General features: G+C 42.0%; 3 protein-coding genes across 6 annotated transcripts in view; all 3 read right to left on the bottom strand.

Moving 5' to 3' along the window:
• Positions 1-10498: 10498 nt before the first annotated feature.
• On the bottom strand, positions 10499-24802 carry fgf24 (fibroblast growth factor 24). 2 transcript variants are annotated; one of them, XM_047586069.1, is made up of 6 exons: positions 21115-24802; positions 20893-20929; positions 17694-17744; positions 16917-17094; positions 14069-14175; positions 10499-12523 (listed from the first exon to the last, which is right to left on the bottom strand). In XM_047586069.1, exons 1-6 carry the CDS (start codon positions 21144-21146, stop codon positions 12245-12247), a joined length of 684 nt encoding a protein of 227 aa, XP_047442025.1. In that variant the 5' UTR covers positions 21147-24802; the 3' UTR covers positions 10499-12244. The 2 variants fall into 2 exon arrangements, with proteins under 2 accessions (XP_047442025.1, XP_047442026.1); XM_047586070.1 differs by lacking the exon at positions 17694-17744 and having other exon boundaries at positions 21115-24801.
• Positions 24803-38562: 13760 nt separating this feature from the next.
• Positions 38563-57267, bottom strand: npm1b (nucleophosmin 1b). Its single transcript, XM_047585541.1, has 11 exons — positions 57199-57267; positions 56809-56891; positions 53903-54022; positions 53689-53782; positions 52315-52406; positions 52104-52177; positions 51871-51934; positions 47367-47465; positions 42195-42284; positions 42030-42104; positions 38563-40913 (listed from the first exon to the last, which is right to left on the bottom strand). The coding sequence occupies exons 1-11, from the start codon at positions 57245-57247 to the stop codon at positions 40869-40871; spliced, it is 885 nt and encodes a 294-aa protein (XP_047441497.1). The 5' UTR covers positions 57248-57267; the 3' UTR covers positions 38563-40868.
• Positions 57268-63946: 6679 nt separating this feature from the next.
• The window catches only part of tlx2 (T cell leukemia homeobox 2), a 12634-nt gene continuing 4888 nt past the window's right edge, over positions 63947-71692 (bottom strand). Inside the window, exons 2-5 of one of the 3 annotated variants that reach the window (XM_047584410.1) lie at positions 69091-69303; positions 68366-68603; positions 64921-65101; positions 63947-64383 (exon numbers count right to left, since the gene is read on the bottom strand). In XM_047584410.1, the coding sequence (XP_047440366.1) occupies positions 64372-64383; positions 64921-65101; positions 68366-68603; positions 69091-69303 (644 nt within the window). In that variant the 3' untranslated portion in view covers positions 63947-64371. Of the gene's footprint in view, positions 65102-68365; positions 68604-69090; positions 69304-71692 lie in introns of all 3 variants that reach the window. The other 2 variants (XM_047584409.1, XM_047584411.1) reach the window with 2 other exon arrangements.

Genomic DNA, 71692 nt, shown 5'->3' on the forward strand with positions numbered 1-71692 from the left:
TGATTATCGTAGATGAAAGCGGACCCTCTTCATTTGAGACCTCCCAGAGTTCGTCCAGCCGTGGCGAAGTGCTACTGGCAGTGTGTGTTGCTGTGATTGGCGGCGTTGATACGTTTCATTAAGAGGTAACTCTAGCTGCTCATATCTCTGTTTCATCCTCGCAGGGTCTCTCTAAGAGTGTGCTGGAAGACAAAGGCGGCGGGCTCCTTTGTGGGGTACACTTAGGCCTGGTTCGGTTTACTGTAAACACAGCGACAGGGGCATCGCAGAGGTCACGTGTGAGTGTGGGTGTGGCGGCCTTTGTCGCAGGGCTTTCATAGAGTTAAGTCGCAGTTAGTGATGGAGAATGAGAGAAGAACTAGAGAGGAAGTAGAGAAAGATTAAGATAATTGACTGTTTTAAAGTATGAGTTTGACAGATGTTTTCTTTCTTTTTCTTTTTTTAACATTTTTGTCTGTTTGTACTACATTTAAATATTACAGATTCATAAGATAAATCACTCAGGAATCAGTTGATATAAACAGTAATAAATAAGTAGGAATCTAACTAGATTTAAGTTCACATACCCAATACAAGGAATACCTGAACCAAGTAGTTTGTGTTTGTACAATATACTGACATCCCAAGTTTTGTGAGATTGGTAATTAAGCAAGTTTAATTCTTATTGGCTGTTATTTGCATTTACTGCAGTGTGTTTCACCCAGGGCAAACAAGGCAATTGCTTAGGGCCCCGATCTGGAAGGGGGCCCCCAGAGACAGCTGATATTAGTCCATATCAATGACAATGATGGAACCCTATAGACACCAATGGGGCCCCCTTCTAGTGGCTGCTTGCTAGTGGGGACTGCTGACATTCGGCTGGTAATAAACAACACAACTTGAAACCCCCTTAGACACTGCAACAATGAGACATTGGGAGTCTCCGTAATGGGGTCCCCAAGGTGCCTCTTGCCTGAGGCCCCCAGAGTGTCTTGAAACAGCCCTGGTTTCACCCATATGCTGCAAACCAAGCTATCCAATATGGCTGCTACTGTACCCTATAATTAATTACACTAATTATCTTTCCCATAGCTATTTCAAAAGGTTTTCACAAAACATAGAAAAGTCATTTTCAAGTAGTTTAAGTCTTTCAGACTAAAAACATATCAAGAGGAAGTGGGTTAATTGTTTGCTGACCAGTTGGGAGGCTTCACCTTCGAGAAGATTTATCTGGCGTTTGCCGTTTGTCGCCTTGACCCTCAGTCGTTCTACAAACATTGTTTGTGGTCTAAAAAGGTATTGGCTCAGATGTGTGTAAGAGTGTGTGTGAACATTGTAAGGACTCTACTTCCTTTGTGGACAAAAAAACAATCTGTAAAGTAATTTAATAAATGTAGATATTTGAGGAATTTAGGATTGGGGTATATTTTAAGACTGACAGAATAATGTCCTCTGAAGCGCTAGAAACATGACTGTGTGTGTGTGTGTGCGCGTGTGCTTGCATGTGTGTGTTTGACTTCGTACCTTTTCCGACACAGAGGTCAACCAGTCAACTAGGTGCTGAGGGAACGATTTTTCACAGGCTTTGATTTTGCCTGTGAGTAAGTTGGCAAGTATGCTTTCAAAGTCCAGTAGTCTGCGGTCCCAGCAGACCACCACAAAGGAGTTAATCCCCTCTATCACAGCCAGCGCAAACACATTAGCCACACAACATCAACACAGCACTCAAGAGCCCCATTGACAAATCCTCCTTGCTTCCTCAATGAAATTCAGACGGGGAGCCACGATGTTCCTTTTCCCAGCAAAACCAGGAGCTCACATGGGGAAATCCAAGATGCTGTGGAGAATAAATAAAACTGTACAAAGTATGACTAAAATGCTTAAATATATCATCAGTTGCCGTGTGTTTTGACAACCAGCTGACCCTGTGATTAAGATTTTTATTTTAGTTTTTTATGTCGTCACTTGGTGTCTGTTTGCAACCTCTGTTGGCCTCACAGTTGCAGTTCTGGCCTCAGGCTGGATGTTATTTCAAGGCAGACAGGTAATCAAGATGACTGTTGGAGCATGAACTTGACCGAGGTGAAGCTACCAATCAACCTTCTGACTCATGTCCCCGAGCCATGTATTTTAGCTTTAATGGTGCTACAATTAGCCACAATTCACTGTTGAAGTAATGCAGAATTCGTCCATGGGGATGGATGGACAGACGGGTGCTTTCAGGCAGCAGGAACTTTTTCATAGTTCTTATAAGTTGTTGGTGGAAGAACCCCCTTTTCTCTGTGTCTGGACTTCTGAGAAAGATTGTCGTACTAAAAATTCAGCTTTTCGGGTCTTTTCTAAGCAGGGTTGCTACTTGTCCATCGTAAGAGGACCCTGGAGTTCGTTGGTTAAAAACTTGGATGCAGAACAAGCCCCAATATTTAAAGTACACGGGCTAAGATTTGAAAAATGTCAGTTGTGCAAACAACAGCTATTTCATTACGGCTCAATTTGTTGAGCCTTCATGTAACCCTAACCCTAGCCCCCAACCCTAACCCACAGATCTAAGTGACGTAGCTAGACCTGCTGGTTGGTACTCTTCAGGATCAGGGTTTGGGCTAACACAGGGAGACAGACAACCAACCACACTCACACCTACAGCCAATTTAGAATCACCAATTAACCTAACGAGTGTCTGGAGGGTGGGAGGAAGCCAAGACCCAGACAGAACCCACACAGACTCAGAGAACAGAGGACAAATCAAACAGAGAAAGCCGGTGCCTGAGACAGTTACCTTCAATTATTACCTTATTATTGCTTACTATTACCTTTTGAAGGTAACCTCTGTTGTGAACTGGCTTGTTTTTTGGTTTTTCTGATACATAATCTCGTACCTCGTTGGCACATTCAGCCTTCGCTTGATGAATTCGGCTGCATATTTTTCCGACCAGGGTGGCGCTTTCATGTTTGCCTGCGTGCTTTTGGCTGCAAAGGGAGGGGCAGAGAATTTCACCCTCGTGTGTCGCCAGTAGAAACTGATCCCATTGACTACGCTCATCCCTCCTCCTCATCCGACAGTAAACTTTAGGTAGACATCTCCCTCTAGCAGCCAGTCCCACGCCAGCATTGCCAGTGCCTGACGATCCACCTCTTTCTGCGACTGTGCTGCCACCACACCTTGAGCTCAGGCTGCTAAAAAGTTGAACGCCAAAGGAGCTGCAAGCGGTGTGAGGAAGAGCATCGCTGTCAAGCTCCTGAGAGGATGCCATTGGAGGCACAGTGGCGAGTGGGCAGTGGGCAGCGGGCACCGTGGGGGTTGCAGGCTCCCAAGTGAGAACCCTGTGGACTCACAGCTGTTCTATGCAACATGCTGAACAGTAGGGGGTCACCCTGTGTTTGTTTAAAACTAACAGGAGTCCCATTAAAGCCCTGACTCCCCTCATTTAGGACTGCCATGGGGACACAAAGGACAGCCCTGGGAAGCGGCACGTTGCAAGGGACACCAATTATTGAGGCGAGGACACAGGCCAGCTTGTTCGTGCTCAGGGACATGTCAACTCGTTGGACGACCCCCTCCGTCAAACCCATTGACCAGAGTGCACGGAGAGGCATCTTAATTGGTGTTGGGCAAACAGATTTTGTCACAAAGTTGCAAAGGAAGCTAAGTAGCTGAATGTTCACATTGTCCAACCCCTGACCTGAGCTTCAGGGGCCGTTCCGAGACATCATTATGCTCCATTACTTTGAGTAATCGTCTCAGACTCGTCCTATACCGCAGCAGGGAATCCAGGACAGCAATTAAAAGCAATATTCTGGCAATAAAGATGGCGTAAATAAAAAGTGAGCCCTTTTCTCTGTGTACAATGATATGATAGTGGCAAGGGGTAAGATCTGGCACAGAAAGTAGCCGGTAGGGACCTTTAGCTGGACCAGATTGGGTTTTTGACTAAAAGGGGGGAGCCATCTCAGTGTTCTTCCTTGCTCCAACCTGTCCCTCCTCTTCAACTCTATCCCCTCTCTGGACCCCCAGAACCCCCCGCACTTCCCTCCCTCTCTGCCTCTTTCATTCTGTTTTAAAAGGGATTTTGTTAGAGGGAATCACTTGACATCATTAGTTTTGGAGAGCGGCCACCATGGCAGGGTTGCTTGTCTTGGCCCATGAAAACATATGTCAGATTAGCAGCAGAGGACCTGTGTTTCGACCTCAGGTGAAAGGTCCGCAGTGTTTTTTTTTTCTTCTGCTTTTGTTTCCTACTGTTCTTCTTCCTCTCCTGCATACCAAGTTAGATATTAGCCACAAATTATTCTTGGCATTATTTTTAACCTAGCTGGAGCCCGTGTTGAATCTTTTTTTAGTCATCGTACTTTAAGCAAGCCGTGAAGAAAGGCTTTATATTACATACAATGAACTCTCCCCGCCTGAGTACATCATATCACGTAACACTAAACAAACAGTGACACCAAATAGCAATTAAGAGCAAGATTCAGTTACTGGGTTTGAGTCAGAATAATAAATGTTTAAAAGACACAACAATTTTAATTCAACTGGTAACACACAGAAATGGCTTTTCTGTAACATTTACTCTAGAAAATAAGTAATTTGAAAATGAAACAATAATGTACAAGTTTAATCAAGTGATATGCATGAAAAAGCAACAGCTTTACCCCCAAGTATACTATATAATGTTATTAATTGTTGTTTTCCCAGTTTATGTTTGCTTTGTTTCCTGATTTTGGGGAGCTTTTATGTGTTGGTCTCTCATTTTTAAATTTACCCTACTCCCACTGAAATCAGTTTAATCCACTCGGTTTTAGTAAATAGTATTCATACAATACAAATTGATTGTTTAACGTGCCCTAACCCTTAAAAGTCAGTTTTGCCAGTCAATATTTATTGTTGTGTGTTTGCCACCGTTTAGAGGTTCACTTATTCAGCATCAGTCAATCTGAAGCATCATATATCGACATTCAAGCGACTTCTTGTTGTAGTAGTAATCAGGATGTGAGAAAACCAGAAAGACAAGTAAAGCAGTTAGAGACCTACAAAGTCAAGAAATGGAGGTTGGGGTCGATCGATGGGTAAACAAAACATTGGACTTTAACCCCAATTTTCTTCATTTCTTCTTTCTCTTCATTTATATGCTGTATGCGTCGCTGCCGTCTGCAGAGGCACATACAGCATATAAATGAAGAACCACATCAAACTACTTTCCAGTTTTTACTCACATGTAGGCAAAAAAAAAAAAAATGATGGATGTGAAGAGGTTAAAATGAATGACCACAACCGTTCCATAACCTTCGTGTTCATTCCTGTAACCGTGATGACGAAGGTTCTCTAACCTTAACGGAGTACTTATCTGAATCCAAATCACAATCTTTCCTTCCATTACCAAACTTTTGTAATCCCTTGACACCATATAACAATTTGTTATTTACATTTCCACAATGATTTTCAAAAGTCAGATTGAACCATTCCTCAGCACATTACTAACAGGTGGAACAGCAGATCCTGACGTATCAGATGTCAGGTTTTTATTTATTTATTATTATTTGTAACAAACCCCCCAGATTTGGCACATGCGCAGACTTAAACAAATCACAGAAACAGCTATTAATAAAATGGTCTGATTGCACTGAAAGGGACAAATCACTGCGATGCATCCACTGATATTTCATCCTCTGATTGCATCATCTATTTTTGAAAACTGTTTTCGTGCAGCGATACGTCCGTTCCTGGAAATAGCCGTCACAACTTAAAAATTTGGCCTTGATAGAATCAAGCAGCTTCTGCCCATTGGTGGGAAAGTGCTGATTAATTGTGTCGTAGCCCTGTGAGAAAGTACGCCCAGCGCAAAGCACTAATTATGGGCCCTGCCTGGCCGAGAGAAAAGGGGGCAAAACTCTCAACAAAGGCTCATCTCATATCTCAAGACAATGAGGAGCCAAAAGAATAGGAGAAAGGAGAAGTTAATGAGCTGTGTCACCTGGCATCTGTTGATGCTGGGGACAAGGACTGACTGGTGTGTGTGTCTGTGTGTTTGTCTACATGTGAGGCCGAGACAAGGTTTTTATGTATGTTTACATGTGTTTAGTTCATCAGTGTGGGATCCTTTTCTTCATGGAACATTACCCAACACAGAGCGGTATGCGGCGGGCAACAGACCGAATCAAAAAATGTATTTTATTTTGTTCCCATCTACCGCCCGGCTAACCAGCAAGCATAAACTTTACATTGCATTACAATTTTATTATAATGCATGTAATGCACGTTTTATCCATATCACTGTTTATTTTCCTTGTCCGTTCAGCCAGAGTGATTATCAATCTCCAGAAAAAGTCTGAATTACTGAATTACTGCAACACTAGAGGCTTCTGTCGTCATCCTGCGATTTCCAGCACATGCGGCATCTATATTTTGTTTCTTGTTTTTTTCTTCTTCTTCTTTTTCTACTGTTACTTTACGTGTTTACAAAGAGAATCCAAGGGCAGATGCAACTCCAAGCAGAGCCACAGCCAAACACAGCATTTAATATATTCTTGCTTTTTTTTTTTGATTTCCCTCTCAACGATGCCGTCATTCTATCACATGTTTCCGCTTCAGTATCAGTATTTCTGGCTGCTTCTCCAACTCTGCAATTTTCAGAGAGATACAAACATTTGTATGACTCATCTTTGGGGAAATTTCAGTGAAAGTTTCCGTCGCCATTGTTGAAAGTGAAGCAGAAAGTAGAAACAGAATTTAACCCAAATGGCAAAAAAAAAAAAAACACAGAACCAGTGTAACTAAACTACTGAGTTGTGGCAACACAACAAACCCTGTGAAACGCCTCAGGTTAAACCACAACACAGAATACGAGACATTTATGATGAGGAGGAGAGAAAAGGAGAGAACAGGGTCACAATTAAGATGCAAAAATAATTAATAGTTTAACAACAATTTATTTTAATGGTATTATTATTTTATTTATTTATTTTTTAGTGTTTGAAACAACATTTGACATATTTTGTGTGATTGTGTCTCTGTTTGTTTTTTCACGGCTATATAATAAATGAGGCCACTACCTCAATATACTTCCGAGTTTAAAACAAATAAATATATTGCTCTGATGTCTTATATTCTTTATGAAGCTATGATTTGAAATACACTACTTCTTTTAGGTTTACCAGACACTTTAGGGTGTATTTACACAAAGTATCGCTATTGGATCAGTATCACCGATACCTTATTTTAATCGACTATGGATTTAGTGGTAACTAAACTGATGAGTGCACAAGTCTAAATGGACCAGGATTGGCTACGTACGTAGGTTACGGCTTCCATGTCCCATTGTAGCCTAAATTAACCTTTAGCCTTTTCAACTGCAGGTTTAATTCAAGCTTAAGAAAAGTCTCACATTTCACAACATATTTACATGACTTTTAAACCTTCACGGTCCAAATTTGTGTTGAAAGATTGTGATTAACTCTAAATTGAGGCCTTGGTCATGAATCTTCGCTAACCCTAACCCTAACCCTAACCTAACCCTAAACCTAACCCTAACCCTAACCAACTGGGTGTGGGTGTCATCCAATGATGGTCCCTGTCCAATGCCTACATATTTCCACTAACTCTTAGAGCAACAGCTGAGTGGGTGGTTTTCCAGTGTGGCCATCAGAATACGGCTTAATCGGATCTCTTGGGTGCGTTCACACCTGCATTTAAAGCTGTCCATCGGCGATCAGATCAGCCCAAGAATGCCAGGTCCGAACAAGGCCTGAGACAGAAATGTTACACAAGCACTTTTAAAGTTAAAGTTCAAGGCATAATGTGGCTCATTTATCCCTTAACCCAAACTCTAAAGTTTGCAAGCTCTCATCACTCTGCACTGACTTACAGGTCTTTAAATGTGGAGGCTAGAACAAAAAGATATATAAAGTTATTCCTAATGGTATGCTATGTATTTTTTTTTTTAATTATTAATTATTTAAATACTAACAAAAGAAACCCTGGTTCTATTTTGGGACAAGAGAATAACATAACAATTCCGATAATATGCTCCGCAGACTAACAAACAAATTATCAACACTGTTTTTTCAAAAGCTGATTTTCCGTGCCGCTTGAGATGAAACAGAACAAGGCTGACGGCACAATTACAGACCTTTTTATTCTTGACCCCTTTCCATAACACGCCGGCCACATGTTGTTAGGAGGAGAACACTGGAGAGGTCTGGCTTTCCAGAAACTGTATGTACAGTAAGCACATTTGTAATCCTGTAAAAACACAACTCAGCCGTGTATTCAAAAATACTCTGAGAATCCCAGAGAGTTTCCCCCTGCGGATTCCACAGTCATAAAAGGCGACCAGTCAACTGTGGTTAGCGTTTAGCGTGACTTAGACGGGCGGCAGCGGCGGTCCTGTTTTGACAGCAAATGACGTGACGTGAAACTCCATTTAACGGCGCAAGTCATATTATACTGTAGCCCCTTGTTTTGTTTGGCTTTTGAATTTTGTTTTTCATTGACCTTAAGGAACAATTTCAGTAATGTTCACAGAGACAAAACTTGTTTTATGTCTCAGAGAGAACAAATTTCTGTTGACAGGGCTAATTGTTAAGTGTGCGGTTGCTGATCTCAAGGCCAGAGAACCACTTTTGGTCGTTCCGCTCAGATTTGTGTAACTTATTCAGAACCACAACGCTTTTTTGTTTTTTCTCCCCTCTACACTGACACTGCTTTCTGGTCATACTGTACCCATTGTGCAGCGTTTCAGGCTTTCTAATAATAGAATATAAACTACTTGGCAAGCGGGACTGCATTTAAAGATTCCCCCCTTTCGAGAAAAAAGGGGCTGGTGCTTTGCGAAAGGGAATTCTATGTTTCATTTTGAAGTTATTGGTCCAGTTCCAAGACCATCTAGCCTCCAATGATCAAAGGTTGAGTCAGAGAAAAGCCTAGCGGGAGGCTTATGCAAAAATGTCGTCTCCTTATTGCGAATCCGCCGTCATGTTGGAAACCATCGGCGCTCGTTTAAATGTCAATATGCCCAGATGCAGTTCGGCTGTGCTTGGTCAAGTTTGAAGTATGCGGATAAAAAAAAAAAAAAAAGAGAAAGGAGAAAAGCTTCTCACTCACATAAATAGAATTTGGAGGGTTTCGAAAGTTACATTGATTAAATTCCTCGAGCAGGATGATTTAAAGACCCATTCCTTTACAATAGCAAATCTCTGCAGACAAAACTTATGTGGGAAGATGTGCACTAGAGGTTTTTATTTATAGCAGGTTTTTTGTTTTTTTTTGTTGTAAGCGGTTATCTTTTTCGCTGGGACATATTTAATATATCCTTGCAGCATGTTTTTTTAAATTTTTTTTTCGATTTCCCTCTCAGCGATGCCGTCATTCTTTCACAGTGGAGATAATAAACAGCTGAAAGAGATGAAGACGAGATGAAGGCACATAAAACATTCCTTAAAATCCATCCCAGCTTCTTCACATGCAGCGACCCCCCCTCCCCTCCCCTCCCATCCCTTCTCCCACCCTCTCCCGCCACCGCCACCCCCCCCCCTCCCCTCGCAAGACAAGCGGGATCATCACCGCTGATCCATTACGCTAATGGCGAATCACTGGGTCACACATCAAGCGCCGTGTTTCCACATTTAAAAGCAGACCAGACGTTCGAAATCCCATGACAGAACGAGGAACTTCTGGATCTGTTGTAGGTAGCTATCACGGTGGAGTGAAGAGGGTGGGTGGGTGGAGGAGGAGGAGGTGGAGGGAGGGGGGGGGCCTGATAGCATCGCAAGGAATTTAAACAAAAGTATTTTTTTCTCCCTCAAAGCCGCCATCTTTCAGTCTGACGGTTACTGTAAACATCATTCCTGCACACAGCATTATAAGACATGCTACTCCACATTCCTTTAGCACTTTAAAAAAAAAAAAAAAAAAAAAAGATGGAAAAACCACTAAAATATTACATGTTTACTCGTTTGGAGGACGGAGCATTTACATCAAAGAACGCCGCGTTTTAAGTGCTCGAGGGTCGACCGGGGTCTCATCTCTAACCACATTCGTCACATTTGCAAATAATACGAATTTATTTGTTTGTTTCTTTTTTTTTTCATCTGCTCCCAACCTTAACGATGCTCCCCTTGAGCCAGCGTAATTGGACGATTAATCAAATCTCATACATGTATATCTAAAGTTTATCTGCCGGCGGTATCGATGTTTAAAGAAGACGTGAACTCTCGCAGCCCTTCTTCACAGTGATATAAAAAGCCTTGGGAAATGTTGCAATAGGCCTTTCTCAAACCGCTGACCTTAAAAGCAGTCCTCACACTTTGGGTTTGTATATAAAAATGCATACCTTGGCAGTATGCGGGGAAGGGAATGTACTCTATGTCTAACCATTCGCTACCTGCAGCATTTCTTCTTCTTTTTTTTTTTTTTTTTGAGCCGTGAGATATTCAGCGCGCACATCGTCAAATTCCTGGCCTAAACCGGGGACATAAAAAGAAAGCACCTCGACCTCAATAACACGGCGCAATAAAGACATGAAATAAGTCCTTTTGTTCTTTTTCTTTTTTTAAAATATAGTCCTCATTTTATTAACAGAGGCCAAATAAAACTCATCACATTTTATTTACAAAGGGAGGCAATAAATATCTTAATAATAGTCATAAAATTATTTTTTGCTTACATTTGTTTTTAAAAAAAAAAAAAAAAAAAATCATAAATGTGTCATGTTGTTAGTAGCAACTCATACAAAATCCTGCCGGTAGACAGGTACCGTAAAATACAAACTACTGGTGAAAAAAAAAAGAGGCTGGAGCTTGTTTGTCAGTGAGAGAAGGAACGATAGAAGAAGCACAAACTTTTCCCTTTAGGATTCGGATGCAAAACTTCTCCACGCCACCGAAAAATATTCCCTGGACAAGTCGGGCCGTTGAGTGAAAGCTTTAATCGTCAAACGTGGGAGGGTTTGTGAAGGGATCGGGGGTGGCTGGCGAGCGGTGAGGGTTTTTTTTTTTTTTTTTTTTTCTCGTTCCCAAAAAGAATCTTTTTGAGACTGTCTTCCGGTGAGTGAGGGTGACTCGAGGCAGGAGGTGGACTCGCGGTTTTTGGAAGAAAAAGGAAAGTTGAATGAAAGGTTCAGACAGTCTGACTAGGTAAAGATAAACAAGAGAACAAGGAGGTAGAAGAAGCCATCGCCAAGCTCCAAAATACTAGCTAGCTCACACTTTAAGAATCAAGGCATCCTTTTCTGGAACAGCTTTGACATGTGAGAGGAAGAGCTGGGGTGGGGGGGCCAAAAAAAAAAAGAAAAGAGATTAACATCCTTCCCCTAAATGAATGTGATGAAGTTGGAAAGACGGTGTTGAGTTATTATGAATCGCATTAGGTGTTATATTTTTGTTTGTATTGTTTTCTTCTTCTCGTTCTTCTTCTTTTTTTTCCTTTTTTCCCCCCCTTAGTGTTTAAACAAGATTAAGCCATGGCGGGTGCCTGACTAGTCAAAGCATGTCGTGTTTTAGCTGAATCACAGGCTGCATGGAAATGTCAAGGAAATCACACACAGTACTCGGGAGCGCATTCCAGGAGACGCGAGTGAAGCTGAGGTTGAGAGACGTATGGAAAGAGAAAAGAGAGAAGGAGGGGGGGAGGTGGGGTTGCAGGCGGGGGTGGAGGAGAGAAAAAAAAAGAGGAAGAGAAAGAGAGAACCTGTTAAAATATTGCACTCAAAGCTACACAGTTATCCCCGGGCAGCGCAGTGTCACCTGCGGACTGCCACCTCTCTCCCCGTTTCATCTCCATGGTGTCTAATTCCAGTGGAAAGTATGGGATCCGCGTTGTCAGGGGCAACACAAACAAAAACCGACAGGTATTCCAATAAATCTCTAGTTGGCTGATTTTTATAACATTGCGTCAGCTCCTGCTCCAGCTCCCCATTGTCGAAAAAGAAAGTGCGCCTTCGGCTCTGCAGTTCGGACGTCAGCCGAGGTCGGCGGCTACGACGGCGGTGGCTGGGATTCTCTCAGAGGTCCTTTAGTTTTATCCAGTATAAATAACATGACAGACACGTTAGCACAATGACATCAACCCAGAAGAATCCAAGAGTTAAGAAATATTCAGTCATCCTGAAATACAAAAATAAAACATCTTTGACTTTTTTTTTTTTGTTCTTTTTGTCTTTCTTTAACAGAAGTGAAGTCTTTAAGGTGATTCTTTTAAGACATTTTCAGTTACAGTTTCCTTTTTTTTTCCTTTTCCCCCTCCGTGAGGAAAACTAGTGCTGTCCCATTGGTCCCATCAGTTCGTCTTCGGGGTGGTTTTTAACCGCCGAGCCCTTCGTGTCCGCTTAGTTACTGGGGTGAAACGAAACTCCTCCAGCGGGTTCACCCTGCCCTTCGGCGGCCGCTTCATGAAGTGGACTTCCTGCTGCCTCTGCGTGGTCCGCGAGCCTTTCTTGGGCCGCCCTTTCCGGTTGAAGCCGAGGTACCATCCTTTGTACTTGGCCGACACCAGAGCCGTGTAGTTGTTCTCCAGGAATTCCTCGACAAAGACGCACTCCTGCTTCCTTCCGTCGGGCTGGAAGAAAAAAAGACATGTGAGGTTAATTATTGATGTAGCAGCATGGCCTCTTTTTCTGCTAGTCCGCGCTGACTCTTCCTGGTTTCCCTTTTCTGGTTGGCGTTGCAGATTGCTCATAAAAGTACATTATGAGGTCTCATTTTCTTACATTTATGAGATTTATGAAATTAGACAAATGACACGTAACGTGAAGTCTGAAAATAAAAACATGGCTCAAACTTAAGTTGCCAAGAGTAAATGTATCCTCACCTGCATGCCTTCACTCTCTAATGCCTTAATGTAATACGATACCACCTCTTGTCTTTTTCTATTTTTTTTATTTTAATAACAGTGGGAAGCTGTTATTTCAAATGCCAGGTTGACAGACCACTTTGCAGTAGTTAAATAGTAAGAGTAAGGTTCTAACTTAGGGTTAGGTTAGGGTTAGGGCTAACCCTAGGGCTAACCCTAACCCAGTTATGTTGTACATGTTGCTGGAGCTAGGACACAAGTAGTTGGCTCACTCTTTTTAATTTAATTCATACAAAAGAAAGAAAAAACTGGATATGTGACATATTATTTCCTGGTCAATGCTTACCATTGCTAACATGTTTCCGGTCTTTATGCTAAACTAACCGTATCCTGGCTGTGTAGCTTGATGATTAACTTTAAATTTATATAAAAACCAGTAGGATCTGTTCCACACTCGCTTAATTTCAAGATAAGTTATCCTTAAAGACGTATTTCAGGTTTAAAAGAAAGGTTTTCTTTGGTATAATGTTGAAACTTTTCTCAGGAAAGTTTCTAGAAAGCAGCATTAGTCGAGATTTTGATGTGAGTCAAGAACGTCGGCGACAATTCAGAATAGTGAGAGCACAAACACAACACCATCATTTGAGCTTAAGATCTTTGATTGTTTTCAGAACTCGTTTCGTATCATTAATAACGCTGAAAAACAAGATTTCCAAAGTATTCATCCTGTTTTTCGAAATCTAAAGAAATGTTGTCGGGGAACATTTTCTTAAACAAACGAGGCCCCTGCAACTAAAAACTCTATTTTCTAACTTCTAAATTCTAACAGATGACCGTAATGACAGACTGAAACCGTGTGCGGATTCCTGCCGCCCCCACCGACAAGCGCCGGTTATTAATGCGATAAAAGAACCCTACACTCTTCAAAACGCTAACTTCTTTCCCATTTCGACGTGATACCGTCGCATGCGGCCGTCCCGCGCTTGTGGCCACCTGGTGTGACTAAGTGATATAATTGCAATGGCATTCCTCCTAAGTGACCATTAGTCTCTCAATGCATTGTGGTGATTGCAGTCCGTAATTGACTGATCGAGTGTCAAAGGAGTAGGCCGATTACGTAATGGAAGAATGGCTGGGAGTTATCAAAGGGGTTTTGTTAGGGTGTACAAAAAACAGCAGGAGAAAGCAGATCTGAGGCCGCGTTGAATTCGGCCCCGGATTAAGAGCTCCGGTTAAGATACTCATTTTGATATTAGAAAGAGGCAATTCGAAGCTAATAGGCGTATCCGAAAAGCAAAAAAAGGTGCTCACCCTTCCGACTATCTTGCCCTTCTCGTTCATGCAGATGTAATGCTCGCTCTCCTTTCCTTTTATTCGGATGTGGCTCCCGAAGGTTTCTGTCTCGACGACAAGAAGAGCTGGAGGAGAGAAGAAAAAGCGAACTCGGTTAAGGTCATGTGCATGTCACGTAGTATATGCCCTTACATTTGAATACCTTTATTTACCCCACACAGTCAATAGATAAACCTTATAGGATGGTAAAAAGCCCCTGCTATCAAAGGGAGCATTGTAAAGATCACTTTATACAACAAGTTCTACATTGTGCACTAAAGAAATTTTGTCTATTTGAGTTGTTTAGTTAATTCTTGATGAAAAATAATCATCAAAATCATCAAAAATAATATATATATATATATAGTACCGGAGATTAAATTCACTTTAATTGAATCAAAGATAACAAGGCTCTATAAATACACGATCGCTCAAAGCTATAAAAGAAATGAACATGTATGCAGTAAAAGCAGCAATGCCGATGTCACTTCGCAGCAGTCCACTCTTAAAATGTGTCCCGGTGACTCTCATTCTTATTTTTATTTATCCTTACAACACCCTCCTCCATCTCCTCCTCCTCCTCCTCTGCTCCTATCCCAAACGTTAACCCCTCCGAGGTCACCTTTGTCTCTGCTCGGCCCTTTTTCCGACCGGCAAGGAGAGATCTGCCAAACATTTGTGGAGCGGTTACGTGCCCCTCGGGATTAGGTTTCAAGTTCCCTTTAGTCTGTGCTCACTCAATCAAAAAGTTAAGATGATCCATTTGTTTAACACACAGGGCCATTCAGTAGCGCTCAAGGGAGCAGGGGAAGAATAGCCGGAGGGGACGGGATGGGCTTGAGGGCAGAAGTAAACCCCCGCCCACCCCCTTCTGCTCCCCCAACCCAAACCTTGGGAGAAAAGTGGGCAGTAGGTAACCTGCCTGAAAGGTGATAAGAGGAAAAGGGTTTTCCCTTCTCTTTTAGCGGTGTCTTATTTGGGAAATAAAGAACGGCACCTCTGCTTTGGTTTTATCGTTGGACTGATTGGGCCTTAACCCTAAAACGTCAGGTAAAAAACCCATGAGTAAAAGTTGGACGCACCCAACCCTGTCCTAAGAGTAAACCACTAACAGTTTGATCTCCAAAAAAAAAAAAACAAATAGTCTGGTAGCTGAAGGCATCAGCAGACTTAATTACATTGTTGAGTCAGAGCTCCAGCGAAATGCAAACACTCGGCGGAATCTCACCGCCGTCAACAGAGTGGAGTTCGGTCGACAGGGGAGCTTAACGTGGTGCTTTTATCTGCAGTGCGAGCGATCTGAAAGCGTAGTGCACACAATCTGCAACTTTAAAAGTCTCTGCTTGGTGGCAGTCTTTGGCGTTTTCTAGATCTCATTCACACCTTTATTCGGACCTACGTTCTTGCTTTTTGTGCATTGCTGCAACATGAATAATGTGGGCCACATCAGCCACTACACTGACCACCTATGAAAAACAAAACCCTGAAACTGAAGCTTTAATTCCAGATTGCAGCTTCTGTCAGTTTAAAAGCCTTTGCAGGTTACAATGAAAACTTCTCTGGAAAAGGATTATTCTTAATAAAATAATTCTAAAGAATTACAATGCAATGCACTTCAGCTGCACAGATATAGACTTTAAACCTCGTCACTCGAACTGTGCACGTCTTCTACGGTTGTTTGTGGCCGTTTGCCGCGGAGCAGCAGCAGCGACTGAGAGTGAATCAGAGCGAGCAGAGAATCTTGCTGAGCGCTATTAGTAAGTGTGAAGGAGTTCACAGGTGCCAGGTACTGCAGCTGGATGGGGAGGTGGAGGAGGAGGAGGAGGAGGAGGAGGAGGAGGAGGAGGAGAGGTGGGTGAGGTGGGGGGGATTGGGGGGGTGGAGTTGGCAAAGCCTCATGGGAAAATTTGGATCTGCTTCCACTCAAGCTCTAACAAGCAGTGAGGAAACTTCGCCTCGGCGCATCTGTGACTGAACACACTCACTCAGAGGCATTTTAGAGACCAGCAATTTTAGAGGCTGTGAGTCAGCTGTTGTGAGCACACAATATCTGCAGGGAAGCGGCAGCAGCGGCAGCAGCACATGTCCTGTTGCTCCGTGTCTGTGGCCCCTTCACGGAAGAGAGCTTAGCCGACCGTCGGCTTACTCATTTGCCGCATTTGTTTTGATCCGGAGCGGTCGCCAAAGTCAAAGCAGACGGAGAGAATACACAAACCTGTGTCTCAGATGCGTCTGACGAATGTTTTTTAGGTATTTTTTAAGTTAACGTGAATGACTTTTATACTTTTAGGCTGAACCAAATCCACCTGATTTCCTATGTTTAATATTGGGTCAGACATTTAGTTTCTTAGAAAGGATATTGTATAAATTATTATTGGTAATTAGATTGATTAGATTCTTCAACTTTACCAGAGAAAGTTGTGTAATGTCACATAAACATGAGTCCTGCATGGCCTTACCACTACTAAAACCCAACCAGACAATACCTCTATACCAAAGGTAACAAGTTAAACATAGATGTTCTTTGAAAACCCAAACACTTAAGTAAACATTCCACTTCAAGGTCAGCAATTTCTAAATGGTTTCATCCACCGAAACCAGTAGTTGGTGGCTTCCGAAGGTCGCCATCCACTGCAGCGCCGGCTAAGCAGAGAGTGGAAAACCGCTTCCAAATTACGGGCGGTAAACAGCCAGAGTGGCCGTTGGGGATGAGAAAGACTCCCAAGATGCGCCGAAAAACCTCGGCTTTTAGGTGGGGGTGAGTTCTCCTCCTGTCATAAGAGACTAGCTAGAGTGTCAGGTGAGATGCACAGGAGTTCTCCCATACCATACTTGCCCCCATCATCTCCGTTGGCGTTGACTTTCTTCCCCAGGATCTGGACGTGCTTGCCCGTGGTCCTGCTGTAGAGCTGGTAGATCCGGACCTGCTTCCGGCTCAGGTCGTCCGGGTTCCTTGTGTGGTTCTCGATGTAAAACCTGAAATCAGCGGAGCTCTGCTGGGACTCCTGCACAAGAAATATGAGACAGGAGGAAACAGAAAGAACGAAAAAAAAAGAGACAGACGGTGAGTGTTCGCCACGGCACAGGTGTTGATAGTAATGTGCGCTGTTGGTTTTATGGGCCCGGTGTCAAAAAAAATTGTGCCCCGGGGTTTAAAAACTGAGATAACAACCGGGAAATTGTGGCTGTGGCATTTTAGTGTTCCTCTCCCTTGCTTTCAACTGGCACATTTTATATGCAATGCATTTACAAGCTGCTAACTATGTTACAAGACATGTTAATGAAGTCACTGTTTGAGTAAAAATCCCACAGAACAAGTGCAAAGCCTATAGTGAAACCTCGCCAGCCCGTATTGAGACACAGCAAATCATGCACCTCAGGCCATATTGAGAAACCTGCACTCCATTTCCACAAGCAAGCAAGCCACTAGCAATTATACACCTGAAGCATCCAGACCTGTTGCACTATCATCAAACAAATATCTGCCCGCAGGCTAAGTGGGGTCCATAAATTAGGAAATGCAGCAGGCGGAGAAGTGAGGTGGAAAGAGGCACCTCAAACCACAAAAACTCTCTCGCTGGAGAGTTTTCTGATCAGAACTCACCAGCCTGTTGTTTATGAGTCGGCTCAGGCCTGCCATAAAAGCAGAGGAAATCTGCAGAACACAGAAAAGCAACTGTGAGCCGACATGTGGAAGAGCAAGCGGAAACGTATACTTTCAGAAGCCCTGGAATCTCGCTTCACGCCAAGATCCCATTTCCCCAGCTGTATGGCGTGGTAATTGCACAGTAATGGCTTTTTATGTGGCTGTTCTCAGGTGGCTAATTATATACACATTACATAGCCCGGGTCCTTGTTATTCTAGCTCCGGGAAATTAATGACATGTAGTGAACATGATGGGAAATCGAGGCCTCGGACGGACATCGAGATCCTTAAAAAATCAGAAAGGAAGACTGAGCCGCTCCTGGGCGCAATCCTGACATGCCTCCTCTGAACCAGGTGTCATGCGAGTTGGGCCTCAATGATGTGGCCCAGAAAAACATGGGTTCCTCTGAAGGCAGCGTCCCTTCAAATGAGACGACTTAACCTCTGGAGTAAAGGCATGTCCGTGCATCCGCTCATCAGTTTGCAACGCTTTACCCCCAAAAACCCGCGGTACAACATCAAGCCGCATATCTGGAAGATACTTTAGACTTATTTAGACTTGAAGAATCCAGCCACCGGATCAGGATTCAGCCTCTGTATATAAGTAACTATAATATGTAAAACATATGTAGATACCCACTTGAATTTGTGGGGTTGCTACTGATTTCAAGGCATCGCAGTGTGTGAGAAGTTAAGAGGGCTGAAGTGTTTTCTACCTGCCTTGAGAGATTCTGAATCAACACAGCACAACCATGCAACACACTCCCCTTTAGTAATTACATAAACATACCTTTTCTATCCTAAACTCAACCCGGAGCAGGGATAAGTCAAGAAACGCACGATTTTACCGCTTAATAAATCACTTCAGGACTGACAAAACCGGCGAAAGTGTTTAACTTGACGGCCTGTCTGATACGTTTACATCAGTGCTACTTCCCTTCCACCTTTACGACAACCACCAGCAACAATCACAATAACAGCGATCGAGATCGTGTGGTTGTTTCCACCGACAGAGCTAAAGGAAGCGTGTGTGTTTTGCGTCTAGTAGGTGTTTCCGAGGAAAACCGAAACTGATGAATTTCATAAGGAAACCACTGCAGGAACAGAGGGCATTACGGAAAACTGAAAGAAGCTGAATTCCACTGAATAGATAGGTGTTCCCAACAGGGAAGCGTCATCCCCCCCAAAACAAAACAAAAAAAAAACATTTTGTAAATCAAACATCAGCACCATCTATTGCCAACTCTCTTTCCAAATGAACTTAAAAGCTGACGAGCAAGAAGAGAAAAAAAACAAAACAAAACTCACAACAAAACATGGCCTAACCGGGGCTGCTGAGGGATTTATCCCAAATCTCCCCCATCTCTAAACAAACATAAAGGTGTGTTTGGTAGACAGTTGCATTTCATGTCGGAGGGGGAAGGCAAGCCTAAGCACATGGCTGAGGTGAACGTTAGCGACAATAGTTTTTTTTTTTTTTTTTTTTTATCACGCCGTCTCCCTTCTTCAAAGACACAGCATGAAAACGGATACGGCTGAAACTTCAAAAGTCTGGCGCTCGCCTTCGCCGAGGAAGCTTAGTTGTCGCATCCATCTAAGATACACCTCGCTATCTGCTTGACACACATGCAGACAGTCAGGATCACACACACACACACACACACACATATATACACTCAGGTACACTAATGCGGAAAGACACCCTCAGCGCTGGCAGTGCATCGAATGTTAACTTCCATCTGTGGTTGCTTCTTTTGTTTTTCCTTGTAAATTCACAACCACAGCATGACATGTAAGAGTCATTAGCCGTATGTGGCTGCACCGAGGAGCAGAGTTTCCCAACAACATGGGAGAGGCGGCCTGACAAGTGATACTCCTGCATTTCATTAAGTCAGATAAAACTACTTCAAGAGCCACGACGCCACAATCAGCATGCGACATGTTTAACAGGCCACCTCCTACATCGTCTGCTGGGCCACATTCTGCATGAACTTCACCACGAGGAGTGGTTAGCTTTGTTTGTGGCAGCTCTGTTGGAATAATCAGAGCAAATACACTTATATAAGATTGCAGTATCTGGTATTAGGGCTTCTCTGTTCTTTTTTTTTTTCTTTTTTCTTTGTTTCTGGGAAATTTCTCCAGTTACTTCCCAAGCTACCACAGCCCTGTTATTTTGTCCATGAGAACTAATAGTTTCCTGGAGAAGGTGATCCCTGCAGAACTGTGCAACCAATAAAAAGTACTGTTTAAAGTGAACAAACATCTGCTCCCACAGGGTTTTATTTGGCACATGTGAACTCATCATGTTGGATTCATTTTTTTCTCCCTCTGGCCAAAAAAGCGGACACACGTATATTATTATATTTATTAAATATATAATTATATAAACACTAAAATAAACGTTGACAAATGAGGGGAGGCTTTTGGAGATATATGGACGAGAGATGCTTTAATATCTGTTTATTAAATATGTTTTCAATAAAACAAAACGTGGAATATTTGGATCAGACACGTGATGCCAATAAACTGATCAGATATCTTTATGGGGAGAAGGAGCGTGCTGTCCGCGTCCTATCTAAATCACACCCGCGCACTCAATTAGCTGAGTGGGTGCCTGCAAATCATTACTGTTCAAAGTGAGACGCGACCAATAAAAACCGAGGCAACATGCGCCAAACGAGCCATCTGTTCAAAGAACAACTTCTAACCCCAGGGATCAAAATATTTATTGCGGGATTCTGTTGTAAAATACCGAAACTGCTACTTGTATTCCAGATTAAAAACAACAGGCTTTAGCTTTTTTCTTTCTTTCTTTTTTAGAACTCACTGAAACTCATTGGAATTATTAGTCACTATTCCTATGAAGTAGTTTTTAGAGTAAACTGGTGGGACTCATGTCTCCCATTTTCTCTCATTTCAACTTTCACTTTTACGCAAAAGATCGATAAAAAAAATCTATTCTCGTTTTTTTTATTCCGTATCCCAATTAAACCTAATTTACCCCAAACTCAATAACGTACGTCAGTTTGACGCCTAACATTGTAGATCTGATCTAGAACATCCGTCACGCCATCATCATTCGCATTTAAAAGCTACACAACGTCATGCAAACACATACACACGCACAAAAAAAGGTTGATAATGGGAGTAAACATACCTGTAGCTGGAAGTAGAGTACCAGAAAGTGTAAACACCTACAGCAAACGGAGAGACGGAAGAAAGAAGAGAGGAGGGGAGTGAATCACACAGGCAATTACATGAAAAATAAATGCAGTCTACCTGGATGACACCAGTGCGCAAATATGAAGTTTTTGGCGACTTCTATTGGTAAGAATGCGTGATTCTATGTGCAAAGAGAATCGAGATGTGGAATACTTACAGGTATATGAACCTCGAAGGCAGCAGAGACATCTTGACTCGCAGAAATACAGCTGAAATACACCTGCTTCCACAGATTTAGAGCCCCGGGAAAGGTTGGCGAAATCGCCCCCCTCTCTCTCGCTTTCGCTCCCCTGCGCGTCTTTTACGCACACAACTCCGGGGGTAAGTAGGAGATTGAATCCCAGTGTAAGGACATATGACGGGAGAGCAGCAGCAGAGTTACGGAGTGCAACATTGGGTGCTTCCTTGTTGGGGGAAATTATCCAGAAGATTTTGTTTGTCTCAGCTCAGTCTCCTCCGCTCCCCGAAAGCAACTTCTCCGTAAATCGGTGCCAAATGTGGGAAGGAATCGGACCTCTCCAAAAGAATCCCTCTCTCTTTAAAAAATATCCTTTGAGTTTTTTTTCTTTTTTTGCGCACCGAGACCTAAGTTACACCACAGTCGTGCTTCTCCAGCGATCAAAGGCTCCTCAACTCCGTCCGTACCTGTGAGGGATTTCTACACCTTGCATGGGTCATTTTATTCTACCAAGTGCTACGGTGGAAATAGGAGGGAAAAATGAATAAGAAAACGACCGTCCACCAAAAACGAAATCGTTAATTGCGGGCAAATAAACTTATCCAAGCATAAGTTTTAGTTAAAAAAAATGAAATAAAAATAAGTAGTGTTGAAATCGCAGCGGTAGCAGCAGCAGATCCCTGGAGAGGTTCGGGGGCTGATGATGGCGCAGCAGTGCCTGTCAGTGGTGTTTGTGCGTCTGCGGCTTGAGATTTGGGCACAGAGAGGCTTTTTTGTTGTTGGTGGGTGGAAACATGTCAGCGGTTTGCACCTGATAGGGTAATCTTGGAGAGACCATCAGCCTGGAGAGGGTTTTTTTCCTCTCGGTGGGCAAAGCGCCGCGCGAAGAAACTTGAACACAGAGATGAAGTGCTTTTGGGTCTGGTTTTATTAATATTATTTTATTAATTCAATTCATTTGTTTGTGAAAGGCTTTAATTGTTATTCGGACACGACCAAAAGACTAATACCACAACCTCATTTTAAATATATGTATCTAATGGGATGATATTAACTATTTTTACGCAATGTGTTTTTTCTTTCAAACTAAATTTCGTTCTTTTTCTTCATTGCTGTTTGCACAGTATTTTTTATGATTAGTTGATTGTCGCCTACAGTAAAAAACAAAATACAACACAAACAACAACAAGAACAAAAACAGTCGCTGTGTTGCAACAGCGACAGAAACTGCGTCTCTTTCGTCGTGCGCTTTAAACCGCTGCTGGTTTGTGGATTGGCCTCGCGCTCCCAGACAGCATTCAAATGCAGGTTGTTTTTCAATAATGTGCTATAACTTATCCCGCATTTAAATGAAAGAGAGGTGTGAATGTGTTTACGAGTACTTCAGCAGTAAAGTGAGCCCACATCCCTGCTGCCATTAAATAAAAAAAGAGAGAAAACCTTTGTGGTTCGCCTTTATTGTCCCATTAAAACTGGATCCTCGGGATTCCTGCCCCATTGATATTCAAAATAATTCTAAATGATTACATACATAACTTCCCATGCTGGGGATTTCAAAGGGCCTCCTGCTGCTAGTTTAGTAGGAAATGAAAAGGAGTGTTTGACTAAGAGCTCCAGCTGCTGATCATCATGGAGCAAAAACAGCAGCGAAATAAACAACAACAAAAGAAAAAAATCAGGATGTTAGATGGAAAATATTAATTCATGACCTTTGCTTAAAAGATTTGGGGGTTTATGGCAAGTTAAATCACAGAGCGTGCATCTCTTCTTCAAGAACATAAAGTGGGTTGATGTGGGTTTAAACCAGTGATTCATGGCTTTCTGCCTAACAAGAACCCTTGATCCTGTCAACCACAGGGCACTGTAATCATCCCTGTAACACAACTGATGTATTATGTCATTTAAAGCATGACTAATTTAGCCTTGTCTGCCTTGGGGAGGGAAATCACAGCGAAAATGGAGCAAATAGTAATTATCCAGAAAGATAATTTGACGATTTCTTTACAAATACAAGGCTCTGGGACTGTTTGATCAAATAAGACTCGCCACTGATAGAGATTTCTCTGAGAGTCAAAAAATAAAAAACTAAAAAAACAAAAAAAACTAAAGGCACCTGACAACCTGATTTAAAAGCAGGGACGATAAACAGCAATTACCATGCTGGCTGTGATACAGCCGGCATTGTGAAGTCACTCATCGCCTCTTAAGCACATGTTTGTGACAAACTTCTCGGAGCATGACTGTAAATTCACAACCGAGGAAGAAAAAAGGGGGAGAGAGCAGGAGGCTTGGACGTGGCCACCTGTGAGCAACGCGCTCGTCTCTCCTGTTTTGTTTTGTTTTTGTTTTGTTTTTTCTCATCAGGCTTTTGGTGCACTTGTCTGGTTTACCTTTGGCAGCTGACCAATACGCAGTCAGAGGGACATATTTACTTAATATAATAACATAATTTGACTAATAAAAGAGGATTTATAACGACCCACGCTCCCTAATCCGTTCAAACACCTGCGGCCGTCTTGAAAGGATCTTTCTAGGACGTAGCTGCTGTTTGACTGACTCTACCAAATCCACAGAGGAGGAAAGTGTCTGCCATTGTTTCCTGTGGAAGGTGAAAGAGTGTCCGGTGATAGAAAACTGAAAACGCATCCTCCGCACATGTGTTGCAGACTCAAAGTGCAAGAGGCAGACGTACTGCAGGTCCTTCATCCCAGCTGCCATCAGGCTGTACGACACCAGCCTGAGTTCACAATAACCAACAACCGAGACTGTCTTCAAGACCTGTTTTTGTGCTTTTTACAGATTCTTTTACACAATAATCTGCTATTTTGCACTGCCTATCTTGCACTAATTACCTCAATGTCCACGTTCACTGAGCCTAGCAATTACATTCCAAATTTTTTAGCATTTTTGCTTAGACTGTCAGAGCGCTATTTTCTAGATTCTTGTATATTTTGATACTGTCTTTTTTTGTTTTTTTTTGTATATATTTCATACCTAATTCGCCGCTACTGTGACAAGGTAATTTTCCACACATGGGAGAAATAAACATTGTCTTATGTCTTATAATCCTGCCTTCTAAACATTTATTTTATCATATAATTTCTGAGATATGGTAGTGGTAGTTCCAGTGAAAACAGCTGACGTCATGTTTTATTCATCATCCCATCGCCGCAAAGGAACACTCACTCCCCTCTGCTTCAATGTGACAATATAAAACATGAAGTATCTGCACATTTAGACGCCGCTAGATGCGTGCGAATTAACCTCTTAAAACGAAAGATGAGCTAAACGCCGCTTTCTTGCACCTTCGGCCAAAAGATTTGTGCCTCCTGACACCGTTTAAGATAAAAGATAAAACGGTAAGAATCAATCAAATTCAGTTTGCGGCAGGTTGAGCGTAACAAGAGTGAGCTTTGTGAATGGGGAGAGCTGTTTCAGTCCAGTTCCTGAGGCTCAGAAGAGGGGGGGGGGGGGGGGGAGTGGGGGGGCAACCACTCAAGAGTTGGGATAAGGTTACCCACACAGATTAGCTGACAAGACTGAGGGAGTGAGAAAAACAAGCAAGCAAGTTAAAGGTCTTAGTTTACCTGGCTTGCTGTGCTTGGCAGCCAATGAAAGTGCTTTCAAACCACAGATTCAAAGCGTTGATGCCTGAGATGGACCTGTGCAGCCACATTTCCTGATTGTGTTTCAATTTTTTTTTTTTTTTTTTTTTTTTTTTTTATGAAAACAAATCAAACTCTAAAGTCGGGAGGCCAAAACAAAACCAAAAAAAAAAAAAAAACGGGCGAATGATGTTCCTCAGACGGCTCCCGGCGTCCTTTCAAGCCTTTGAATTTGAACCTCGGCGCTTCCGTGCAGTTATGCGTGTCTGTCTGCGGCGACGGGACTGTGGGAATGTCACCGAGGATATCTCATTGAAGCTAAAGGAGGAGGCATCCGAGGGCGGGCAAGCGCTCAGCAGTTCAAAGGGCCCTAGCAGGCATTTAAGGCTTGACAAAAGAACTTGGCAGATCAGTAAGTGAAGCCCAATGTACTACATTAGTGTCAGGACCCCCTCCGCGTCCCTCCCACTTTGCACTTTCATCTCTGACACGGACATATTGACTTAAAGGAAAGGAGGGGTGCCAGGGCTGCGAAGGAGGGGTCGGTAGTTGCGGTTGGTGTCGGGATGGAGGTGGGGTGGGGTGGGGGGGCATGTGCCCCATTCAATTCCCAAGGTGAAGCGATTGATGCCGAGGGGTGACCACTGACTCATATAAGCCACCCAGAAGCCCTTTCTACACCAGAAGTCACAGGCCGACAAGCATGTGAGACCTGAACGGGACGGCCCTCTTTCTCTCATCTCCCCCAAACTCAGACTCACCCCATTAGGATATGCTGACCCTGCCCCCCCACCACCCCCTCTGCCCTCTCCAAACACATCCCCTTTTCACACCGCCGATCGTGCCCTTCTGCCGTCTCACCCAGAGTCCAATATCTAACGTGAGGCCGGGTTCGTAATGGGGTCGCGACACCTTGACATCGCGGAGGGTGACGGAGAAAGGAGCCAGAGGTGGGAGGGCGCAGCGAGCCGGCTACCTCAGAGACCTTTCAAGTATCACCTGAAGAGGAGGGAAGAGGAGGAGGACAAAAAAAAAAAAAAAAAAAAGAAAAGCAGGAAGTGTTCAGGTAATTTGTCCCCCGTCACACGTTGTTTGCATGGAGTCATTAAGCGCCATTTAGGGTTTTTTTTTTTTTTTTTTTTTGTTTTGCCTTGAAGGGAGCATTTGGGTGCAGGCTGCTGCTCTTCTGGAGGGGAGAGGCCACGGGAGCAAAGGGTGAAAATTAAAGCATCGCTCTTCAGCAAATCATCTCCGAGCGCCGCAGCACATGTCGAACATATTAATGTTTCCATTAGCCTCAGTCGCCTGTTTGACATTAATGATGATTTGCTCCATCTCGGTCCAGCAGGGAGTCTGAAGTTGTCCAAAAACATAAACAAAAGTTTGGACTCTCTTGTTGCTAGTTACTAACATGTGCAATAACTTTATGTGACTACATGCAGTTTGAAGACCTCACTAAACTATTCATGCTTGGATGAATTCTTTGGCCATTGCTTAGTGCGGCGAATCTGCCAAAATGTGTCACCGTGCTGCAGTGAATAAAAATCAGCTGACAGACCTCATGTGTTCTAAGTCTTTTGGCACGTGTTTGACAGATAAATGTCAACTCCCTTGGACGAGCAGAGGTAATCAGAAAGTCTTGTTTCTCTTAGCAGACTTTAGCTGAACAATATGAGCGCTTTAATGACATAATAAGCCTTCAGAGCTGGGCGGACTAGTGGTGAAAGTTTGGGAAGTAAAATGATGTAAGTGTTTTTTTGTCAGCTCTTTAAGTTTTTTTTTTTTTTTTTTTTTTTCCTTCCTCCCTGAATTGAACGACCCCATAATCGTTTTCTTGGATTGCCACAATTACCAAATTAAGGGGCTGGTTGCTTTGAAACGTGGCAAAAAATTGCTCCGAGACTCACAAACCGGCCGGCAGGTTTGACTCATTCACGCTCAACGTGTGATGATCCGACAGTTATTAAAAACACTTAGCCGCCCCGCTGAGCCCGAACGTATCCCGGCCCCTCGACGGATGGCGGTTTATAGGCGCCGTTAATGAGACAAAGGCCCGAAGTAAATTAAAAATTAGCTCGAAAGCAGCTTGGAGAAGGTGGCGCTCCGCAATCAAAAGGACGCCAGGGCCCACCGAGGGTGTGACCTGAGCTCGGCCACATGATTTGATGAGGACTTTGATTTTTTTTTTTAGTCATTACCTCCCATCTTAGGGGGTGAGAAGAACTGAGTGAGTGTTCAAAGCCAAAACCTGTCAGGCTAATGTTTATCTGATTACCGTCTGAAAAGCACTTCCTCAGGTACAACTGGTCTGCAGTGGCCCCTGGGAGACTGGTTTCGCCTTGTGCAATCGCCTGTCAGAAGGAGGCCGGGGTCGTTTTAAAAAACGTGTGTGAAAAGTCATCATTGAATGAAAGTTTGAGACGTATTTGAGGAAGGTGGCAAAATTCAAGGGTAAGAATTTAAAAGGCTGTGTTGGGGTTTTAAAGCTAGGACTGTATCGCCACTTTAAGCATTTACAAGAGACATTCTTTACAAAACGTGACTTGAATTGTTACGGTTTCTTATTTGATTGTATAACTTCCTGTCTCACTCAACAGAACAAATATATGGCTTCGGATTTATGCAGGATGATGCGTTACATAAGCGCCCCGCACATTACATTGCAATTTTTTTTTTCCAGGTTTACACATGCACCTTTAAGCTAAACGTCCAGTCAATAATTGACATGCTGGGTGGAAATCAGGACCTTTATCTGAACACCACAGTTCCAGCTTTGGGTCAGAGGAAGGGCCGAAACTCAAGAGCATTGTCGGCCGTAAGTCAACTTCAAAACTCTGTAGCCATCTCTCAGCTTTACAAAGTGTTGCGCCGAAGTGCAGCTGCGGCCTGTAAGTCCTCTGTTCCCAGTCACGGAAAAGAAGCTCGAAGCAGGCTCTCCTTGAGCTGTCTGCTCGGGTAAGCTAGCCTGAACCTGCAGTTCCACTCATCCTAATCGCTGAGCCCAATCCATTCCCCTGTCTAGCACCTCTTCAGAGGCCGCTTGCCCCCTTTGTTCTGACAATACACAAACGACCATTCAAATGGAGGGACTCTGTAATCAGTGAAATACTAGCCTCTAGGCTTTCAGAATAGAAAAAAAAGGGAGGGAGAGAAGGAGAGAGCCACATAGAAAGAGAAGAGAGAAAGAAAATCCATCCATGACCAATCAACTCTAACTACCTGTCTGGCTTTTTAGCTGCAGATGTTATTTGGAAAAGAGGGGAAAAAATGTGCCCGTTCCAGATGTAAGATGTACAAAGGGAAGGCAGGCTGGTACCTCCACCCACAGAAAAAAAAAGGCCGGACCCTTCCACACCCATCCATCTTTGATACGGCTGATGTTATTTTTGCTCTTGCCTACGCCATTTCCTTCAAACAAATATGTGATGCATTGCATCACCTTGCAGCGATGAAGGAAAAAAATAAAATATGATTGATGCGGCCTCGCTGCAGAAGCATGCTGGGATCTCACTGAATCATTCTGAGGTGAACTTCAGGGGGTTGTAGTGAAAAGTATATAAATATGAGTTTATAGGGGATTTAATCTGCCTCTGGAAAATACAAGAAGCTCCAAAAAGGAAATTCAGGGCATGTCAAAAATGTGCGATTCCTAAAAATGTTACTTCTTCTTTGGCCCAGAGGTCATACGACCAATAGCTTGAAGACAAATAATGAAAATACACAGAAGAGGGTTTCTACTGTCTGCTTTACACCTTGAAAATGAAGGCGGGGGAGCAGAACAAGTCAGCACACACTCAGAAATGATTTGGAAAAAGTGTGCATGCACTTGAAAACGTGCAGCATGAGGATCACAAGAGAAAACAATTGTCAAAAGGGCGAGACAGCAGTGTCAGTATGAGGACTATTACAGTTAATTTTGTCTGATTGTTGGTTGGAGGTCAGTACCTTGGAGTCGCTGTGTAACTTTTTCTCGTATTTCATATAAGAATGGAATAAAGACACCAATATCTATGGTGCTTTCCAAAGCATTTGCAAGTTGTAGACAGTTAAACCGAACCAACTGATTGATTACTTTAACTGACTTAAAAGATGCACAAAGTATCTGGCAGCGAGCTACGAACTATTTTGTTGGGATATTTGCGTGCATTGCTGGTAGATTTTGTTTGCAATTCGTCTCTCTGGGGCATAATCTTACAAAAAATAAAATAAAAGCACAGTGAAAAGAAGCCACAGAGCAATAAAATAAAAGCAGTCGGACCAGTAAATCAGCTCGTAGCACAGTGAAGTGTTTGTCGAATTGTGTCGGCGGTCAAAATAGGTATAGCTCAGCGGACATAAAGAGCAGGATTTTATCTGATGGTTAACGTCCTGTTTCAGATAAAATAAACCAAGTAAAATAATTTCACTTTGTTCTTTATTTCTTTAACTGGGACTGTACTTTATGATTAAACTATATATTTCACGAACGTTGCCTCGTGTTTCGCTTTAAATACTAACTATAAGCATTCGCCTCGTTGCAACGATGCAGGGAATATTCTGGAGAAAGTGGGAGAGGTGTCAGGTGAGATAACGTGCACGGTGCAGGTAACAGCCTTAACAGAGCTTGGGGGCTAAAATCATTACAGATCTCAATTTTCTGAAGTTTGGGGACTGACAAATTACCTTGTTGAACCACACTATTCTGAGTGAGGCATGTCTGTCAAATATCTGATGAAAGTGACGCCCGAGGCTCTTGTTGGACTGATCTTGGGCAGATAAGCGGGAAAAACAGGTAACGGTAAATTCAGCCGCGAACCTGTGATGCGATGATTTATAGAAATTGAGGTTAGATGTTCCTGTCATCACTATGAAAAATTAAGATTCTATCTTAATGAAAACAATTATAATTTCTTGGAACATATTTTTATATTCATAACTTGGCTCTCATTAATACGTGTGAGTAATTTGAGTTACTTGCTGGCATCTGGGGGTGGTTAGTAATCATAGAGACTGCAAATAAACCCAACTTTGTTACCAATCTTACAGCTCAACAACCCTAACCCTAACCCTAACCCTAGTCCTAACCCTAACCCTAACCCTAACCCTAGTCCTAACCCTAACCCTAACCCTAGTCCTAACCCTAACCCTTACTGGTTTTGCTTTTCTATCACCAATATTCTTACTGAATGGAAAACCACTTATCTTGAGAATCCTGAGAATTGGAGTTTACCCGATTCACCCGATTGACATCTACCTACTTGCTACTTCTAACAGACTTCTTCTCACTTCTATAACTATGTCAGGATCTCACCTGTCACATTACCACTGGAGGACTTTTGGACTACCTCTGTTACATTTCATTAAAGTACAGGGGGGGAAAAAAAGACTTCTCCAGGGGTTTCCGATTCAGTCCAACAGTTTCTCTCCATCTTGAGTCATCTTCCAGTAAGTCTTTCTTCAAGTCTTCTTCAAACTCTTTCACACATTTTTCCTAAACTTCTGTGTCACTGCAAACCTGACAGATCTCCACGTCACACCTGGCACACGCACACGCACACATAGTCTTCTTGACACAACACTGACCAAGCTAAACTTGGCAAATCTGGATTCCCCAGTCTCTCCCTGGACGCGGCTGAAGAGTAGCCTTAACCATTTGCATTGGACCTAATCCTGTTTCTGTCATTCTTCAGGACAAAAAAAAATATATAATAACAATAAAATCACCGGAGCAGTGTTAACCAGAACTCTGTGACATCCACATGCACCTACTTCATTTAAAGCAACCAGAGTTTAATTCCAGCTGCATTGCGCCATCTCTCATGTTAGCTTTGCTTTGCTGAAGCACTGGTACCAAAGAGCCACGATTCTGCATCAGGTGACCCTAACCCACAAAAACCTTTCTATCTTTCACTCCCAGATTTTCTCATCTCCTGAGGACTATTTGTCAAGATGCCGTGCCCTCTCCAGTGTTAGTTTTAGTCCAGTCCTTATGAAAATAGGATTAATCCCAGAATCGAGCCCTGTGGTACTCCACGAGCAAAAGTCCTCACGTAGGAAGAAGTAATCTATTGCAAAATCCGCTCGAGCACAATCCTAGACAAAACCGCCCACTGCCTTGCAACTTGTCTACACCGGATGCTTTTCAGCTGTCAGTCTGATGAATCTGCTTCATCTCCAATTTATTCTTGGCAGCTGTTTACACCAGCCTTTACCTGGAGTTTAGAGCAAAGGGATCACATTTGTTTTAAGAGAGACTCAGTAAGGGCATTCTTAAAATAGGTGGGGACATAACCACAAATACTGGGACTGTTAATAATTAAGAGCAAGTAACTAGTCCAACAACTACCTTGAGAACATAAATACAATTTGAGAGACCGGAAGACGGTTTCACGGGGGACAAAAACTAGAAGAAGTCTTGCAGGTTGTTGAGTACAAATGGATCCGAAGGTGAAACCAAAGATTTGATATCACTACGAGTTTGAGCAGAAAATGACCAGGATCTTGTAGTTAGGGTCTGAACTTACAAGTTCACTAATTAGCTTTCATTTGTGCATAACCAGATTCAAAGTCTTGTCCAAAACATTATTAAACGCCAGCATATATGAAATAACAAAGTCATGGATGGATTTTCTTTGAGAAAGTACAATGTGAACTCTAAGGCCATAGAACAAAGTCATGGTGGGCTCCCTTACACAGTACCCAAGCCCTCGAATTCCTCCAGATCTGAGCCAAGTAGCTCTCAGAAGCCTCTCTACTGCATTAGGAGGGAAAAAGCTCAGAGTTTGTGGGCAGAGGAATGCAGCTCACATCTTTGCCATAGCAGCCGTAGAGGTAATGCACTCGCGTGTTGGCGCTTGTCGAGGTGAGCGCACCTCCCTCTTCTGTATTAATAACCGCATGTCCTATTGCTGTATCAACGGGGCTGTGTTTTACTGGGCCAGGGTTTGCTTACGGGAAGATAGATGATGAACTCCCCCACCCCTTTCCTCTAATTCACACAATTACTTCCCCCCGATGTCTGTTTTGCTGAAGTATTCCCAGTCCCCCAATGAACAACCGTCGTACAACCCCCACCCAGTCATCCCCAAATATCACAAATGCCAAGAGAGCAGACCTCAGCAAAAAAAAAAAAAAAGTGAATATGGTATAAAGAAAATGAGTGCACAGACATTTTAAGCACAGCAGAAATAGTTAAAAATAGCCCTGCTTAATTTTCGAGGATAATGCAGAAGAGTTCACAAATCCAGACAAGAAAAGAGCTGACTGCTTTTTTCGCCTTTTTTTTTTTTTTGCAAAGAAATGTTTATATAAGCGCATCATCTTTGACAATTGACTTTAACATAGAAGGAATTGTTATTAAGATACAGTCAACTGTCAAAATCGTGCCGTGAAAGAGAAAATCACTGGTGATGACAATGATGGCTTCCTTTCCGTCTAATATAAACATACCAGCATGATCACTTTTTCCCCCAAGGGCAAAGTCATTGTTCCATTTTGAAAGCTCTCCGTGAATGCTTGAAATGTTCCCTTGATATTTTTTCCCTCTGCTCGTTTATTTGCTTGTATCCAGGTGATGTGCCAACCTGTCACATCAAGCACAGACGGCCTTATTTCCTCAGAGCAAAGGTCAAAACAATCGTCACAGGGAAGGGATGGGGCGTGTGCGCGTGACGGAGGGCGGCAGAAGAACACACTCGTTTTTTTTGGTTTTGTTTTTTTTTTGTTGTTGTTTGACGTGTGGAGTACAAACGGAAATGGATATGTGTGAGATTGTGCTCAGTCAAATGCGGCTGTGGCAGCAATTTTGATCCCTTGGGGTAACTATTCAAAGATATCCATTTTTTTTGTAAGGAAGCAAAAAAAAACAAAAAAACTATGTGGATAGAAAAGTGTATTTCTTGTATTAAATTGACCTAATTTGACGCTAATCACGCTAAGAAAAACAAACTTGCTCACATTGCATCACAATACCCGGCTAATAAAAAGCAAGCTAAAAGCCAAAAATACAAAAGTCAAAGATATACCTCACTGCCACTTGGGGCCGCCAAAGTGCACACCCAACAATGCAAAAAAAAAAAAAAAAAAAAAAAAAGCTTCCCTTTCAACACATCTGCATGTCCCATTTTTCCATTTTTCATGGGACCAACACAGAGCTGCTTTCCAATCTCACTCCATCTTAATAACAACACTTATCACCAGTTTACGGCACTGACCACATGTCTTAACCGCAGAACTATTACATAGTATTAGAACATGTTAACAACACCTGTTGCTGTGGGGTGAGCTTTTTTTTTTTTTTTTAAACTAGACACACAGATGTCTTTAAAATCACACATCCCTTTGGGTCGTGAGAAAAAAGAGGGCGGAAATGTACATGCCTGCAGAGACATGACCTTACATTTCTTTCCACCAGAGATGGAGTGTGAAAATCTTGGCCTCTATTAGATGTCCTACAGGTAAACCCTAGGAACTCTAAGAATACCTGATTTCTGCAGAACTTCTCATGTAATACAGCAACGCAAGTGTTTAGGCTGCTCGAAAAAATTGCAACTACAGCAATCTAAAGTGACATAACACGATATTCAGAGCCGATGCACGTGCCATTTCTGCTCGTAGCTATCAGAAGGGGAGCTGTGAAAGAGCAGGCTTGGCTGCTGCGAGTAGAGTGATATAGTCGGTCTGACAGTAGTGTTAGCATTCCCTGAAGGCAGTTTAAAGAACAGTGTAGGATGAGGTTGCATAATCAGTGCCTGCGAATTCATGGAAAAGAGAGCCTGGACGTTGAGAAAGATATACTGACGCACCAAGACGTGAGGAGAGAAATGTATGGAGCAACACCTTTGGATGGAACCCAGGTTATTTAATTAGATGGAAATCTGGAGCTTAATTGACACTAGTTGCTACAGGCCACACCGACGGGAGAAAACGATGAGTTGTTCACAAGAAAAGTATGGCTTTATTTTTTTTATCTTGATGTATTGCTACATATGTCTGAGACTTATTTTAAGTATTTTAAGATTTAGCCTCATCCATAAAGCTGCACCGTACAACATTTATCTCCCCCTTCTGGCAGTGAGGGGAATTACAGACATACAAATGACTTCTTTAACAGGAATGGTAATTTTTGTTCACCTTTCCCACTTTTTAAACCTAGAATCCTTCATCTGTACTGAGACTTTCCTTTTAAATCTGCAGCACCTGAATTGTTGCTGCCACCAGAGCGACTGAACGCATAGAATCACAATTATATTTGTAACTGCTGTTTCCTCGACAACAGGCTATGCTTTACTTGTAGTTGCTGCAGGCTAGTCCATCTCCATGGCTACCTTTGCCCCCCTCTTAAGACACCAGATTTAAAAACTGAGGTATAATACAAAATAGAGTGTGATTTATTAGGTGCTTATTAACTTAACGAGTACTGGGTAAATATGGGAACGGCTTGAATGTAACCAACAGTCATTTTTAGATACAAAATCTGCACGAATGTTTTAACGATCCAGTTTTTTCAGTCATGGATCAATGGACAGGTAAATCCAGATAAATACTAGTATTGAAAAGATGGTGGAAAAACAAGGAGTGCATAAACTGAGACAATTAGATGGGGTAAATAAATCGTGGCGCAAATGAACAACGATTTGCTGTGCAGGGAGAAAGATGATTCACAATTGAAATGAAACCATTTTTCATCAGGGTAATGTCATTGCTATTAGTAAAATTACAAATTTCCTTTCCATGTTTGGTTTTTCTTTTTCCATTTGAGCCTATAGTTAGATGTTTTAAAGTTGAACTCATTATTACATTCATTATTATATTACACAGTTTCCATTGCACAAGCATTTAGTTCTTTCAAAACTCAACAAAAAGAACTCAAAGTTTTTGCAAAACTATACAAAAGTATGATGTTTGTGCTTTTACAACAGTTTGCAGAAAGACTGTTTGCTGTACAGGAACAGCTTGAGCCTATTAGATGTTATCTGCTGTTCCTCCTCTTTCCTATTACACTCTTAAGTGCTGAAAAAAAGAGATATTGGTGTAGGCTGGTGTCTGGTTTGCAGTTGTTGTTGTGTCTTTATAGTTGCAGGGAACGCAACATCCCTGCATCAAAAGCCATGTTTAGTTTGTGCTATAATGTCTCTGGGAAGTACAAGTGGTTGACGACAGACGCAAGATTATTTAGTCTGTTCCCTCTACACACACACACACACGTTTGTATGTATGTATCTTTGTGAGGAGCCCTTACACTAACCCTACTGTAACCTTTACCCTAAAACTAACCCTCAAACAGACGTGTAAAGAAGTGAGGAGTGGGGCAAAATGTCCTCACTTTGCACAAATGTCCTCTCTCCGAAGGTGTAAAACTAAAATCTGGTCCTCAGAAAGACAGCTATACAAGATCACACACACACAAACACACTCTCTCTTCAGGCTGTTGGCAGATGCTTGTACGAGATGGGTTTACACAGCACAAACTGCCTGTCCTCTGCCACCCTTACACTTTCTTCACAAGGGAGCACAGATAAACCTGACCAGACTGACAAACAAAACACACCTGTTCTCTTAAGACACGCTCACAAAATGCTCAGAATCACGACCGTCCCGTCCCGTCCCGTATCGTGTGACGCCGGGATTAAAGTAAAAAGGGCGATATTTCCCTAATGGCCTTAATGCTGCATTTGGCTGGCATGCGGTGGGTACTGATACCGGCGTTGTCACACGCACAGCACACCTGCCTCGTATCTGTGTGGTTTAACTCATACAGAGAGGAGCTGACTGTTAAAGGGTCAGTTTATCCGAATAAGAAATGGAAAAAAAAAAGATCACGACCCTGAATTGTTGGGAAGATACCACCAGAAATAAGGGAGTATGAGTTCTCAACGCCACTTTTTTTTCTTTGTGCTTCATCAATCACTTAATTTAGTCTTTTACTAAAATATCAGTTTGCATCTTTTCTAACGTGCTGATGAAGGGGGATTTTTGTGTGTGTGTTTTTTTTTCCCGTAGACACCCTTTGTACTTGGCATCAAATAATTATTGGTCGTTCTGGTGGAAGTAAATCCTGCAAATGTCATTTTTTTTTTTTCTCCGCAGGTGTACGCTGAGAAAACTTTGCCAACCATTCTCTACATATACAAGACTGTGCTTTGGGATTCTGGTGTGTGCATGCGTGTGTGTGTGTGTGTGTGTGTGTGCGTGCGTGTGTGTCAATACCTCCAGGCTGGTTCAGTCAAACCCTGGACTGGAATTCAAGTCAACCACAATGGGGGGGATTTCCACGTGCCTCTCAGTCGTCTTGTTTGGAACATAAAATCGTGCGTCATCCCGTGGCTGCATCCGCTAGTGCGCCTCACTTCCTTGTGGCCGAGGGGCATGAATTGTTCAGCTGGCAGTGAAGTAATGGTTGACTCACGCTTCAGGTAAAGGCTTAATCAATTTATATCATTACCGAGTCTGGCTTTGAAGTTAACGTCTTGGACTTCAGTGCCACCCAGTGGTCGCACCAAAGATGGATAAAGACTTGAATTTTGCGGACATGCACCAATGCACCAATGAGGCATATCATTAGGTAGGTCATATATGACCTACAGGTAGGTCACCTGTAGGTCATATTTGCGCCTCCAAAACAGTTGTGACTCATCAGAGAATGGACATGGGCCTTTGCCGGGTGTCCCGGCTACAGAATGTTGTTAGTGGGGGTCTTTGGGTCCTACAGGTTGAGATCATCCCACAGATACTTGGTCAGTTTAGGAGCTATTGAATTTGGACCTTATGCTGTTCCTAAATCATTTTTGTGTCTGGTCTGGTGTAGGTGGGTGGTACAAGTTTAACTAACATCAACACAAATGCCAGGTCCAAAAGTTTCCCAGCAGAACACTGAATTGTCTCAAGACGGTCAATGTTATTCACTTCTCCTGTCGGTGGATTTAATGTTGTGGCTGATCTGTGTTTTACAAATTTCAAGTGTTCTGTTCTGTTTTTTTAAGATCTTTAATAACCAGATGTTGGTAGACGTTTGCCAAAGCAAACATAACCACATCCCACTGGCTGGATGGTTAGAAACTCTTCAGTGAACTTAATTTCAAAATATGAATCATCAGTAAATTAAGGAGTATTCACTTGGCTTACGACGAGGAGGTGCAACTTTGGGAAACTCAACAAGAAATATGCCAAAGATGCTTCTTAGTCGTCTCCTCACGACGAATCCCCAACAACTTGTAAACCCTGAAACACGGTCGTTACTGGACAAACCGTTAAATATCAGCCTGTCGTTCACCTCGGAAGTCAAATCTGGTCGAGTCTTTCAAAGTAGAGCTACATGGCACAAAAACAAATACACAAGGTTTGGACAACTCAACAAGCACGCCATCCAGCGAGGACGTTTATGCTTGACTTCTAGTACTTAGTGGTTAACCAGATTCGTGTAGCATTAACAAAGCAATTGCATCAGTCAGCTTTACAGGTTGAGGCCCATGTGAATGCTGCATATTTGACATGAATGAATTTCGTGTTGACACACGACATTTGCTACACAAACAAGATGAAATACAATTAATTAAAACAAATATTTACACTCCAGTTGCGCCTTTTTCCAATTTCAAAGAGCCCAACAGCCATGTTTGGCAGCGCTCCCTGGATACAAATAATTATTGATCATGTGTAACTCAGTTGAGTTGCTGATTGTGATTCTGATGTCAGGAATATCTCTAAAAGGATAATGTTGGTTCCGTTCTACGTAGACAGAACAGAATCAGTGAACAAAACCAACGAGAACTAATTTTACTCTGGTAAATGTCGCGTTTAGACTATAAAAAAAGAAATAAAGGATGTTAATGAACAAACCATGAATGGATATAAACCTTCAAGAGTTGACAACATTGGACAGATGAAATGGACAAAAGACACGTTCCTTTACCACATACTGGGTGAAGTTGGCTGTACTACAATTAAATGTAGTCTTGTTTCTTGTAAATTTGATGTAATTAATGGCTGAAACGAATGAGGCTACAATATGAATGAGGAAAATACAGCGATAAGGCATAACATTATGACCGCCTTCCTACACTGCAAAAAAAGGATTTCCCAGAAAGGAAAAAATCCTTCTGCCAAAGAAACATCTTACATTTTGTTCAGAGACAAGAACTTTGTGCTTATTTGAATAACTGTGTGATTATTTAAATATTTTTTTGTAAAGCAAAAAAAGTTTGGCCCATTGGCAGATTCCTTCCTTAATACAAGATGATTTGATTGAATATAAGAATATTTTGCTTCTTTTTTAATAATGCTCTTTTTACAGTGTAATATTGTAGAGGTTGTGTCTCCAAAACAGTTGTGACTTGTCAGAGAGTGGACATGGGCCTTCTGGGGGTGTCCTGTGGTGTCTGGGGGTGGAGGGGGAGTTGAGGATCATAATACAGATGCTTGATCAGTTTGGGACCTGGTGAACTTGGAGGCCAGGTCAACACCTTGTACTGTTGTTCGTGCTTTTTCAGTTGTTCCTAAACTATTTTTGTGTGTGTGTGTCAGGCTGCATCCTGCTGGGGGTGGCTGCCACCATCAAGAAGTGTCATTTCTGTGGGGTAGGGGGTGTCTGGTCTGGTCTAGGTGGGTGCTACATGTCTGAGTAACATCCACATGAATGAATACCAGGTCCAAAAGTTTCCCAGCAGAACATTTAATAGTCACAAGCTATTTACTCCTGTCAGGGGTGTTAATGTTGTGGCTGATTGCTGTGAATCACATCTACTTTGGTCTGATAACACGGTTGGTCCATATTACTAATACGGAGAATCCAGAGAGTTTAAGCATCATTGCAATTGCACTAAATATAGTAAAACATCACTCAACATAAAGGGCTAAAAACAAAGAAGTTTACTGAGACATATTTAGGTACTGGCTTCATAACTACACAGTACAGAACCAAAGGATGACGAACAGCAGAGTGAAAATGTAAGATTAACAAAAAACATGACAGTATTTCAAACATTAAAAAAAAAAAAAAAAAAAAAAAGTGGGGGGTAATTTGGTATAAAGGTGTGTTTATACCAAACTAGAATACATCTGAAATAAAAACCACGATAACAGAGAGAAGCTGCAATCACAGCTAATCAGACACTTAAAAGTATTCGTTCAGTTCAGCTGCCAGAATTGCAAATAAAAGCAAAAGATATTTATTTTACAGAAAAAAAAGTCTGATAATATGGAAGAATTAAAAATCATTGATAAAGAACTCTGCCTTCATCTTCTACAGAACAAAAACAAACAACCAACCTGCCGCTACTGAAGCCTCGCTACAAAAAAAAAACCTTACATTTAAATTTCAGATTTAGATTACCAGGGACATTTTCATAATCAGCTGAAGTCGTAAAGTTTGCAGCAAAGGGAATTTCAACTCTCCTTTAAAAGACGACGGAGCGGAGGAACCGAACCGTTTAAACCGGTTTAGGACGGCATACATCTGCCAACATTTGGCTCTTAAAATACCTTTTACAGGATCATAAACACATTTTAAGCTCAGAGCGAGCGCATGCTTATTGTCATCTGAGCTCTGATAGAGAACAATTACGGAGCTATTTATGCGGTGATATCATGTTACTCTGATGTAATCTTCTCGCGTATACCTTATGATTATGTCGTACTTAAATAAGCTCAGTCACATGCTCGTAATCTGCTTTAGAGTGAATTGAAACACACTGAAAACAGTGTCCGTGCCAACTCGTAAATATTCTTAACAGTGTAGTCGCCTTGTGTTTTAACTTTTTTTTTTTTTTTTATGTAATGTAAAGACAAGCCTTTTAGTCAGGGCATCTGTGTTGGTTTTATGGGTCGTGTAATACTCGCGACAACAGCTGACGAAATGATTTTCAGCTTAAATCACTGGAAGGAACAATTTCTCCACTTGTGAAAGAAATTAACGTTAACGGAAAAGTCAAACGCAGCATGAATGTGTTCTGCATCTATTCAGCAGATACGCCAGTTTTAATGTAATACAATGCACTATTTAGCTTAAGTGAAATGTTTTATGGAAGTTGTATCATTTTGCTTCATTGCTGCTTTGTTGGCCAAATTGTTAAAACTGAATCGTGTGACGCAATCTAAAAATAAAACCATCATCCCGCTGTAGAAGTTTCTGCACGAGTGAAGCGATGACAATATGCCAGACAACAACGAAATAAATTCATAAGCATGCTTAGAGCTAAAAATGCTTAATAAATCCAGAGAGAAGCTAAAAAAAAAATATCAAAACAAAACAACAGGTATCGTCACTGGCTGATGACAGAAGATCCTCCAACTCTCCATTTCCACACATCATTTGTCTTGAGCACCCTTGCATATGCTGCCCAGATTCACACAAATTGGGACTGCTCGTTATCTCGGTTTACAGTAGAGATATTTAAAGGCACATTCTGCAATATTTCCTATTGCATTTTTGACTCGGCTAAGGAAACACTGTGTCACGGATGCAAAACCCCCCCTCAAAAAAAACAAATATCATAACTTTGCAGAGCTGCAACAGTTCTGGACCTGTGGTTTAACGACTACCAGTGCATGAAGGGCTGCTATGCCCATCTCGCTCTCTGCAGGCAAAGGAAGGACTTCAGTTACCATCTGCTGTTGTATGTGTCATTGATGAGTCACGATGTGTGAAAATATGACAAAATCATGTACAAAACAACCAACATGTTCAGGATCTGGGTCAAAGATTTTGTCCATTTCTGTCTTTGAACACTTAAATTATAGGTTTGTTAACAGTGAATGATTGAATTTATTACAGCTACAAACATCTGCAGATGTAATGTTTATCACTTCCAAGTGGTGCATTTGTTGGCTTTCCTGCAGAAAGCGACATAGACAAGTGTGGGACATGAGTGGTGGTGCTGTAAGACTGGCTCATACATCAGCTTCTCCTCGAGTTGCCTACCAACACGAACGAGCGAATGTGCGAATGAACCACCTCAACGAGGTGCTTCGGATCTGGGAAATGACACCTGAACGTACGCGTTAACGGCTAAACCAAATTTGAACACTCGAGCCCTTCTGCTTCTAATCTATAGCAGGGCTGAGAGGGTGGGGCCGAGGAGGAAATCTCGCCGACTGTGCCTTTAAATGTCTTCCAGGATGCAAAACATACAAATGTTAAAACGTGGACGTATGTTACTTCTTCAGTGTTTGCACAAAACTCCAGAGATCCTTGACCACCTGAGGAAGACGAGAGAAGGGGACAACAGCAGAATGAGAGAGGAAGAAATTATAAATCATCCAAATGAAGTGCTATACAGCGTGAGACATGACTCACTTTTACTACAACATGCTTTTGTGCGTCTCGCCTGTGGGAACGCTGAGTTTAGATGGGGCGGTTGGGGAACAACGAAGGGTTGGGTGGGGGCAGCAGTACATACCAGAGTATATGACTAGGTGCTCCAGGTCTGACAGATCTCAGCCTTGGCTGATGAAACCAAAGCACTTCCACAGATGTTTCTACACACTGGGATCAACAAGCTCTCCCCGACCCAACTCCACCCCCACTCTTTCCCTTGTCCACCCAGCCCCTGCGCTGCTCTAAAGAGCTTTCACCTGCTCTCACAACTGCACAGTTAACGCTGAAACGCAATCGCGCGAACGAGCGTTGGAAGGGCACGTTTCAGAAGGGGTCGCCATCTAACAGGTGCCTCGGTGCGGAAAAAAAACGCTTTCCCATCGCGCATAATTTACTCTGCAGAGCTCATCTGAGGGTTCGGGGGTGATGAATTCATTCTCTGCCAAATAATGTGCAGGGGATGTTGTTTTTCTTCTGAAAAGACAAGCGGCATTAGGAAAGATTTAAGTCCTGCATTTGGTCAAAGGCCTTGAATGTGAAAACGACTGGTACCATCCACATACCGCCAGTCCCTTCATTAAGGCTACAAAAGACACACGCTCTAGTAAATCACCGAGAAAGAGTTCGCCTTGGCAGGTGTACTCCCATTTCATCTCATAAGAGCCCACCGACACAAAATGAATATAATTCAAAGGGAACGCGCCGTGCTGCAGTTTGAGGAATACTGGACGGTGCCGAGGAACAACGATGCATTCCTGCATAACAAAGAGCTCTTAAAGCAAAAAAATGAGGTTCGGTGTAAAATGCGCCCACAGCTATTAGGAGTCAGCGACGGGAGGAATAATTCAAGAGACCTGGCAGTAAACAACTTCTCCTGGACGACTGTTTATGACACCGAACAGAGAGATTTCAAATGCTATTAATAAACAGTATATTTGAGGAGAATAAAAAAGGAGAAGAGAAATTCCGAGGCCAATATTTGCGCGATGACTACTTACTTTTTTGTCTGAGAGTTTAAAAGCGCTCTTCACATAATTCTCAAACTTCTGCTCCGTCTTCGGTAGAGGTTTCCCCTGCAGATAAAGGCAGTTAAATCATCATCTTAACCGTCAAACATTCAATTAGGAGGGGATAATTTGCAAAAAGACGGATGACGGCCTCACCTCCTTGGCTGCCGCTGACAACTTGCTCTTAATCTCAGGCAGAGATTTAGACGGGCCAGGCTGGGGTTTGTCTTTTCCAGGGGCAGGTGTCTTGAAAAATATATTAGCTTGATAAGAACACTGGTTGATATGTCAAATACAGAGAGAGTTATAGAGCTGCAGATACACCCCAATAGTACCTCTTTTCTTAGGGGTTTTTCTACGACTTTTATTTTCCCCCCGTGTTCCCATTTAAACACCATCGTTCATTCTAACATGTCGTCGGCGAATACGTTTACGGAGCAATAGGCCGGTCTGAGCTACAGCCCTATCATGACCCACTTAGTCCCGGCCTGTGTTTACAGGCTTGGCGCGGGCAACCAGCTGGAAGACGATAAAAGCATTAGAAAGGACAACAAATTCTAGCCTAATTACACCATCTTTTTTTTTTTTTTTTTTTTTTTTAAACAAAATACATCAGGTACAAATTATGTTTTTATGGTTTGCAAGCAGGCGAGGGCAAGCCCCGGCTCTCCAATACGCAATGCACATGGTCAGATGTGTTTTTTCCATTGATGCAAAAAGTCTAATGACTGAATTTAAGAGGAAAACGTCCAAGTTCAACGATCGCTCTTTGTGCTTGTTTTTCAATAAAAGTCACTCTGATAAAGGTTAGACGACGGGTTTTCTTTTCACTCCGTGTGAACGGTGAAGACTATGTAGGTGCTGTTTCAAAACTCGAAAGCTCCCCTTTCTTTGTGAAGATGCGAGCAGAATGAGCAGCGAACTCTCAGACCCACAGGTGTGTCCAGACCTGGGAAGCCACAGGAACCAGAGGTCCTCAATTAGGAAGTGTCTGAATGTGACACAACAACAACGCACACACACACACACACACACACACAACACACACGCCATACGCTGTGACTGCATGTTACACAAGCCGTGGAGCCTGTCCCTACATGCAAAGCCGGTGTGGAATCCAGTGAAATTGCAGGGTTTCATTGATAGCCAGAGACGCATTTTGAAAGACAACAGAAGCCATGTGCAGAGCAGCTCTTTGGAGAGCGAGTCGGAAAACAACAACAAATAAAAATTCCGTACAAATGGACGGCAGTGATTTGGTTTTCTATTCTACGCCGCCTTTCAACAACAACAACTTCAAGAACAGGGTTTTTATTTATTTGGAAATTTTAGACGCTAGATTTTAGATGCTTTGTGTAAATACGCCCTAATGTGTCTGGTAAACCTAAAAAAAAAAAAAAATGTAGCGTATTTCAAATCACATCTTCATAAAGAATACAAGATATCAGAGTTATTTATTTATTTATTTTAAACTCTGAAGTATATTGAGGTAGTGGCCTCATTTACGATATAGCCGAGCTAATACGACAACAGAAAAACCACAGAGACACAATCATACAAAATATGTGAAAATGTTGTTTCAAACACTAAATAATAATAAGACCATTAAAATAAATGGTGCTTAACTATTAAGAACGACTATAAAATGAAACCTTGCATCTTAATTGTGACCCTGTTCTCTCCTCTTCTGTCCTCCTCATCATAAATGTCTCGTATTCTGTGTTGTGGTTTAACCTGAGGTGTTTCACAAGGTTTGTTGTGTTGCCACAACTCAGTAGTTTAGTTACTTTCCACTGTGTTCCTACATTACTTCAAATGACTGTAGTATCGAAAGTATCAATATTTTGATTTGAGGACTGATTTTAGAGCATAAAGACCTGGTATTGGAAGTATCGGTATTTCAGTATCAATTGGCGACTGAAGCTTTCGCTGAAATTCCGCCGCTGTATCTCCGCACCTCCTCAGTTAACCTTTCCTACGTGTTTCCCATCTCCATCAGAAACAATGAATTGGAAAACTGTGGAAACATGCTGCCACCAAGCAGACCAATCACAGTCGTTGTGATGCACGGTCAGACTTCGGCGTTAGGGTCTACGTAGTGTCCGGGCTGTCGCCGTCGCTACGGTAATAGATGCAAAAGCCTAAACCACCTATTAGTCATGTAAATCTATGAGCGCCGTATACCTACCAAGTACTTCTTCTCACCCACTGATGCAGGATAAATATGATTAACGTGCTTTATGAAGGTGCATGTATGAACTTCTCCTCCACTGCTCCTTCCCTTCCGTCCCACCTCCCTCTGTTTCTTCTCTACTCGGTTCTCCTCAACATCTCCAAAGGGAGTCTTTAGTGCTTGCTCTGTAAAGTGTCCATTAGACCATTTGTATTCTTCCTGACACTATATAAATAAATTTGAATTGCACGGAGCGATAGGTCAAATCTAGGAGTGGACATTCTCAACTGGGACATGGATAAATCAAGTGGTTTCTTCTTTAACATAATGAACCGATTCAATAACACGTCTTGTTCTCCATGCCCAACCCTGGTGTTTAAATTTTTGGTTAAAAAAAAAAAAATATATATATATATATTTATATGTATATATGTACAGTGTTTAAACTGGATCCTTCAAAACTGCCTTAGCACCGGCAGGCTGTGAATGAAGGCAAGACTTTGGCTTTAAATAGTTAAACACAAGGGAACAATGTTCAGAAAGTTAATTCTCCTTCGTGTTAAAAAAAAAAATGCGATAATCTGTCCCTGTCCCCAAGAGAGCTGCATTTTATAGCAGAGATCAAAAGGTATAAAATTAACAAAACCTTGAGTCAAACATACCACACTACAAAAAAAAAAAAAAAAAAAAAAAAACATATGCCGCTGGCTCCTGGCCAGACAAATGCACTCCGTGTTTATTATTTACGGGCAACTCTCTTACTTCCAAAGGACAGCTGTGGACTTGAAACAGCTGATAAACACACAAAGCCAGCAAGCTTTTTCATCTGGGCCAGACGCTGATTACAGATGCCACGAGACATGAAACTTAATCACAAGCACGCTATCATTTGATGCGATCTCTCGTCTTCAATCCAGCGCAAACACATGGTTGTGACACCTTCGCTCATCAAGCCCGTCCAGGGATAGTTATTGTCATTTTGTTGGAATGAAGAAGCTCGGAGGCCCATGTGTGAAGGAAACATCATGTGACTGTGACTCTCATCCTTTTAATCCTATATATGTAGGAGTGTCTGTACATACATCGGCCTTCTGGACCTGGATTTTTTCATTTTTTTTTAGGTCCAAACTGTAAAATCATAAGAAGCAAACATCCCTAAACTCACAGGCGATGCACATAAGCGCTAACTTAATAGGCACCTGCTGTAACACATGTCAATCAGTCGCTGAAACAATGACTCACACCCTTTTGGGATAAGGCTGAGTGAAGTGGTTAACAACTTTACGACTGTGACGTGTGCTCCGAGGCATCAACTTCTCCAAACCCATCAATCACGGGACACCAGCTGCAAGATAAAGCTATTGCGCATCGGCACCACTCGGGTTAGCCGGTTCTCGTGTCGAGCCCGTTACACAAGAAGGTGCCGAAGCACGCTGGGCTCCGAGAGGTGAGAACTGCGGTACTGGCAACGGATCTGACGAGCCGATCTAATGACCAGTCACCTGCGTTTAGGGGAGAAGAGAAAAGAAAAAAAAACACACAAAAAAAAAAAACAAAACAGACATCCACGCCCGCTTCCTCACTCCTCAGGGGCATCTGGAAGCGCAAGCTGCACCAGACATCAAACGCTGGTAATGAGAGCAATTGGGAGAAGGTGTGTCCAGGAAGTGAGGGGTGTGAAGAGGTTGTAGAGAGGGAACAGTTGTGAAGAAGAAGAAGAAGAAGTGGAGAGGGGACGGGAGAAGTCAAAGCACCAAAGGCCGGAATAGTTGAACTAGCAGGACGGTTTCGACGGTTTCGGCGTGAGCTAATCCCCGAGAGCATTTCGCGAGAGCCACTGTGCTATGTCTGGACAACAGCCACTGCAGAGAGCAAAGCACTCACCCACACAGCAAGAAGGCTCACCCTTCAGGGGAACTGCTCTTTCGCCTCAGGAGTTTAGCAATCCTGCGGCTTAGTGTTCAACATGACAAAAAATCGCAAAGCTTTCTGTCAAGGGCGTCAGACGAGAAATGACAGCTTTCTCATGTGCCTGGAGTGTGCGAGCGAGATGTTCCGCCTTCGGTGCGAGTCATGTTTTATCACGGGAGCAGACAGCTTTTAGCATGCCAGAAAATAACACTTTATCTAAACCGCCTTCCCGTCCAACTATTTTCTTCCACAGCGAACATCCTTTCTGAAAAAACGCTTTCTCAAACCCGCTCGCCAGCTCGTCCCCCCCCCCCCCCCCCCCCCCCGAGATCTGTACGACGTGAGCAGGCGAGAGGGGTGAGGGGCATCAAAAGTTGGCCGCAACACAAGACGCCGGGGTCAAGCCGAGAGGTCGCGGGTTTAAACCTTGCCCCAGGACAAACCTGTTTGGAGGTCAGGTGTGTTTGCTTAAAGACGGGCAGAGTTCAAGCTGTAGGTTTTGAGAGGCGGCTATCCAAGACATTCCATCCAAGAAATTAACTATCAGGTTGAGCTAATTGCGACGTGCATTTATCACATTCCTTGGCATTGGAATGAGAAGGCTCTCCAAGTTTTTTTTTTTTTCTTTTCTGCATTTTCTTGGTGACTAGCAATAAATGCAAACAATTAGCTTAGACTGCGCACTATACAGAAGATATTTTTAGGATCGGGTTTGAGAAGAAGTCATTTTGTGCAAAAAAAAAAAAAAAAATCAAAGGCTCTATTGATTTTTTTTTTTGTTTGGAAATGCATTGCGTAATAAATTTGCTTGCATGCCATGTCACTTCAAAAATACTGCGGGTAATGGGAGATCCAAGTCTTTTTGCAAAGGAGAAGGAGGTTTTAAATCTCTGCTGTGCTCATTTATTCTTTTTTGAAACTCCCAATTCCATAATTCACTCTTCTATCTCCTACATCTAAAAGTGAGATGTCAGCTTTCATTAGGAACAGAGCAGCAGGCTTTGACTCTAGTCGACCATGACTGCAGTAGCAGTTAATTGAAATCTGGCCTGCTACACAAATCTAGCTATATTACTTCCAAACTACTTCTGAAATAATTTCAATTGAAAATACGGATAGGTGCAGTAAAGATTATCCCTCTGTCTGCAAAGATAAGACCATTGTTTTTGGAAATTTTTCAAAAAACATTATATAAAAAATATAGTAAATTAGACAGAAGGAAGCAGGTGATACTTTTTGCATACCTTAATCTGTGGTTTGACCTCTGATCCTGAAGCTTTTCCTGCAGGGCCATTTTGTTTCATTGGAGTCTTGTTGGGTTTCTTAGACGAAGGCTCTGGGCTCTGAGGAAACAAGGAACATCTCAAGTAAGACTTCACTGAGTTTCAAATAAATATGTTTGCTTGTATTGGGGATCTATTACCAGATCTGTATAACAAATACTTATAATATTTCTGTTGAAAACAATGGTGACTGTGGTTCATTTTCACCTCTATGCTGTTCAACCAGTCCTGGAAACCAATTCAATTCCATGTCCTTAGAATAGAAGTTAAGTTTTTATTCTCATTGTCTGGTAAAAATAAATAAATAAAGTTTAGCAGGTCTCTGATACAGCAGCAGTAAAACTAAAAGCAGCATAAAGATTAAAAACTACAGCAGCAACCCACAAGATAATTCACATTACACACTAGTCAGCATCACTGGGCAATTGTCAATTTTAACATCAGCAACCACAGAGAGCGTTTCAAGATGCGTCCTGTAAAAGTACACCAGGGGTTCAGCAAGGTGAAGGGAAGAAGGGACCGACTGCAGCAGGAAACTTTGGAAGCCGCATTCAAGCGACACAGAAAATTCCACACGGACCGGCCAAAAGTGACAGAGATAACTGATAAAGCTGTCAAACTCACTAGCCTTTATGACCGTTATGGAAAACCAGGAATTACGCCACTCGTTGGGTCATCTGGAGCCACGGTGCAGCTCTCTGAATCTTCCATCCCCAAACTGTATTACAGACACAGTGAGCTGAACTCACATTTCACAAAAGGCCAAGAGATGTGCAGGTAATCGGCTTTGACTGCTCATCATTAATGTCACATCTGCCCAAAACAAAATACTTTATTAAGAAAAATATCTCCGTAGGTTCATTCAATGCAGACCACACTAAAGACACCAGTGCTATTTAAAACTGCAGAGGAAACATTAGACATACTTGGTAATTTCACACTGATCGGGTACTTAGTGCCCAATAACCTGTCATTGTTCTCCACACTGGAGGCCTTCCCGTCAGGTTTCCATTGCTCTCAGTCACCTGTGTAATTACCTTGTAATAGCCGAGGCAAGTACTTGCATTTCCTGAGCACCAACCCTTTTTCTTGCAATCACTGGTATTCACCTTGGAATGGACCAGAAGTGTAATTGCCTGTGTTGACAAAATTGCTACAAGGCAATTACGCATGCAATTCCCTACAGCAATACATGGTAACATGATATGCTGAGGTTTTTAAGCTTCTTTTTGCTTTAGACCAGAGTAATACTGAAGCATGGAGAACAGTCGAGCAGGGAAACATCTTCACGGACTCACAACAGCACAAAATCCACACTCCGAAGTCAATAATATGTATCAGCACTCTGAATGCCCGTGCTTCTTCCACAAAGCAACCAACACCCACAGAAACACCACTTTTTGACACAAGCGCAGTGCATCGCCTTTCATTTTGCAAAACACTTTCCCCGAATGTCACGCAACTGCCGACAGAAGACGTCGGGTCGCGCCGGGTCATCGTCAGAAAGTTCCACCTCAGCGGCGAAAAACAATTTTCTCCCAATTTCCAGGAAAGGTTCCTGTGATATAAATCCTCTTTCACTATGCGAAGGACTCATTAAACACAGTTTCACTTAGCAGTTGCCTTCTCATAACATTGGTGCGCTTTGTTCTCAGTGAAAACACTGGCATTGCCAAGCTCCTCTGTCTGTGGCCAAACCTATGACAACCGCCCAAAGTAATGATGGTTCTTGTCATGGCAAAGCTGTCAAATACACCAAGGGTCAAGCAAAGGCCAGAACCTTGCAGGACGTAGAACACATCCAACGGGATGTAGATCATAACTGAATATGAGCTTCATAAATTGTATTTTGCTCTTCAGACCAAGAAGGAAACATTAAAGTCCACACAGACTGAGCTTGGTTCAGATGCTTGAAAAGTTGTCACCAGCTGAGGGATTTAAGCACCAATACATTAAACACAACCATCTATGCAAAGACTTTGGACGATCCGCGTCCTCATTTCCAGTACAAAAATATCTGATCAAAGAACAAGCAAAGTACATTCATGTGAACAAGCACTTGGTGCAACGTTTGATTCTCAATACAGTACTGAGGTTTGACAACAAAAGGAAAACTAATTTTATCCTCAGACGCAGCTGAATTAGAAGTCAAAAAAATAATTGCTCCCAGGCCCACGCCGCTCTAGTGCTTTGTGCTTTCATTATTAAAGAATGAGACAGGGTAGCTATGGAGCTAAAGAGAAAAAGGTTATAAAAAAAAAAAAAAAAAAAAAAAGGAAGGAGGATTAAGGTCACGGAGTGAAGAGGGTGTGGGGGTGCAGAACTGGAAGAGAAGACAACAGAATAAATCAACAGGTGACAGAAATGCTCAGCTGTCATCTGACCCTGGGGGAAGAATCGGCGCTCACGTCGCAGGTATGCGCATCTGCCCTGCTTTGATCTTTTGCCTGGCACAGTTTGCACTTGGATAGCGTGCTTTAAAAAAAAAAAAAAAAAAAAAGAAATCACAAACAGACACCGACGTAAAACTGAAGCTAATACACACACATGCACCCACACACTTGCAAGCGATTGTAGTAACACGCAAAACAAGTGTTCAAAGGCGAAAGCCAGGTGCAAAGCTGAAATGGCATGAGAAACGATAAAAAGGAGCAATCATATTAACAGTGGGATGACAGAGGGACAAAGATATGCAGTGTTTCAGAAAAATGGTTGAAGATGTTTCCCATAACTGAACCGTGCATGTGTGTGTGTGTGTGTGTGTGTGTGTGCGACTCTCTGCTCATGACCTGTAGATATGCACCGTTAATGCAGACTACGTGCATTAATGCAAGGGTGCATGCACACATTTAAATGCACATGTGTGCGTATGTTCCTTTAAGTGTGTGTGTGTGCGTGCATGTACGGCATAAGAGTGTGGTCTTGTCGGTGAGACGGTGAGAATTCAAGCAGATTACAGAGAAGAAATCCGATCATTACACCACGCAGACCCTGTGTTTTACTCTCGGAAAACAGGTGGGTGCATGAGCGAACAGGATGAAAAAGTTCCATGTTTTGTCTCATACAAAGAGTGTGGACGGTCAGCGGGTGCAGGAATGGGTAGGGCTACTATAGCGTGTGCTCTGTGGAGGTTTAAATGATGTGGTAGAAACAAAAAAAAAAAAAAAAAAAAAAAGGGGGGGGGGGGGGGGGGAGTGGGAAGAGAAATTCCTTTTACACACAAAAGATATAGATGAGGGGGAAGCCATTGGCTGCCCTGACACCTGGTGGACAACAACGGATTGGAAACACTCCAAACAAGTACGCCGCTGTAACAATTAAGCTACAGACAGACAAGGAAATGTAGTTTGTGTCAACAAGGTGATGGAAATTATGGAACAAAGTAGCCAATAAAAATATAAAAAAATATATTATTTAAAGTTTTACCTGATAATAAAGAATATATTATTTCATCTAATACATTCCAACATTGTTAATAGTGTTTAAATTAGTCTGTGTTCACAGTGTTCCTTATCTGATTTTATTATCATTTTATTTCATTATATCATTTCAAAACAAGCATTTTTTTTTTGAGATTTGTTGTGTTTCCACATTATTTTACCTCTAGTTGGCACATCTTTCACATGCTTTCGTTTTGTCCAGCTCTCTGCTGTCATCGTAACCTTTGACACAGCTCAGTTTCTCAGACTTGTAGCTGTATCTGCCATGTTTTGAATCTCCCTCACATGTGGACAAATGCGGTTTCACAATTTCTTTTCTTTTCTTTTTAAAATCAGTTGAGGGATTCAAATGAAGATCGGGGGGGTGAAACATTTTGGGGACAGATGTTGAGACTCTTGTCTCTAGGGTCTCAGTCCACATCCCCCGTTCAGAGAGGGGTTTTCCAGTGTTACATAGATTCCTTCACTCAGTGAAACACGTGGTTCAGACGTTCTGATTAAAAACCTAAACTCTCCTTGTTCAAGAAAACTCAGGCAGCTTTTGTTTTAGCTCGATATGTCTGGATATCACTGGTCAATCCCACTTGCATAACAAGTCTATTTAGCTTTAGCCACTGCATTGTAAGGATTGATCTTAATAGGTGGCTATAAATACATGACTGTTTTAAGTTTGTCCAGCACATATGATGTCGTTCATAAAGAAAAAGATGCTTTGATGCTATGGAGGATGAAGTACAGCACTAGCTAGTGGCAGCTATTGTTAAAAGGAAAGAAAGAAAGTAGTAGTAAGAGTAGGCGATGGATTAAATAAGAGCATAGTAGGAATATAGTATAGTATATTAGTATAGTATAGAAAGGCCAATGTGCAACAGATTTGTCATAGTGTGTCTCACTATGACTGAAAACACAATTGACAATTAAACACAATTTTTTAAATATAATTAAAATGATGAGAATGATAAGAGTTTCTATCACCTCGTCCATCAGAACAATAGAAAACATACGAGTGTGACGTAGGGACTTACCTTCTTGATCGCCTTTCCGACGTTCTTCTGAGGCTTCGCATCATCTTCGTCGCTGTCATCATCACTACAAAGAAACAAGAAGAGAACTCAGTGTGATGGAATCACTTTTCTCTGCACAAACACACAGAAAAACTAAATGATTCTTTCTCTATTTTCTATTATCGATAGAAATATGTTTTTATTTTTCAGGCATTCACACTGACAATGAAAGTTCAACACAAATAAATACATACTCATCATCATCCTCCTCGTCACTGTCTTCTTCATCGTCATCATCGTCGTCATCAGAATCCATCTTTAGTTTTTTCTACAAAGAATATTAATTACAGATAAGTTGTTGTTTTTGTTCTGGTTTGTTATAATACTTGAGTCAGAGCTTTTCTTTCTTTGTGATCACTTTCTTGGTGAGTTTAAAACTGATCTGTAAATAAAACACACTATTACCAGCGGAGGCTTCTTCCCTGACAGGAGACCTGCAGGTCGCTTCACCGGAGACGTATTGTTCTCCTCTTCCTCATCCTCCGAATCCTTCACACCTGCAAAGAAACGCTGGTTAATGGCACAACGTAGTAATGAATTCAGTTTAATCAAGACTTACTGGGTCAGTTTTAGAATTTACATCATATTTGATTCGTTCAGTCTATTCCATGTTTTGAGCTTCCTGTTTTATTTTGTTAATTTTCTTGGTTTCCTGTTTCTCCCTGTGTTTTCCTTGGTTTGCTTATTGGTTTCTCCTTGTGTGCTCCGCCCTCGTTAGTTTCTCCCTGTCTCCTCTTCCCTGTGTGTATATATAGCCCTGCCTTTCCCTTTGTTCCCTATCGTTTTTGTACCCATGTTTTAGTCTCCCTGTATTTCTACCGTGCTTTTTGTCATTTATTCTTGTTGCTTTCACCTTCATGATTCCTTTTGATTTTGGATTTACATGCCGCGCCTTTAGTTCTTGTCATTAAACACCTTTTATTTGGAACCTCTGACTCATCTCCCTTTGTCCTGCACATGGGTTCAATGTCATGGGATGGAAAAACCTGTCATCTCCTGACAATATTATATTAATAGGTACAATATATACAAATATAAGAGTAGTATTATTTTACGTTTTGTTTTCCTGTTATTAATTTGACCATTCCGATTATTAACCCACAACAAAAAGAAAATGTGAATGGTGCTCCTGTAATTATTTATTAGCACTTCTGACTAGGTTTTGTTGCATTAAATCGGTCGTACAGGCAGTATTTTTCCACATACATACGTTGAAATGCTTTTACAGTGTAATTGAAGTTTTTCACGTGTTATATGGGAACTACAAGCCCGTGTCATGCTAACAATGGCTAAAAATAATAACCTGGTAAAACCAAAACAGTGAGAAACATTCGCAAATTGTGACTAATAGTGTACTTTTTTCTACATTTATATTAAACTATTAAAACGTTTGAATATTTTTTATAAATGTCTTCATTTTCATCACTGTAAATTTGTGTATCTTAAATAGCCTAAATTTAGTTTAACACTATAGCAATAATATCGAGTTTAATTTCTCTCTGCACTCAAAAAATGTAAATATTGAACACACCAAGTTATATTTGGACAAAACAAGCGCTTTAATGGACACGGAGACCTAGTTTTTTCCCACTTCTACAACTGGAACGCCGATAACTCAGTTGTGACGTCCCAGCGCCGAATTCCACCTTCAGAGGTAAATGGAAAGCACCAGTGGGGTATTTTATGTCTTATGGGGTTAAATAATGAGGCTTCATTCCCTTCATTGTGAAAGAAGGACACAGTCAGTAGTGAGGTGGAAGTCTGAGCTTTAATACTCACTGACAAAATGTTGCCCGCTGATGTGAACTGGTCCAGATCCAGACTGGAGACGGAAGGTAACTGGGGGAGTGATCTCAAATCCCCCTAAACTAATCTGGATTAAAATAAGGAAAGCAATTACTATGATAATAATTATCTTCAACATTATCTTTTAGGATCAATGTTTCAAGAAGCAGCCTCAGAAGCAGCGCTGGGAGAGTTAGCGTTGACTCACCGAGGGAAGGACAGAAGGTTTCAGGGCGACAAGCGGCACTTTGGTCTTCTTCCCGTCAAACGTGAGGCCCTCGACTTCCACCATGTGGAACTTATCCTCAGCCTCCGCTCCCAGACACACCTGGAACGGCAGCACAGTTGACGACACATCCGCGTCTCGGCACCATCAACTCTATGTTGCTTTTCATACCCGCTAGGTGCAGAGGAATTCCCAGAAGCAACGAAAAGTTCAGGCTTCAAGAGATCAACCTAACGTTTCTAAAATTTGTTTTCTAGGAGGATCTCTGGCTCCGGTTACATTTTGAAATGTCTGAAATACAATTTAATGATTCATTGATGTCATTACTAGTTAACTGGACGGTTCACCATCGTCTGCGTCGGACATTTTACCAGATAAGGTATCAAAGATTTTCTCGATACACATTAAGTGAAATCAATATCAGAACAAAATAGCAATTTTAAGGCTGCAGTTCCAAAAATATGTTATGTAGCTTGTCTGGCCAAGAGTTTATTCATCACTCATCATTACTTTATCTAATTTGAGTGTGTAATATATATATATATACACATACATACATGCTGGCAGCACTTCATATCTTTAGCAATAAATATCATTAGTTTTGCCCCATCACATGTTTTAAATATATATTATATGTAAATACATAATTATTGAACCAACGCTTTCCTATAACCCTCCTATTATCTTCAAATTTACTTTTTATGATTGGGATCAATAATGATTGGAAAGAGTTGTGTTTTAATGACGTTATATAATTTCTAATAAGTTAAATGTAGCGCATGGTGCGACTGTGTCACTGCAATGTGTGGTGAAGATGCAAAGGTCCAAAAATGAAACGGCAGAACGAGAAGGCCATGAAGACTTGTTCCAAAAACGGTGCCGTGCCGTTTTTTGTTTTTTTATTATTATTATTTAAATGTTTTTGTTTAGGGTGAACAGACGTTTGTAGATGACCTGTTGGCTATAGCTATCGAAATGTTGGAAATTTATGAATGTGAAAAAAACATTGCGCACAGACTACAGTGATTACGGTAGTCGGTCGTGCTGCCATTGACATCACAGACAAAGCAGTTTAAATATGTTTACACATGAATAAATATGTCAAAATAAACTGAACCGTCATTGTCCCCGTCTCTTCATTTCATCTTGATAACATGTAGTTTTTTTAAATCTCAGAGCTGTAAATGTTTCTCTTTCGTGCATAATTCATAATGAGTTTTTCATTTCAAAACGCCTCATGAATTATGCATGAAAGAAAAATACCGTGATACCATCAGAATTTTGAAAAAGACCGTGATGTACATTTTTGCTCATACCGCCCAGCCCTTGTGTTAATCATGTATTTCGAGATGTTAAACACTGAATGGGATCAAACTGATGCCAAAGACGACAATAGGAGGATTAAGTCAAATCTAATGACAATACACAGCTTGCCACTTCATTAGGAACACTAGCGAAAACACAAGCATTGTGCAGAACAGCCGAGCACGAGCTTATTCAACATTTTATTCAAAATAACTGAGCTGTTTTCACTTTGGAGTCTGTGGTTTTAACCTGAGAACTCTTCCTTTAGTTGCTGGACTAGTAACGGAAACATTTCCTTGTTTAATTCAAATCGGTACGGCAACACAAACTACAACCTCCAAAATGATCATCCAGGTGAATAACCATCTTTCTGACGCTGTTTAAAAATTAACTGAACATTATAACAGTCAGGAAAAGCAGATTTAGTGGAGGACTGGACACTTATTTGTGTTCACAAGTGAACCTACTGCTTTGTCAAGTGAGTGTCTAAAAACGATGCTAAATATTTTAAACATGTTCCCTTCAGTGCACAACCCTCGTACTCTGTTTATTGTTTTTATATGTTGTAAAAATATAAAAAGATTTGCTTTCTCCCTGAGCAGTTTTTCCTGCTAATGACTGTCATAACAAACGTACTAATGAATAATAGTAAAAAATAATAACTTGCTGCAGCTATAATCATGAGGAAGTAAAATGCCACAAATAACAATTTAACATCAACAACGATTTCTCGTTATTTCTGAAATTACGATATTGCTGTTTGTACACAATGCCACGTCTTCAAATGAACTGGTTATGTGACCCTGCGTCATCTCCGGTGACGCCAGTGACGGGACAAATGCAAAAAAAAGTGTTTTCGTTGCACTTTTGTATCAATGTGTCTGAAAAACCACGTCATGAGAGCGTAAAAGCATTTTAGCTTTAGATATTTGGGAGTTTTTTTTGAAATGTAACTGTTTCCATTACCAGTTTTTTATTGTGATATTTAGCTAGCAGCATATTATGGGATATATTAAGAAGGCACAGGTGTCAAACATACATCCCGCCAGAGGATCTAATCTGGCCCATGGGATAAAAGTGCAAAAATTACACTTAAGACATCAACTGCAATTTTTACAATAAAAGTTACTGCTATTCCAAGGGTTCACAAAGTTTTAGTGAGATTTGTAGACATAACATGACAGTGAGACATAGAACTAAACAGAAATTGCACTTATTTTTCATTCATAACATGTTTTGTAGTTCACTGAATGTGAATGTTTTCATAATGTATTTATTATTTGCACTAAAACAAATGGAAACATATTTATATGTTAATACTGTGTTGTGTTACTGGCCCTGGGCCCCTTGAGATCCAACAGGTCTGAATGTGGCCCCTGAACCAAAATGAGTTTTACATCCCTTTATTAAGGTATAATTTAACGACCTAAATCACGGTTTTACAGATAAAAATCGAAGTGCAACTTAACATATTTTTCTCTGTTGTTGGTGTTTCTCTTTGCAACGTTTTTAGCAGCTGCATAACTTGCATAACTGCAACCATTATTCTACAATAAACGCAAAGTAAACAGTGTCTTCCTTACTGTTTTGAGTGACAGCTGTTGCTCCGTATCGTCGTCGTCTACGTCAACTTTGAACTCCCTTTTGTCCGATTTCAAGGTGCAACCTGGGGGGGGGGAACAATACGTGCAAAGCGTGACCACACGTATCCCTGCATTTGCCATCAGCACACGCACACAAATGCACAAAGCTAATTTAAACACGGGCGTATAGTATTCGTGTTGTCTCCATGCTCGGCTACCTAACAAAAGAGCTGAATTGGCGCGAGTGCAGGGGAAAGCAGGTTAGCCAGGCTATTGCGGCAACTTCCTCCGTCTATAAATGCTCTTTGGCTACTGGTGCATGATAGCATGGTAGAAAAACTGGTTGTGCGACCAAATAATCTCGGGGTGTATCAGAATAAACGAGCTCACCAAACAAGTACATTTGTGGTCTGCTCAAATCTGAGATATCGTCCTCCATCTTTGTAGTGGGCGGTTGTACTTCCGTAAACTGCTTTGACTGACACACGGCTGAGCCAATGGGGAGGCAGGACGCCGCTGACGTATGAGCGCATCTTAGCCAATGGTATTGGAGGAGTGGGCGGGGCAAGTCCAATAAGTAGTGTACTGTTAGATGACCACTAGATGGCGACGTCGTAATGTAGATTGTTTACACCTTTCGGTAAATAAAGGGTATTAAAATATAAAAAATAATCATGAATTTTAAAGGTTTTAAGGTTGTGAATATATATATATATTTTAAAAAAAATGCTGGTATTAAATTATTATTAAAAATAATTTATAGAACAAGCAAGATTTCTGAATATCTTTTTATTTTTTTTCTTTATTTTTTTTTGTTGAATAGTTGTTTGTGTCTAATTCATACAGGCTTCCCACAATAATTATTGCAGGTTTTATATTAAGGTTGGGATACCCTCCCTCATGTCCATTTCCTAGTGAGCTGTTTGGACTAAATAAAAGAGTGATATTAAAAGTCCAGCCCAGGGGGCAGTTGCAGTCTTGAAGAGTCCTCTGCGGTTGTTAAAAAGTATTGAAAATAAAAAGGGTGAATCGTTGCCGGTTCACGTATTAAAATGAACAAATATTGTCTAAACTGTGCGTGAAGTCTGCGCAAAGCAGTTAAGTAATGTAGGCACATTTTGTTGATTTAATTCATGACTACATGTTCTCTCCTAAGTTGAGGGCAGGGTATAATATAAATCAGAAAACATTTCATTCCTGTTTTTTCACTGTACTTTACTTTGAGTCCATATATTCCACCGTCCTGTACTCACTGTTTTACTTAAAGGCATCACAGCGACACAGGTTTTTAAACACACACACTTGCAGAGGTGACACAATTAACTCTCGAGTGACTCCTCCTTCACCGCTTTCCCAGCGTCCGTAAGTCGAACAAATATCTAAAGCGTAAGCAATATTCCAGCCGAGTAAGCCAATTGTGAAATGTCTCTCCAACGTGGATAAGTGTGTCATGATGAGCAGGTGGCAGGCCTGTATTGAGCAACTAAGCTGCATCGCCTGTATTAGCCAGTCCTCTTCATGCATGCCTGGCAGCTTGAGAAAGCCTTAATGTGTCACATACTGCCAGGACACGTCTGCAGGTCTGTTCTCATAGCTGATATAAACGTGGTACGTGTGAACTTACTCAACACATTTGCTTTGCCCCTACAGAGGAAGGAAACTAAACCTTCTTCCACCCGCCACCTATCGCCACAGAGCCAGGTGAAAAAGTAAGTATTCATGCTTAAAAGAATATTAACACCAGGATATTTGCAGCGCGTCACCTCTGAATGTCCTTTTTTTTTTTTTTTTTGCTCATGCTTATGAGAAGATTTGTGAATTTGCATGCTTGCTCTTGTCCCTGCATGCACTCCCTGTATTCAAACATGTCCTCGTGCAGCTGTTTGCTCATGTATATATGTGAGACGCCATAATGGAGTTATGAGAGCATGTCGGGTCAAAAGGTTGAGCTGAGCGGTGAAGTCACGCTGCCAGGCAGCTGAAAGAGCTCTTCATTCTTCGCCTCGACTCGGCTGGAAGTGACTCGAACGCTGCTGGATTTTCCTCCTTAAAGCGCCCGACGGTTGTTCAGTAATCAATTCATGTCACTTAGTAAAGAAAAGACGCATCACTACTGTTCACGTCCGCCTCCCAGTCACAGAGGGATGTGGATTTGTGTATTGATACGTCCTTGCTATCACATGTGCTCACAGAATTAACACACATCTTGTCGAACGTCCTTTATTGATTCAAATAATCCTGAGTTTGCACATAAATTTGTGGATATTTAAATTTAATCTCTTTAAATTTCTCTGGAAAACTAATTTTATTTACGGGCTGACGCCACTCATGCAGATATGCTCCTTGCAAAATCCAAGAAGTTCATCTGCCCAGTCAAACCTGTTTTTGACTTAAAACAAAATGCTAAATATCATGCAAAACAAAACACATCTACCAAAAATAGACGGCTGAAGGAAAATCAATTCAAACTATCCAACAGAGTTTAGGTCAAAGATTCAACATGTTTGAATAATTTTATGTAGTTAACCCAATGGAGCAAGACTTGTTTGGGATTTTAATTCGTGCTCACTTTAACCTTGTCACAACTCCAGTTTCACCCACATCAAAAAGAAAACAAAAAAAAAAACAACAAAACCAATACACCACTGTGGGTTTCAAAGATCCTTCATCTTGGGCCGAACGTCACAGAGAAACGCTGCAGGACTGGTTTTATGAACGTACAGATTTAATACAAATGACTGCAAGTGAACTTCACAGCAGCAGACTTCAGCAGAATTCCTCCCTCCTCGACGCGTCCTGGTTATTCTGCAGGTGCTCAGACTAACAGAGCATAGTGGAATATGTTGAAGTCATAAACCGTAGAAGCCTTTTGTCAACAAAGCCTCTCCGTGTCAACACATCAGCAGTGACCCGGCAGAGTTCGGCAGCGTCGGGCGATGTTTGCTTTCCTCTGAAATTCGGCAGCTGTCATCGCTGCTGCAAGTGAAAACGGTTGGTGGGCAGACTGATATTATTCCATGTGGGGGTAAAATAAACAAATAAATAAAGGAGGCGTTTTTGCATTTGAAAATCCCCACGAACAAATGTGTCACTAGAACGGATGAAGGCTGGAACTATGTTATTATCTGAACCAGATCATTGAACCGGAAACTAAACTGTACCAAGTCTGCAGGATCACGAGACGTTTCCTTGTTCGTATTTGGTTCTACATACACCACAGGCCAAAAATTTGGAAACAACATCAAATTTGTACATAAAAGATCATATCGTATACTTTGCATCAAATTATTGTATAAAGAGTAACTTATCAGAAGACATTTTTACTGTAATCATGAGGTATGGGTGTTTTTTTTTGTTTGTTTTTTTTACATTTGAACTGAAGTCATGACTCCTGCAAATCTTCTGATGCCAGGAAAATGGTTCATATCAGGAAAAGCAAAGTGTGATCGCGCAGTAAATACATCCAAGAATACATATGACTCACAGCTTAAGAGCATGAAACTTTAAGTTCCCTCCAGACCTTTGCCCTGTGGTGTACATTAAATTATTTTTAATCTGAACAAGTATTAAAAGCTACAAATCAGTAACGTGTTGCTGCCTGACAGCTGTGCAAATACATTAAGCTACAAAGTGACAGTTTTAAGGGGAGACACCATAATATATATATATATATATTTCTCTTGCATCATAATGATAGTTCTCCAGCTGTTTTACGCACATTAAAACATTTTCTTCTGAAATTATGTGTTGAAAACAGTTATTATTTGGTTCAATGTTTGATGAATTGCAGCTATTTTCAGAACAGAAATCTGAAATATCGAGTGGAACGGAGTCGTTGACACGTGACACTCGAAGGTTGATACTCAGAGGAATTTATGTTAAGCATAAATAAGCTCTGTGAATCATAAACTAGTGCCAATATAAGTTTTGTTCCCTATTTTTTTAGGAATACAATTATGTATAATTCAAGCTATAGACGTTTATGATCATTACTCTCAGTGAAAACTCTCAGAAAACAGATAAAACTAGATGGTTTGGTCTCTGTTAGAGCTACAGGAGAAGAGAACTTTGGTTCAGACAAGAAAAAATAACAAGTTTTGGGAAAATAGCTCTTCATGGTATATATAAAAAGTACAAATCACTATATAATATACTACTACACTATATACATGTTTGTTTGTTGTTTTTTGTTGTATAACTTAAATTTCATGCTGTAAATGGGATATTATATGGTCAAATATGAGAATGTGAACAGCGGATGAAGCCAAGTTCAAACTTTACTTGACACATGAGACACGAGGATTTTTGCAGAGTATTGTGAAATATGCCGTGATTAGTGCTCCGTAAATCAGAGAATACTGCAGATAGTCAGTATTTTCAGGAATAAAAGTGAATATAACTGATTCTATGAAAGACATATGAACATAAACCTCTCAGTAAACACGTTCCAAATATAAACAGGCATGAAACTGGAAGGTCTAATATCTGTAAGAGCTACTGAAGTGGAGTTTTTTTTTTTTTTTTTTTTGGCACAGTGGAGAAGAAAAACCCTTTAAAGGTTTTGATTTTTTTTCATACTTTTTGAAACTTTAAGCTTTAAAGAAGGTACATCATTACGTACATTTCTAAAATGTAAATCTCACCATTAGATATTAAAAATGATTGACATGTAAAAATTTTATTTTTTTTTATTTATTTTACTTGGATGCACAGTCAGCCTCCCAGTAAAAACCTCCAGAGTACATATATGAGTGAAATTAAATAAATGATGCTAAAGTTGAGATTTCTGTCTTTAGAAAACGAGAAACCCACTCAATTTGAATAAATTGACTTTTAAGACACAGCATGTGTTGCAAAATCTTTTTTTTAATATAAAAACATTGTAATCGATATCACTGTGACTTTTATTCAAGATAGTTACTTTTTAATATATATTTTTAATGTTTTCTTCATGTGTTAAAATTAAATGTGTACAAGATTAATTATCTAATAAATTTATGCACTTTCTTATTATTTTCTTCCTGCTTTTCTGAAGATGTTATAAAAGCAAAGTATCCAAACACTGAGGAGCAGCACGACAAAAATAATAATAATAACAATAATAATGATTCAGGATTCAAAGTTCCCATGCATCCAGTGTAGAATCACCTGAAGCATCTGATAAGGATTTAAATGTTTACTGCATTTCTCAAGAATCGAAACAACCAATGGCAGCAGACAGAGCGCGACTCAGAGCACAACAGGGTGTACGTTATGAATAGTTTTTTTTTTTTTTTTTTTTTTGGTGCCCCCGCTCAAAACAAAGTGCTTGATAGGAAGTCTGATATAACCTGAGCCTCTTGCGCTTGTTCATCTTGTGTGGTGACATTTTATTGGATAAGGACAGGGCTCTGCGGTGGCGGAAGAAAGAGGAGGGGGGTGTGTGGGGAGGGTGGGGGCGGCTTACAGAGCCCTGACAGGAGAGGAGAACAAATCTTTAAGCACCTGTAGTAAAACACAATGCACAGTTTTGAAAACAGAAAAGCGAGGAATTTTTCTAAAATGGGCCAAGTCACGTCTTCAAGGCGTCTGAGACGGGGGAGATGAAAGCGGCGTGGAGCGGAGGAAATGGGGGTTGAGGAAGGCGTCACCTGGAGAGCTGCTTGTTATTGACAGGATCCCAACCAGGCAAGACGCCCTGAAAACTCGCCAAACACTGGCACTGCCTCTTTTGACGAAGCAGAGGGGTGGGGTTGGCGAGGCGGCCGAAAGCTGCAGACAGCTGATTCGAAGCACGTCGTCAAGCGTCTCCCGAAAGCGAAGGTTTCTGAGCCTTCGAGCGGGCCAGATGCCGACGACGTGCAAACAAAAGGCGCGCACCGTTTGCGTCTGCGAGGTCTTGTGATGGGCGTTTGTCATCGGCGAGGATTCTCGGGAGAATGTTACGCTTACGACTCCGGCGGAACTGAGTGATTCCCTGTCAGGGAGAGGAGAGGCAGGGCGCAACGAGGCCTGTTTCCTGTGACGTTTCACGGTGTTGAAGGCTCATTTACGAGCAAGGAACCTGAATGATCTGTTTACTGTGCCTGTAGATAGGTCGTTTTTGTTATGACTTGGGCGATAAGCGCTTGCATGATGGGGTGGATGCGGCGATAGCGAATGTTTACGACTGTCTGGTGTCTAGGTGGCCGTGATTCACCTCGACAACAATGAAAGCCAATACCAAAGTGGTGGGGAAGCTAAGATCCCAAATAGGAACTTTTTTTTTTTTTTTTTGATTGGTGTGTTTGAGAATTAAAGCCCGTAGCTACTCCCAAACAAGGGCTAGGGTTCGGTCTTAGGGTTAGGGTTAGGGTTAGAGTTGACCACCGTCAAGTGTTTATCAGGCGAAAGGCATTCGAGGGATGACATGAGGGTGCAGATTTCCATTCCTTCTATAGGTGTCACCTGGCTCACAGGACGCAGACCGTAACGTCATGATGATCTTTGACCAAATCAAACTGCAAATTCTTTTTTTTTTTTTTCTTGTTGCCTCACTCAACTATGAGAGGTATTTTTCGCTCAAAAGCAGCAGAAGACGGCGACGCGTTGAACTGGAGGAAAACCCTGGCCCGCTTTGGTGATCATATGCAAAGAGGAGAAGAGAAAGGTGAGACTGCCTGGACGCGTGCCACGACAAACACCTTTAAGCTGATCCAACGTTCAACCAGACTAAAATTACTGCAGAAAAACACGGCGGCAGCGGGCGGCTGCTTTTCTGATGTCCTCCTGACAGATACTCGTATTTTATCGTGTACTCTCATTCTAATTTGAGTTGGCATCAAACCATTATTTATCCAGGGAGTGTTTTGCTGAGCATGCTTGCTTGCTTGCTGGCTTTTTTTTCTTTTTTTTTTTTGTTGCGGCAGCGCCCTGCTTCACATTCACACATGGGAGCCGTAGTCATCCCTTTTTTATGGATCAAAATAAAAGGCATTGCGCTGTCCTTCTGTTACGATTCGACGGTATCTTACCTTTGGGTGGTTTGAAACTTTAATGTGTAATCACGGCCAAATCCCGCGAGGCTAACTACCGCCCTAAAACCGTAAAGTATTATTGCATGGGTTTCCGTAATGGTGACAAACAACAAGGAGGCAAGAAAAACAGAGAGAGGTTTGTCTTCTTTTCAAAAAGTCACAATATCATTTAATATAAAACACCTTTAAATTCAACATAATGAGGAAATCCGTAACTGGGACTTTCACCAATCCACTACCACTTGAACATCGCGGCTGGGGGGGAGGAGATCCACCTCGACAGCGGCCGACGCCAGTGGTACTTCCAAGTGTACACAGAAAAGGGTTGAAACATGCACTTACTACATTGTACAAAGTCAAAAGCGAAAAACAGGAGGTCTTTTTTTATTTTTTGTCGCCCTTTTTTTTGGCGGAGAGTCTGCATCGCCTCGTGAACGGATCCAGAGGCAAAAAAAAAAAAAAAGGTGGGGGGGGGGAGGGACAGTCTTGATAGTTGGGCATGTACAGAGGTGTCCATTTGTTTCCTGGCACTTAGGGGGCACGGGGGGGTAAAGTGCCCTCTTCTCTTTTAGACCGACAGCTGAAGGGAAAGCGGAAACTTGGTGTAAGGCATGAAATGACTCAATATACTTCAAGATATTCAAGACAAAAGTTTCTTAATTTTTTCTTTTCTTTTCTTTTTTTTTTTTTGACAAAAAGCAACGTTAGTGCGGCTCCTGAGCTGGTCCGCATACAGTGTTTGTAGGCCTCGGCAGTAACAGATCTCCATCCACACATGCTCCACCCACCACGTTGCTGGTATCAATTAGTGGGGAAGCGCAATGTCCATTCAAACTTTTACTCTCCTGCATCTACGACATCCCAAAATGGAGTTTCTGAACGTCAGACTTGCGAGAAATAGACTTGAAGAAAGTCCTCTCTTTCGTCCATTCACACTGACGACGCTTTAATAAAGACGTCTCATGTCCCTCCCTCTCTGTCTGTCTGTCTGTCTTATTCCCTCCCTCCCTCTATCTATCTATATATCTATCTCCAAGACACACAAACACACACACACACACACACTCAAACACACACACACTCACACTACAGATGCCACGGAGGTGACGGAGGTCACCTTATTGTCTTCTGCCCACGGCTGCAGGTTCTGCAGGGCGTAGAGGGAGGAGTTGTGCAGGCAGAGCGGGTCCGGCTGCAGCGGCTGGCTCAACGTCTTCTGGAAAGCTTCCTGCTGGAGCTGCAGCATCAGCCGGTTGGCCTGCTGCCTCTCGGCCTCTCTTTCCTCTGCAGTCTGTCTCCTGGGCGGAAGGAGGGGACAGATTTAAGACGTTGATATGCATAAATTGTATATATGAATGCTCCAGACCGTTGTTTGAGGACGTTGGACACCGCGTATCACAGTGCTCTGAGATCAGGCCCTCAGTCAACGAATTATCGCCTTAATCCAACTTTAACTGGACAACTTAACTAAAATTGGAGTTGTCCTTATCCAACTAATACACCCACATAGTCTCCTGCATGAAAGAGTGTTTCAGAGGTGTGTTTCTGCTTGTGACTCCTGCCTGCCATTTGTATTTTGCTGTCGTTTGCAGGGACAATAAAGCATAGGCTTGTTATAGGCTGTTTCATTGGGAACAACTGCTCGTAATGACTTTTCAGAACATGCTCTGGCTTTGAACGTCCTCCATGATCTAAACATTACGGGGGACTTCAGCTCAGGAGAAATAAAAACCTAAAAGGCTAAATCAGCTCAGCGTTTCGCAGAAGCACAATTACGAGCTTATTAAGGACGGTGACCTTAATTGGACTTTAACTGGACAACGCATGCTAGTACAGCATTAAAAAGGCTCCACTAGTATCCATCTGCTACATGAACGACTCTTGTTTATTATATGATGTAATAGGTCAACCGGAAAGGGGGCCGTATACACATATCACATATCGCCACCCAGTGTGGAGGAGGAGGACATGAATGTGTCAGTTATTCGATTTTCTCATGTATGCATGTAAATGAAAAGTCAACGAAAAGTTGCATGTGAATGTAAAAAGACAAGGACCACAGTGAGAAAGTTGAATTTCATGAACAGCTCCATTAAGCTGTGCATGTAAACGCACTGAGTGACTATGCAATGGTCAGTCATCGGTACCTGTTCATCTATAAAGCCATGCTAGGCAAGCTCCCTTCAAAATCACCTGAATCTTGGGTTGGTACTTGTCATTGTCTGTAGCTATTTTAATGGTATCATTTGTACTGGATTCATGTTACTTTTAATGCATTTGTTGTTTGTTGCGTCCTGTCTGTAACTTTTTTTTCTGCTGCTGTTTTGGCCAGGTCTCCCAGGTCAAACTCAATGGGATTAACTAGATAAAATAAAAAATAAATAAACACAGACATCATGTAGGCACTATAACCCTGCTTCTATAGGACATATGTTTTGTGCCAGTCTCTTTGCAGTTACTAGGAATATGGATTTATTGTTGTCACATATTTACATACAGTCTGTAATTCCTAATTCTAACACTGCTGTATTTGATTTACCACATCTCAACTGTAAACTAAATAAATTGCAACCAGTAGCGTTTGCATCTTTGACTGCTCATAGACTTTATCTTCTTCAACTGTAAGTCAGACAGTCAGTCCCCGTGATGATAGACAGTCTGTTTTAATTTGGCCTTGGGGTGGGTGGATCTTGAAATAAAAAAAAAAAAAGTAAAAATGCAACGTTTCATTTTCAAGGAGCAACAAGTCAACTTTACATATAAATAACTGCTTCCAGACTGAAGCTACGCACCGTTTGTCGTCTACAGTAACGAGAGCGGTGAAGAAAATATCATCAGAGACGGCCAGAAAATAAAAGCAGTTAGACGCGTCTCCAAAAAAAATAAAAACAACCATGCGGTTAGTATCCAAACCGGCTGGAGTTCCTGTAAGTTCTTTCAACACCTGTGCCAGCTACTGCGGCTTCGGGCTAGATGACAGCTGATCAAAATGAGTGACAGGTGTTGGTGAGCGAACGTGACTAAAGGAGGAGGAGGAGGAGGAGGAGGTAGAGTACGCTTCCTGCCTCAAGGTGAAATCTGTTTTAACTTCGTCAGCATATGTTAACAGTAGCCCAGGCCCCGTGTGTTGTGACAGTGTGTGTTGAAAACCATTGTGAGTGTCTTCCTGAAACTGTCTGATGTCTAATAGGGGATTTGCAGGATAGAACTCTGCAGTTTTTAGTCGTCGGCTGAACCTGGAGGCTGCAGGAGACGATACGTGACTCCTTAATAAGCTCGAAATTGTGCTTCTCTTCTTTTTAGCTTTTCATTTCTCCTGAGTTGAAGGTCCCCGAAATGTTTACATCACGGAGGATGTTTTCTTCTCTGCTAATTAAAGCCAGAGCTTGTTCTGAAAAGTCATTACGAGCAGTTGCTCCCAATAAAACAGCCTATAACAAATGCTTAATCGTCCCCGCAATCGACAGCAAAGTACAAATGGCAGGCAGGAGTCACAAGCAGAAACACACCTCTGAAACACTCTTTCATGCACACCAACCTCCATCCATTAGCCACACATTATTGTTAACAGCATTATCATAATCTGATTCCCCCGGCTGTTGATTCGATCATCCTCTTGTTACTAGCGTAGTCGTCACGCAAAGACATCCCTCACGCTCGCCCTATCAGGTGCACACTACAGGGAAGCGAGCATAAATCTCGGGCAAAAGTAGGAAATCGGAAAAACGAGTTAAGCCAATTCCCCCGTTGTTACGCCGTGACGTGCCGTTCGGCCCTGGATGCGATTTGGCTGGTGTTTGTTTTGTGTTTTTTTTCACGCAGAGTCGTCTCCGTCGCACCTGCGCGCGGAGACGTTCGCCCGCTGCAGGATGTGACTCAAAAGAAAAGCACCTTTTTGTTTTTTTTGCTCTTCAAACTTCCACAAAAATGCCCACCCTAACAGTTTTCTATTAAATACATTCAGAAAAAAAATCTTTAGGGTCATTTAACCTCTTAAGGTAATGACTTAAGGTAATTTAGCTGCTTTTGAAACATGCCTCTGGCCCCTTTAGCTAATAGCAGGGCATCGTAATTTGATTTTCTACTCATTTACTTCCGAATGGCTGTAAACAACAGTTAGAATGAAGTGAAGGTGTGTGCGTCTGCGTGTGTGTGTGTTTTCTGTCCATGGACTTGGCAGTCAATTCCTCCTGTGAGTGTTCCAGTATTGCTTTGGACAGCAGGTTTCTAAAAGGCCTTTCAGGAGGCTCAGGAGTAATTGTGCTTGGTCAAGTGAACTGGCCTCGACTGGCAGCTAAGCTAAGCAAAATAGGTGTAGTGTTGTACAAGTCCTCGAACGCTTCAGCCGTGGGCCGTTTTACTTGCGTTTAAAGATGCCGGTAAGCGTTTTTTCGGAAGGAGTGTAAAACATAAAAAGGCATTCAGGGCCGTCAATTTATGGCACGAGGAGCGGAGGTTTCGGAGCGGACGTCCTGCGATCGCAAACACGCCAGAAAGTGACACTCAGCCGCTCCACGTCAGTCACACCCATAAATCGAGGGAGCGCCCTGCTGTGGCCTTACCGCCATTTTGTTCGTCTGTTCTGGAACCAGGTCTTGACTTGCGCGTCCGTCATCTTCAGGGCCTTGGCTAAGGTGGCTCGCTCGGCCGACGCCAGGTACTTCTGCCGGTGGAAGCGCTTCTCCAGCTCGCAGATCTGCACCCGGCTGAAGGAGGTGCGGGGCTTTTTCCTCTTGGGCGGCGTCCGGTTCTGGTACGGGTGGCCGATCCGACGGGTCACGGAGAACGGCGAGAGGGCGGCTGAAGAAGAAGAAGAAGAAAAAGAAAAAAGAGGGTTCATTTAGCTTTTTTTTTCCGTTAGCACACGTTGTTATTTCCATTTCTGAACCGAGATGCTAGACATTTATTTCCCGTAAGGTTTCGTTTTGTCTCTTCACTGTGGTGAAGGAGAGCGTGTTTAGGGAAGTCTAGGAGGCGGCCCAGAAGCTGCCAGTTGAAGAAGACAAATGTAATTACAAATACACATCCCCTGCTGCGTTTTGTAAGCCAAACACCGGCTTCCAGCAGCTGATAAATTAGCCTCCTACCATTTTATAAAAGAAAATTATACACACACTGCGTCAGATCGAGATTCAAAGCTCTACCTTAGCATTTCCCCAAACACAACCTTTCAATGTTTAATGTGAACACCGGAGGGATGCTTTTAAATAATACTGTGAGACAAGTGCGTGCAGTCTGAGGGGAGGTTGGTGAGGGGGGAGGGGGGAGGAGGAGGGGGGTGACTCACCTGGGCAAGCCCCCTTGGGAAAAGGATAGTCTGCTAGAAGGCCATTGCCGTCTCGCAGGTGAGCGAGCTCGGGGTAATAGCATTTGGCTAATGTCTCCACAGTGCTCCAGACAGGGACCCTGCCGATGTCTCCCTTGGGGAGAGGACAGAGGGAACCGGCGGCCCCCGGCCCCCCTGCGCCCTCTCCGGCTCGGATCTCCTCTGCCTGCTCCCCTAAAGGAAAGGGAGACACAGTAAGGTCCCACATCTGGAGCACAGCAGCAGCAGCAGCAGCAGCAGAAGAAGAAGAAGAAGAAGAAGAAGAAGCAGCAGCAGCAGCAGCTGCCGCCGGGCGGACGGGCACCGGCGCACAGCAGCTAATCACATGAAGGAGGCCTAAACGATGAACAGAGTCTACTGTAACGTGGTTTGCTGCACGACTCTTAAGTTAGCGTTTGCAGTTGTCGGGCTACGAAATGAAATATCTGGCGTTCAGAAAGTATAAGTGACAACTAGCAGGGTTACACAGATACATCAAGCAACATACAGGTTGGTAAACCAGAAACAGGCAATCAGGCCCGTCCACGGACAATGTGATGAAGCTCGGTAAATACTACACACAGACTAACGTAATACAATTAGGGCCTAACAAAACGCAATTTAGAGAGTCAATCACAACAATCAGATTTAAACATATTCAATAGTTGCACATAATGTCTCAAACACAAACATGAAGCATTTGTCATTCAACCTTTCTAAGCCAATATGAACCTACTGCAAAACTACACAGCTTCTTGAATTAGTTTTTTTTTTTTGCAAAATATTCTTCCAATAAACACACACTGCTTTTGGTTTGGATAAATCTTTACAATAAAGTGGACATATGTTGCACGGAGGTATTATTTATTATTATTTTTATTTTATTTTGTAGGTGCTTTGTCATTGTGCCTCTTCTAAAATATAAAATGCACACTCTCTGCGTATTTATTTATTTTTTCTTTCCATCTGGCTCACTTTCACATGCCAGGTATTAATAACAACTTATCTCCTGCATCATAAAATATCTATGAATCCTGTCTATTTTGTCAGCCATGGGTAAACAGAAGATCGATAAATGTAATGAGATCGTTGGCCATGGATCCACTCCACAGCCACACTCTCGTTCTGAGGCTGAATGGAGATCAGCAGCAGAAAGGAAAGGCTGCCTCCTTCTTCCTTCCTTTCTTTCTTTCTCTCCCTCCTTCCCTCCCTCCGTCTCTCTGTGCGTATTTGTGTCACTCCTCCCCAGCAAGCTGTTCTTCCTGCTGTCTTACAGGGTGTTTATTTGTTTTTGTTTTGTCAGAAAAGCTCACCAGGAGCCAAAATGAATATGAAAACATCTGCATAGGTGTCCCCTCAGGGCTGCTGCTGCTCTCGAGTTTTTTTTTTCTTTCTTTTTTTTTTTTCTAGCGACCTGAAAATTCATTTGCTGCACAGACGATGACAATTTGGATGGAAAATGGAACATGAAGCTATTACGCGCTCGGCACTCATTTCCAGGGAGCTGCCGTGTCGTCCCCTGATGGTGCTGAACATGAGTGGCAAATGAGAGGCGTGCGCGTGCAAATGATTTGTAAAGTAAAGACGCATGTCGCTGTTGTACAGTAGGTCACATAAAGTTAACGCGGCCTAAATTAGCGGGCCAGATTTAGTGTCTGATATGAGAACGCGCTGCTTTTATTGGCTTTTGTGCCGGGTTTATAGTGACCGTGACGTCTCCTTTTTCCCCCTCATTATTATTTTTAATCATCTGTGGTAATATTCTTATAACATTATTATCTGGTTTCACATTATGTGTTGCTCTGACGCTCAATAATAATAAAAACGGTAATTGTACCCCTCTAATATTCCTTTTGGGACTCGGACGGGCATCTGTGGTATTTAATCATGAGTTTATAATGACAAAATCCCCGTGATATTTCTATAATATTCCTATAGGTGCTCACAGTGGACTGCTGCGCCTCCACGGCCCTTAATACTGAGTTATAGTGAGCTTATTGCGCTTTACGGGGCGCTTTTTAAATCTCCCATGATTCACTAATTCTTACGGTGACTTTTATGATGCCTCTAATATATATACATTAAAACGTGTGCTGTAAGTGGTCGTTGGCCAAATCTTTGTGGAGCCTTATGGGGCACAGTGAGAGACAGAGAGAGAAAGAGTGAGTACGCTGGCCTGTTGTTGCTACAAGCTGCAGGTCTGGCTGAATAATACCACATTAGATGGCTATTTCAGGCCATCTGTGGGCTAACTAATGGGCCAGGCGCATACAAGCACGTTCAGACGCAACCCAACATGCAGAAGAACCCTTTGGACCTGCAAACTGCTGCAATGGCTTCTCCCGATGGCGTGCAAAGTGCTGATGAATAGCTGATACGGGGATGACACGGATACCGCATCAGTCACACGAGACCTTCAGATTTATCCGCTGCTTTCATTTCTCAGACTGTGAATTGCTGTATTTATTTCAGAACCACCGTGTGGTCGTGCAATCTGCTTTTAAAACGGATAAAATCAGCCATAATAAATATTACAGCAACTCTATTCCCACAAATCCTAACATTGTTGTGTCTGCTCTTGTGT

This window comes from Mugil cephalus, chromosome 5 (assembly GCF_022458985.1).
Source record: "Mugil cephalus isolate CIBA_MC_2020 chromosome 5, CIBA_Mcephalus_1.1, whole genome shotgun sequence".
Lineage (NCBI taxonomy): Eukaryota > Metazoa > Chordata > Actinopteri > Mugiliformes > Mugilidae > Mugil > Mugil cephalus.

What these genes read in the sequence shown, in the direction of transcription:
- npm1b (XM_047585541.1), bottom strand. Translation starts at nt 57,247, where the DNA reads ATGGAGGACGATATCTCAGATTTGAGCAGACCACAAATGTACTTGTTT. An exon ending in AACAGCTGTCACTCAAAACA is followed by an intron (nt 54,023 to 56,808) that starts GTAAGGAAGACA and finishes CTGCCGTTCCAG; the next exon opens with GTGTGTCTGGGAGCGGAGGC. An exon ending in TCGGAAAGGCGATCAAGAAG is followed by an intron (nt 47,466 to 51,870) that starts GTAAGTCCCTAC and finishes TTGTTTCCTCAG; the next exon opens with AGCCCAGAGCCTTCGTCTAA.
- fgf24 (XM_047586069.1), bottom strand. Translation starts at nt 21,146, where the DNA reads ATGTCTCTGCTGCCTTCGAGGTTCATATACCT. An exon ending in CCTTCGAGGTTCATATACCT is followed by an intron (nt 20,930 to 21,114) that starts GTAAGTATTCCA and finishes CGTTTGCTGTAG; the next exon opens with GTGTTTACACTTTCTGGTAC. An exon ending in AGGGCAAGATAGTCGGAAGG is followed by an intron (nt 12,524 to 14,068) that starts GTGAGCACCTTT and finishes TTTTTCTTCCAG; the next exon opens with CCCGACGGAAGGAAGCAGGA.